This window comes from Schistocerca nitens, chromosome 5 (genome assembly GCF_023898315.1).
Source record: "Schistocerca nitens isolate TAMUIC-IGC-003100 chromosome 5, iqSchNite1.1, whole genome shotgun sequence".
In the NCBI taxonomy this organism is placed as follows: Eukaryota; Metazoa; Arthropoda; class Insecta; order Orthoptera; family Acrididae; genus Schistocerca; species Schistocerca nitens.
In genome coordinates this window covers 712,210,844-712,282,932 of record NC_064618.1, presented here as the reverse complement: position 1 = coordinate 712,282,932, position 72,089 = coordinate 712,210,844, and positions in this window count along the sequence as shown.

Here is a 72,089-nt window from a genome sequence, read left to right as displayed (position 1 = left end):
GGCAGTAGTGGCTCTCGCTGTATTGCAGTAGTTCGAGTAACAAAGATTTTTGTGAGGTAAGTGATTTGTGAAACGTATAGGTCAATGTTAGTCAGGGCCATTCTTTTGTAGGGATTTCTGAAAGTCAGATTGGGTTGCGGTAAAAATATTGTGTGCCAGTTTAAGCACAGTCATGTATAATTGTTCAAAGGGCACATTTATATGGCGACCCTGCCAAAATACCTCACTGGAATCTTCTGAATTTTTCTTGTAGTTTGTGTAATTAGTGTAGCTTTTGTTTATTGCTAGCACATAATTGTAGAGAGAATCTCCTTTGTAGTTGCAGTTTTTCATTGTTGTACAGTAAAACCGTTGTGGCATGCATGTAGATTTGCACCAAGTATTTCACAGCTGCGCTTGCGATTAACTAGATACTATTTTCAGTGCTATGTTAATGTGTTTTCTTATTTTTGCTCTTCAAATTGTGCTTTTCTGTGTTATCGTGTGAAATATTGTGACAGTTATGGCGTGTGAAAAACTTAATACTAGGCTGCAAAGTAAACTGAGAAATAACAGTGAAGATGAAAGCAGTGTGTTAGCGCCACCATGTAAGGAATTAACTAATGTTCAACATAGTAATTTGGTAATTGTGCATATGGAAATGGAGCGGGCGGCAAACAATGAAACAATTAGTGAACAGGGAAGCATTATCGATCGATCGGTCAGCAACAGACCGCCTCAGGAATCGTGAATGACAGGACACAATCTTGCAAATACTGCAAGTCAAGACACATTTTCTGCTTGTCAAAATGTGAATGTTGCAGGTGCAACTTCACTGCCAAAAAGCACTGAGGAACATGTTTCAGACACCAGTGCATTGTTGTTACAGTTAATGCAACAAATGGGACAAAGGCTACAAAAGTTAGACACAACGCTTGATCAAAATCAGATACAAATGGAACCAAATCTTCAAAAGTTAGACACAATGGAACAACACCAGAGACAAACACAGCAACAGTTAGACGCAATGGAACAAAAGCTTCGAAAGTTAGACTCAGTGGAACATACGCTTGAACAAACACGTGAAGATTTAACTGCTGAGTTACATAAAATCGAATCGAAATGTCAAAAAGTCTGTAATGACGTAAAAACACAAATTTGTGAGCATTTCCAACCTATTTTTTCGCGGCATGAAAATACATTACAGAGTCACGAAGCAGCCATAAAAGAACTGCAAACTACTGTTCATGAAAATCATGAGACCTTGCAAGCTAAAATTGACTCAGTTGGATCTACCGATTCGGTTACGCAACTTGCAAAAACTCAGGAAAACTTAAAGGACACCGTAGATACTATTTCAACAGAAATGGACACTCTGAAATTTGGTTCAGAAAAACACACTGAGGAAATAAGTACACTATCGGAGAAAGTAGCCGAACTTTCGGATCAGTTCACTAACTTATCTACAAAGGTAGATGATGATCTGAATGACAGAAGACCTGTAGCCATCACTGACACAGAAGAGTATGAACAAATTAAGAAATTCAAACAAAATCAGAATCAGATTAATACGCAACACAAAAGAGAAATCCGGGAAGTACAAGATCAGTTGGCACAAGTAATACAAAAATTACATATTTCAGAGGACACTCGCGCTCCAACACGGGAAGAGGGACTTAGAAATACAGAAAAGCCACAAAACAATAACTCAGGGCATTTCGGAAGTTATGAAAGAAATTCGCAATGTGCACCGAATTTTGAGATGGAACCGCCGACACGACGTAACAATGACCGATATGCGACTCGCCGACACGATGATTTTGACTATAAGCTGTTCATTACTACACGTAAATTCAAAACATTTAAGAATTCTGGCAGCGACATTCACCCACAAGCGTGGGTCCATCTCATTGTTTTCCTCCCAACTGGTCATTAGAGCACAGATTAGAATTTATGTGTGGCTATTTAGAGAATGAACCAGCTGTGAGAATGCGATCGGTCATTCACGATTGCCAGAGTGAAGGAGAATTTTATCATGCCTTCCTCTCAGCATATTGGTCTCAAGCTACACAAGACCGAGTAAAACATAGCATCATAATGATGAAACATGTCGAACAATTTGAATTTTCCAGTCTTGTGAAATGTTTTGAAGACATGTTGCACAAGAATCAGTACCTGTCAAACCCATACAGCCCCTCAGAACTCATCCGCATTTACTTAATCAAATTACCTGAACATTTACGACATATTATTTTGGCAGGACGTTGCAAAGACGACATTGAAGCTTTTCAGGGACTCTTACAAGAATTAGAAATTGACACTGACAATCGCGGAATGCGAAAAAAGGAACACAACAATTACAGGTCACATCCGTCGCAATTCCGCGATGAAAGAAATAATAACTGGACACGACAAGGCTGTTCTCACAACACAAATCGTGACCAAAACAGACACCACCGGTATGACAACCGTTGGCAGAGTAGTAATAGTTACAGGGAAAGATCACCTCTCTGCGGTAGAGACTATCACAGAGTCAATCAGAGAAACAGACAATATGGGAACCAAAATAATTATTATCAAGGGAGACAGAATAACTTTAGACGCAACAGTTCAGCGCGCAGTTACGATTCCATGAGAAATTCTCCACCACGTGACCGACAAGAAAGAAACTATGGAATCTACCGACATGGCGACAGGCGATATGATCCTAACGACATACCTGAATTGCATCAGAACTGGCGGGATTCAAACAAGGCAGGGCCCTCTTGGCAAGGTGAACTGTGGAAGTTAGGTCTCCAAATCCCAATAACGCCGCGCGCCAACAAAGAGACAGCAGACAATGGCTCGCACCACAGGCAGCCACGTGGTTCAGAGAAAAATAACATAGACACTAACCTTGAGAAAATTTTTAGCATTCCTTACCGACGTATACAACATGATAATTGCTTTGAAGTTGAAAGTCTGCGCACTATAAAGGGTAAAAGATTGCACCACATTTCACATGTAAAACCGTTTATTGAGAGATAATCTGTTTTTTTAACTTAGTCTTTGCTATAAAATTTTTCACTTCACGTTACTAGTACTCTTTGTCACACTTAGAAACTGTTAACATGCAACTATATTTTAAAGTTAACTATCCAGTCTAGAACCTAGGGAACATATTTAGACAGTAATTACAAATGCATTGTTATAGTGAACAGACGACACATTGTTACTGATGTGTACATTCCTGCTTGTTAGTTGCACGATTACGTAACGACTACAAGGCTTACATACTTAGAACATATACCAGTACTGCTGGATTTAAAGTAGTTTCTGAGAGATACCAGATGACACAGTGGTTAGTTTATATGACAGCTACACGATTATATCAGGACGCTACTAATGATTCTACGGATCGGAGCATGGAATGCCAGATCCCTTAATCGGGCAGGTAGGGTAGAAAATTTAAAAAGGGAAATGGATAGGTTAAAGTTAGATATAGTGGGAATTAGTGAAGTTCGGTGGCAGGAGGAACAAGAATTTTGGTCAGGTGATTACAGGGTTATAAATACAAAATCAAATAGGGGTAATGCAGGAGTAGGTTTAATAATGAATAAAAAATAGGAGTGCGGGTTAGCTACTACAAACAGCATAGTGAACGCATTATTGTGGCCAAGATAGACATGAAGCCCACGCCTACTACAGTAGTACAAATTTCTATGCCAACTAGCTCTGCAGATGACGAAGAAATTGAAGAAATGTATGATGAAATCAAAGAAATTATTCAGATAGTGAAGGGAGACGAAAATTTAATAGTCATGGGTGACTGGAATTCGGTAGTAGGAAAAGGGAGAGAAGGAAACGTAGTAGGTGAATATGGATTGCGGCTAAGAAATGAAAGAGGAAGTCGCATGGTAGAATTTTGCACAGAACACAACTTAATCATAGCTAACATTTGGTTCAAGAATCATGAAAGAAGGCTGTATACATGGAAGAAGCCTGGAGATACTGACAGGTTTCAGATAGATTATGTAATGGTAAGACAGAGATTTAGGAACCAGGTTCTAAATTGTAAGACATTTCCAGGGGCAGATGTGGACTCTGACCACAATCTATTGGTTATGAACTGTAGATTAAAACTGAAGAAACTGCAAAAAGGTGGGAATTTAAGGATATGGGACCTGGATAAACTGACTAAACCAGAGGTTGTACAGAGTTTCAGGGAGAGCATAAGAGAACAATTGACAGGAATGGTTGAAAGAAATACAGTAGAAGAAGAATGGGTAGCTCTGAGGGATGAAGTAGTGAAGGCAGCAGAGGATCAAGTAGGTAAAAAGACGAGGGCTACTAGAAATCCTTGGGTAACAGAAGAAATATTGAATTTAATTGATGAAAGGAGAAAATAAAAATAATGCAGTAAATGAAGCAGGCAAAAAGGAATACAAACGTCTCAAAAATGAGATCGACAGGAAGTGCAAAATGGCTAAGCAGGGATGGCTAGAGGACAAATGTAAGGATGTAGAGGCTTGTCTCACTAGGGGTAAGATAGATACTGCCTACAGGAAAATTAAAGAGACCTTTGGAGAGAAGAGAACCACTTGTATGAATATCAAGAGCTCAGATGGCAACCCAGTTCTAAGCAAAGAAGGGAAGGCAGAAAGGTGGAAGGAGTATATAGAGGGTTTATACAAGGGCGATGTACTTGAGGACAATATTATGGAAATGGAAGAGGATGTAGATGAAATGGGAGATAAGATACTGCGTGAAGAGTTTGACAGAGCGCTGAAAGACCTGAGTCGAAACAAGGCCCCAGGAGTAGACAACATTCCATTAGAACTACTGATGGCCTTGGGAGAGCCATTCATGACAAAACTCTACCATCTGGTGAGCAAGATGTATGAGACAGGCGAAATACCCTCAGACTTCAAGAAGAATATAATAATTCCAATCCTAAAGAAAGCAGGTGTTGACAGATGTGAAAATTACCGAACTATAAGTTTAATTAGTCACAGCTGCAAAATACTAACGCGAATTCGTTACAGACGAATGGAAAAAATGGTAGAAGCCGACCTCGGGGAAGATCAGTTTGGATTCCGTAGAAATGTTGGAACACGTGAGGCAATACTAACCTTACGACTTATCTTAGAAGAAAGATTAAGAAAAGGCAAACCTACGTTTCTAGCATTTGTAGACTTAGAGAAAGCTTTTGACAACGTTAACTGGAATACTCTCTTTCAAATTCTGAAGGTGGCAGGGGTAAAATACAAGGAGCGAAAGGCTATTTACAATTTGTACAGAAACCAGATGGCAGTTATAAGAGTGGAGGGGCATGAAAGGGAAGCAGTGGTTGGGAAAGGAGTGAGACAGGGTTGTAGACTCTCCCCGATGTTATTCAATCTGTATATTGAGCAAGCAGTAAAGGAAACAAAAGAAAAATTCGGAGTAGGTATTAAAATTCATGGAGAAGAAGTAAAAACTTTGAGGTTCGCCGATGACATTGTAATTCTGTCAGAGACAGCAAAAGACTTGGAAGAGCAATTGAACGGAATGGACAGTGTCTTGAAAGGAGGATATAAGATGAACATCAACAAAAGCAAAACGAGGATAATGGAATGTAGTCGAATTAAGTCGGATGATGTTGAGGGTATTAGATTAGGAAATGAGACACTTAAAGTAGTAAAGGAGTTTTGCTATTTGGGGAGCAAAATAAGTGATGATGGTCGAAGTAGAAAGGATATAAAATGTAGATTGGCAATGGCAAGGAAAGCGTTTCTGAAGAAGAGAAATTTGTTAACATCTAGTATAGATTTAAGTGTCAGGAAGTCGTTTCTGAAAGTATTTGTATGGAGTGTAGCCATGTATGGAAGTGAAACATGGACGATAACCAGTTTGGACAAGAAGAGAATAGAAGCTTTCGAAATGTGGTGCTACAGAAGAATGCTGAAGATAAGGTGGGTAGATCATGTAACTAATGAGGAGGTATTGAATAGGATTGGGGAGAAGAGACGTTTGTGGCACAACTTGACTAGAAGAAGGGATCGGTTGGTAGGACATGTTTTGAGGCATCAAGGGATCACAAATTTAGCATTGGAGGGCAGCGTGGAGGGTAAAAATCGTAGAGGGAGACCAAGAGATCAATACACTAAGCAGATTCAGAAGGATGTAGGTTCCAGTAGGTACTGGGAGATGAAGAAGCTTGCACAGGATAGAGTAGCATGGAGAGCTGCATCAAACCAGTCTCAGGACTGAAGACCACAACAACAACAGCTACTAATGAGTGACACAATTTATATTACTGCTTTTAAGCTGTATCTGTTTCATATCTGCACAGTTTTTCTGAATTCTTCTGGAAAGTAAAACATGTTTTTGTAGTAACCTTTGTGGTATAGCTACAATGAGACAGCCTTTTCTGTAGCACAACAATACGTTACAGCACAGTACTTTCTTCATCACGGCAATAAGCGTAATAAGTAAGATATCTATACGCAAAGCTTTTCACTTTTGTATCATGAGGTAAGTACATTGACTTCTGCAGAACTTAGTTTTCGGAGGACGATAACTACGACACTTCCACAGAGATTATCTTACAACAAGACGCACAGTTTAGCGCTACAGTACACGTTGGTTGGTTGGTTGGTTTGGGGAAGGAGACCAGATAACGTGGTCATCGGTCTCATCGGATTAGGGAAGGAAGTCGGCCGTGCCCTTTCAGAGGAACCATCCCGGCATTTCCCTGGAGTGATTTAGGGAAATCACAGAAAACCTAAATCAGGATGGCCGGACGCGGGATTTGTAGGTCGTCCTCCCGAATGCGAGTCCAGTGTCTAACCACTGCGCCACCTAGCTCGGTACAGTACACGTATTTGAGTGATTAATTATGTACTGAAAACATTTATTTTTAAAGATTTTTGAATTACAATGATACAAACGTTTTCCGTGATACATTTCATTCCATTGCTGTAATCTGTAACACCTGAGGGTATAATTACATTAATCCTCAGGGGGGTACACACTTATTTTGTGTACCATGTGTTTGGCAAGCACAAGGATCCCTAGCTAATATGGTATTTGCTTATACAACTTTAGACATCGGTACCATATTCCTCCAACACAGAATTATACAGCTACCTGATTATTTAACAGAGAAACAAACGCTTTTTTACTATGTCAGTGGCAGATATTTACGCAATTACACAGTTGGATAACTTCACACTTATGAAACTGTATTTTGTCTGTACTTTGTGAACAGTTCATATTTTTTCGGAACCATTGTGATACTATGAGAGCTTTGAATGACGTATTTGGTATGGGATCATGATATTTAAAGTACGTTTGAGGTAGATGACACTACTGAAATGAGCAGAGAATTTTCTTTACGTTTTGAAATTATTGCAGAAAGCTACGACGTTTTTGAGATTTGGCTGAGTTTTTATGATGTTATTATTATGATGACAATGTTATTATGCTGTTGAGGCTGATGCTATTTGAGGAAACTGATTATGCTACGTATTTATTATGATGAAATATTGAAGTGTCGATGCAAGATTGACGTATCAACAAATATGTACATGGGTAATAAGGTAAGGAATAATGAGTAGTGGTTAGGGACTCTGACTTGTGAAAAAGGATGTTGGTAACCAAGAATGGTACTTTAAGAGTTATGAAATGTGTGTATGTGTGTGAATGTATCACAATGCTGGCGAAAATTTTTTGGACACTGTTATATTCATTTGTTTCTACACGTTTGCAATGCAAATTCTCGACCTGTGAAATTTTTATATGAAACTGTCACTGTAGCGGAAACTGATGTCGTAAATATTTCGGTAAGAAAGTTAAGTGACCACCTTCACGTTATGCAACGTGGGCACCCAGCTGCGCGACAGTCACCTGGAACAAGCAATTAGTGTGTGCCTTTCAGAGGCACAGGTGGAGAAAAAAAGAGACCATTAACCTCGCTATTGACATTCCTTTGTAGAAAGCATCGCAAATACGACACCCTCATTACTTGAAAACATATGATTACTCGTACTTTGTGCTACTTACTGAAATGCTTATGAATTGATGGGAAATATCCGTACATCTGCACACCTGATTATGACAAGTGTCTTTCTATGAGAATTGAGAGAATTTCTACTAACTTATGAAATGCCTCATGACTACTGAATGATTATTTTATGCTTTACTTTGTACATAGTTGCTTATTTTATTTGATATCTGTTTTTCCAGGTGTGTTGCATCATTGGTTTCGTAAAATAAAATTAAATGCATTTGCTAATGTGAACACTTTCTGTCAACAGATCTATTAAATTATAATTTTATGATCCACATTCTTCGAAAAAGGAGCACTTGGAAAGGAAAGAAAAATTAGAAGGGACTAATAACAGTAACTGCATACATAATTTTCTTTTCAAGTACTTGGTAATGTTTTTTAGAATAAATTGTGGTGCACCACTTTAATTACATAGACATTAAGATGTGAATATACATTTCCCTTATCTGCATTGTTGTCTTTAGTGTACTATTTTTTCTGCTTGAGCTATGTCATGTTTAGGTATAAGTTATTGCATTTGCTACTGCTGTTTGCCAGGCATAGTGCTGCTAAATTTCAGTTTGTATTACTCTGTTAAGCCAGATTTACTACTGATTTATTTTTCTTGTTGCTGCAGATTGGCTCATGTTAGTGATAATGTTGCATTTGCTTTGCTAACTTATATATATATATATATATATACATATATATTGCTGCTTGCTTTGCCAATTTGAATTTTTTTTGTCATTGCTGTTTGTGTTAATTGTTTTGTGCTGCTGCATTGCCTCGTCCCTTAGTTTAGCATCTGAGCTCGGTAGATTTAAGTTAGCTTAAGATGGGGTAGGCTATAAGTGAGAACTAGTTGTGATGAATTGGAAGAAATGCATTGAGAAGCTTAAAAAATGGTTTGGCCAAAAAAGAATTTTGAAAGAGGATGTGAACAGAATATAGAAAGCATGCTTGGATAGGATTTTTTTGGTGGAAACAAATGTTGAAATAAGAGGAAAGATCTACAGAACGAAGTTTTGGGTTAGACTGCAGTACTAAATGTCACACTGAAAACGAACCCTGTCTTTCCTTTTGTATTATTCCGCTATGTGTTTATGTACCCTTCTGTATTTGTCTTTTTCCTGTCTGTAAGTGTTTAGCTAACAAGATTTATATTGTAGAATTTTTCAAATACTATGTTATTTACTTTGTAAAGATGTTTAGACATTATTAATTCTGTTCTGTTTCAATGCTCATGTGCAAAATTAATGTTTGGAAAACTATTCTCATTATTTTATATATTTACTTATTTCATAATTCCTGTAACACTGATGTATATGTTTATTTCTAGTCTTTTGTAAAGTCTGTGTTGCAACAAATGTTATCTGTACTGTTATGTCCTTTAATGATGTATTTTGTACCTTTGTTATTGTATTCTTATGTTATAATATTGTAATTGACACCAGTTCATCAAATTAAGTAACTTGTAAGTTACATTTCACTGCACACGTTTCTGATGGTCATAGTATATGGACAATATGTGAGAAGTAGGGACTGTTAGTGTTTGCACGTGTGTTAATAATTCAGCAAGGGACTGGATAACAGCATTGCTGGTTCTAAGGACAATTCCAAAAACTTTGTGAGTGCACAAGTGGTGGTTTATCAATTTGCTATATTGTCCACAAGACTCTTCGATGGTGATTGTGCACCTGCACAGTTGCAACAGATGGCTGCTGGCCGTCTCTACAGTGGGTCTGCATCTTTGATGGCCCACCAATACCATTATTTCTACAAGCACTACAGTAGGTCTGCACGTTTGATGGCCCACCAATAACGTAATCTCTATCACGACTACAGTGGGTCTACTCTGTGATGACCTACCTACCAATATTCTTCAAAACTTCGACTGATTCTGCAGTGCGTTTGCTCTGTTGTGGCCCATTACCTGTCTTCATGTCGAGATACAGCACTGTCATTCCGTTGGAAGGACAACACTACTTCTTCAAGACTGCATGGAAATCCACTACTACTGTGTGTATTTTCTTTTACTGCTCAGACTTTGAGAAAAACACTGCTATTTTACTGTGATGAACGATCAGGACTGTCTTTATGGACTGTGAGAAAATTTTATCTTTTGAGCAACGTTGTATCAATAAGTGTGTGCATTTGATTTCTTTGTTATTGTAATTGTGAAAATTTTTTTTAACAAATATGTATTGGCCAGTGCCCAAAACAATTTGTAAAATTTTTTGTGGGGAGCATGGGGGCTATGTAAGTAGGCTGTTTAGGGTTTCTTATTGGTAACGCCACGTAGCGCTCTATATGAAAATCACTGACTGTACTGTGTGCAGTCTGAGGCTGGTCGGCATTGTTGCAATAGTCGCAATTGTAGTGTTGGGCAGTTGGCTGTTAACAGTGCGTAGCATTGCGCAGTTGGAGGTGAGCCGCCAGCAGTGGTGGATGTGGGGAAGTGAGATGGCAGGTTTTTGAGAGCGGATGATATGGACGAGTGCCCATCAGAGACAATACATTTGTAAGACTGGATGTCATGAACTGATATATATAATATGACTTTTGAACAATATTAAGGTAAATACATTGTTCTCTATCAAAATCTTTCTTTTGCTAACTGTGCCTATCAGTAGTTAGTGCCTTCAGTAGTTTGAATCTTTTATTTAGCTGGCAGTAGTGGCGCTCGCTGTATTGCAGTAGTTCGAGTAACGAAGATTTTTGTGAGGTAAGTGATTTGTGAAACGTATATGTTAATGTTAGTCAGGGCCATTCTTTTGTAGGGATTTTTGAAAGTCAGATTGCGTTGCGGTAAAAATATTGTGTGTCAGTTTAAGCACAGTCATGTATAATTGTTCAAAGGGGACGTTTCAAATGCAATGTGTTTCTAGACTGTCTCATATTACAGTAACTAATGTGAACAAAACGTTTGCTCATATTAATCTTTATTTATCAGCCAGTTATTAAAAGCATAAACTCAAAAAATAATTGCAATTCATTCCAAGGGTACATCCAAATCTCAAACTTCTAAAAAATCTTTTGCGCCCACACTACATATTTTTATTATTGTCCCGCGAGACTGGTGCCCACCGTGGGGCTCGAATTGTGTACTATTATGACTGATGTATTTATGTATATACATAACCATTGTATGTGTAAAATATTATATAATTAAAATACAAATTTCATTATTTTACCGAGTAATTAATTGAGGATACTCAAAGTGGGTTGGTCCATCTTTCCGCCTACGTTTTCACCCGGGGTTTCCCTCAGGCATTTATGAATGGGGAGCGAACAGCCAATATCCCTGGGACTTCATAAATTTTAGACTAACCCATAATTGAGTGCCTCTGAGCACTGCACAAGCTGGCAACAGTCAAAAGCAAGCAGCCAAAGCTACAGTATGACCTCTGGATAACAATACTGCCTACAAAGTGTTTTAAGTCGCTCCCAGCTTCAGGTAGTGTTGGCTTTGGTCACACAGCTTGAGGCTGTTGCCAATGGGCATCACTGTGGGGGTACGGATGGGCGTTTGTCGGGGACGGCCAGCTCGTCCCACGCATCCCCCGATCGGACTAAGACTGTGGCTGCCCGGGATACTGCCCACACTGAGGCTGATCCCTCACCTGTGGTAGAGTGGGAGGTCATCTCGAGGTGTGGCAGGGGGCGAAAGACATTCCAGAGGGCTGAACGGAAGGCCTCTCCAGTTTGTCTGACGAACCGGTTTCAGGCTCTGTCTCCATCTGATACTGATGTTCGGCCGGAGATGGCTGCTTGTCCTGTTCCATAGGTTGCCCCTCAGTCTGCAAGATCCGGGCAGTCGCAGAGGGTGGGCTTACTGGTAGTTGGGAGTTCCAATGTCAGGCGCGTAATGGGGCCCCTTAGGGAAATGGCAGCAAGAGAGGGGAAGAAAACCAATGTGCACTCCGTGTGCATACCGGGGGGAGTCATTCCAGATGGGGAAAGGGTCCTTCCGGATGCCATGAAGGGTACAGGGTGCACCCATCTACAGGTGGTCGCTCATGTCGGCACCAATGATGTGTGTCGCTATGGATCGGAGGAAATCCTCTCTGGTTTCCGGCGACTATCTGATTTGGTGAAGACTGCCACTCTCGCTAGCGGGCTGAAAGCAGAGCTCACCATCTGCAGCATCGTCGACAGGACTGACTGCGGACCTTTGGTACAGAGCCGAGTGGAGGGTCTGAATCAGAGGCTGAGACGGTTCTGCGACCGTGTGGGCTGCAGATTCCTCGACTTGCGCCATAGGGTGGTCGGGTTTCGGGTTCCTCTGGATAGGTCAGGAGTCCACTACACACAGCAAGCGGCTACACGGGTAGCAGGGGTTGTGTGGCGTGGACTGGGCGGTTTTTTAGGTTAGATGGCCTTGGGCAAGTACAGAAAGGGCAACAGCCTCAAAGGGTGCGGGGCAAAGTCAGGACATGCGGGGACCAAGCAGCAATAGGTATTGTAATTGTAAACTGTCGAAGCTGCATTGGTAAAGTACTGGAACTTCAAGCGCTGATAGAAAGCACCGAAGCTGAAATCGTTATAGGTACAGAAAGCTGGCTGAAACCAGAGATAAATTCAGCCGAAATTTTTACAAAGGCACAGACAGTGTTTAGAAAGGATAGATTGCATGCAACCGGTGTTGGCGTGTTTGTCGCTGTTAGTAGTAGTTTATCCTGTAGTGTAGTAGAAGTGGATAGGTCCTGTGAAATATTATGGGTGGAGGTTACACTCAACAATCGAGCTAGGTTAATAATTGGCTCCTTTTACCGACCTCCCGACTCAGCAACATTAATTGCATAACACCTGAGAGAAAATTTGGAATACATTGCACATAAATTTTCTCAGCATATTATAGTCTTAGGTGGAGATTTCAATTTACCAGATATAGACTGGGACACTCAGATGTTTAAGACGGGTGGTAGGGACAGAGCATCGAGTGACATTATACTGAGTGCACTATCCGAAAATTACCTCGAGCAATTAAACAGAGAACCGACTCGTGGAGATAACATCTTGGACCTTCTGATAACAAACAGACCCGAACTTTTCGACTCTGTAAGTGCAGAACAGGGAATCAGTGATCATAAGGCCGTTGCAGCATCCCTGAATATGGAAGTTAATAGGAATATAAAAAAATGGTAGGAAGGTTTATCTGTTTAGCAAGAGTAATAGAAGGCAGATTTCAGACTACCTAACAGATCAAAACGAAAATTTCTGTTCCGACACTGACAATGTTGAGTGTTTATGGAAAAAGTTTAAGGCAATTGTAAAATGCGTTTTAGACAGGTACGTGCCGAGTAAAACTGTGAGGGAGGGGAAAAACCCACCGTGGTTCAACAACAAAGTTAGGAAGCTACAGCGAAAGCAAAGAGAGCTTCACTCCAAGTTTAAACGCAGCCAAAACCTCTCAGACAAACAGAACCTAAACGATGTCAAAGTTAGTGCAAGGAGGGCTGTGCGTGAAGCGTTCAGTGAATTCGAAAGTAAAATTCTATGTACCGACTTGACAGAAAATCCTAGGAAGTTCTGGTCTTACGTTAAATCAGTAAGTGGCTTGAAACAACATATCCAGACACTCCGGGATGATGATGGCATTGAAACAGAGGATGACATGCGTAAAGCTGAAATACTAAACACTTTTTTCCAAAGCTGTTTCACAGAGGAAGACCGCACTGCAGTTCCTTCTCTAAATCCTCGCACAAACGAAAAAATGGCTAACATCGAAATAAGTGTCCAAGGAATAGAAAAGCAACTGGAATCACTCAACAGAGGAAAGTCCACTGGACCTGACGGGATACCAATTCGTTTCTACACAGAAAACGCGAAAGAACTTGCCCTACTTCTGACAGCCGTGTACCGCAAGTCTCTAGAGGAACGGAAGGTTCCAAACGATTGGAAAAGAGCACAGGTAGTCCCAGTCTTCAGGAAGGGTCGTCGAGCAGATGCGCAAAACTATAGACCTATATCTCTGACGTCGATCTGTTGTAGAATTTTAGAACATGTTTTTTGCTCGAGTATCATGTCGTTTTTGGAAACCCAGAATGTACTCTGTAGGAATCAACATGGATTCCGGAAACAGCGATCGTGTGAGACCCAACTCGCTCTATTTGTTCATGAGACCCAGAAAATATTAGATACAGGCTTCCAGGTAGATGCTATTTTCCTTGACTTCCGGAAGGCGTTCGATACAGTTCCGCACTGTCGCCTGATAAACAAAGTAAGAGCCTACGGAATATCAGACCAGCTGTGTGGCTGGATTGAAGAGTTTTTAGCAAACAGAACACAGCATGTTGTTGTCAATGGAGAGACGTCTACAGACATTAAAGTAACCTCTGGCGTGCCACAGGGGAGTGTTATGGGACCATTGCTTTTAGCAATATATATAAATGACCTTGTAGATAGTGTCGGAAGTTCCATGCGGCTTTTCGCGGATGATGCTGTAGTATACAGAGAAGTTACAGCATTAGAAAATTGTAGCGAAATGCAGGAAGATCTGCACCGGATAGGCACTTGGTGCAGGGAGTGGCAACTGACCCTTAACATAGACAAATGTAATGTATTGCGAATACATAGAAAGAAGGATCCTTTATTGTATGATTATATGACAGCGGAACAAACACTGGTAGCAGTTACTTCTGTAAAATATCTGGGAGTATGCGTGCGGAACGATTTGAAGTGGAATGATCATATAAAGTTAATTGTTGGTAAGGCGGGTGCCGGACTGAGATTCATTGGGAGAGTCCTTAGAAAATGTAGTCCATCAACAAGGGAGGTGGCTTACAAAACACTCGTTCGACCTATACTTGAGTATTGCTCAACAGTGTAGGATCCTTACCAGATCGGGTTGACGGAGGAGATAGAGAAGATCCAATGAAGAGCGGCGCGTTTCGTCACAGGGTTATTTGGTAACCGTGATAGCGTTACGGAGATGTTTAGCAAACTCAAGTGGCAGACTCTGCAAGAGAGGCGCTCTGCATCGCGGTGTAGCTTGCTGTACAGGTTTCGAGAGGGTGCGTTTCTGGATGAGGTATCGAATATATTGCTTCCCCCGACTTATACCTCCCGAGGAGATCACGAATGAAAAATTAGAGAGATTCGAGCGCGCACGGAGGCTTTCAGACAGTCGTTCTTCCCGCGAACCATACGCGACTGGAACAGAAAAGGGAGGTAATGACAGTGGCACGTAAAGTGCCCTCCGCCACACACCGTTGGGTGGCTTGCGGAGTATAAATGTAGATGTAGATGTAGATGTTATAAAATGTCAGTTCAACAGCACACAGTTTTAATCTGCCAGGAAGTTTCATATCAGCGCACACTCCGCTGCGGAGTGAAAATCTCATTCTGGAAACATCCCCTAGGCTGTGGCTAAGCCATGTCTCCGCAATATCCTGTTTCCCAGGTGTGCTAGTCCTGCAAGGTTTGGAGGAGAGCTTCTCTAAGGTTTGGAAGGTAGGAGACGAGGTACTGGCAGAAGTAAAGTTGTGAGGACGGACCGTGAGTCGTGCTTGGGTAGCTCAGTTGGTAGAGCACTTGCCCGCGAAAGGCAAAGGTCCCGAGTTCGAATCTCGATCCGGCACACGGCACACAGTTTGCATCTGCCAGGAAGTTTCATATCAGCGCACAATCCGCTACAGAGTGAAAATATCATTCTGGCAACAGCATACTATTTCCTTCTGCATATAACTCCTTTTATATTTTTTGTTAATCGACAACATAATTTAATGCAATTTTTTGAGAATGACGATGAAAAAAAAATGGTTCAAGTGGCTGTGAACGCTATGGGACTTAACAGCTGAGGTCGTCAGTCTCCTACAACTACTTAAACCTAACTAACTTAAGGACATCACACACATCCATGCCCGAGCAGGATTCGAACCTGCGACCGTAGTGGTCGCGCGGTCCAGACTGAAGCGCCTAGAACCGCTCGGTCACATCGGCCGGCCAGAACGATGATGACGTAGATGGAAAAGAACAAGTTATCAGTCTATGTGACGAAGTGTCGAACTTTTTACCAAAGAGACACGAATGCTAGTATTAAAAAGCATTAATATGGACGAGAGCTTTTTTCTCGTTGCGAAATATTGTATTGACTGCGATACTGCTCGCACATGCGAACAAATTTTTCTCATGTGTATTACTATTATATAAAATGTTGATTTCAGTTTTCGAGTGCAAAGATTACTAATTATGTACAAGACAATCAATGTTTAAGTTTAATGTGAAGAAGAACGGAGTTCAATTGTTCTTCTGCTATCAATTTTCTCTCTCTCTCTCTCTCTCTCTTGACTGATGTGGTAGAGGTCGGACGTATTTGTTAATTGCTGATGAGTGTAATCCCATTTGTGATATTAATTTAATAATATAATAGTTTAAAGTTATTGTTCACTTTTATTTGTAGAAGGTGGGCCCTGTGTCATGCCCGCTTCCTATTTAAAACCAGTATTCTAAATAATTTTCAGCGGAACAGTTGCAGCCGCCGCTGCAGCAACATACACCATTACGTGGCAATTTTAATTCACGAATTTAACGGAAGCGAAAAGATCGCCCCCTCACAATATAACAAATATTTTTTTTTACACGGCCGTCTGACGCAGAGGAAGAAAACATAGTTTTTAAGATTTTTATTTTCAGTTACTCGCCGAGATCCAGAGCCACGAGTCGGATTCCAATTATTTGTTAATGGTGGTAAGAACAATTCTCTCGCGTGTGTGGGCAGTTGCAAATTATAACAAAGAACTCATAATTTTAAAAAAATAGTAGCCGAGGCAAAATACAAAAATATTACTTCAGTTTTCATATTAAATGCAATGTGTCTCTAGACTGGCTCATATTACAGTAACTAATGTGAACAAAAAGTTTGCTCATATTAATCTTTATTGATCAGTCAGTTATTAAAAGCATAAACTCAAAAATAATTTCAATTCGGTTCAATGTTACATCCAAATTTCAATCATTTAAAAAGTCTTTCGCGCCCACACTACATATTTTTATTGTTGCCACGCGAGAAAGATCAGAGAGACAGAGCACATAATCAGAGCACACAAATTGTTTAAGAAGCAGGATGGCTTAGGCAAAAAGTTCTTCAACTTTTTCAAGAGGCCCCACCGAATTATGTGTATTTCTCACCCTAATGTTGTGGAAGTGGAAGGCGTACACACTGGAAAATCGAATCAGTTCCAACACATACCTAACGTGAAATCGTTTATTGAACAAAGACGACTGATGTTAATCAGTTTCCCCTTACCTGAGAGTTATTTGGAGATATGATAGTGTGAATATTGTAACAAGTTTTATCTGGAGTAGATTCGTGCATTTTATTTGTGTTTTATGATGTATAGGCTATTTGTATATATGGAGGTATTCCGTATGGGTAAGTTTGTTTCTTGATCTGAAGTCTATGTTTAAGGAGGGTATCAGAGAGTTGACTTTTGTACCTGTAAATGATACCACAAGTACCAAGAAGAGGAGGTGAGTGGTTAGTGATTTTGGTGGTACAGAAATATGTAACTTATTCTTTTTCTCAATTCCTGATCCAAACTGTGGTCACTCATGTATTAAGTAGTTTAGTTTTGATGAAATTTTACCCTGAAATGTTATTATGTTGGATATATCACATGTACGTATAACGATAATCCTTTTTCAGGTACACAGTAAAGTAATCCGTGTCATTTACGCATGTTCAAGGGGAGCCAGTCAGTCTTTCAGTAGTGTGTCTGAACGAGTACCGCGAGCTCCAGAAGGAACGGCCAGGCTACAGATCGCTACAGCTCGGATTTTGAGTCGGATGATTATCTGTAAAGTAATGTAATGGGTTCTGTGTCCTAACAGGTGAATACTAAATTTGGATTTTATGTGGGGATGCAATTAAGAAATTAAGAGTAGTTTAGTAGGTGTGGGTATGTGATTCACTTATTTCCCCTGTGTTGTCCCTGTCCCTAACCCTAACCCTCTATTGCATGGTGTTGCCATATGGCGACAAACCATAAATTTACTTATAATGTTAACCGTTTGTATATGCATAGTGTTGCCGTACAGCAATACACAGTCTGGCTGCGTCAAGCTAGACTGTGTTTAGGGTCGTTACGTTGGCAGAAACTGCTGATAGTCCACAGTCGTTGCTCGAGGTCCATTATACGTAGACACACGCTACAGCAGCAGAAAAAGTGAATTGTTTTTGCCACTTAGATCACATCTCCCCCCATGAACCATGGACCTTGCCGTTGGTGGGGAGGCTTGCGAGCCTCAGCGATACAGATAGCTGTACCGTAGGTGCAACCACAACGGAGGGGTATCTGTTGAGAGACCAGACAAACGCGTGGTTCCTGAAGAGGGGCAGCAGCCTTTTCAGTAGTTGCAGGGGCAACAGTCTGGATGATTGACTGATCTGGCCTTGTAACACTAACCAAAATGGCCTTGCTGTGCTGGTACTGCAAACGGTTGAAAGCAAGGGGAAACTACAGCCGTAAATTTTCCCGAGGCTATGCAGCTTTACTGTATGGTTAATGATGATGGCGTCCTCTTGGGTAAAATACTCTGGAGGTAAACTAGTCCCCCATTCAGATCTCCGGGCGGGGACTACTCAAGAGGACGTCATTATCAGGAGAAAGAAAACTGGCGTTCTACGGATCGGAGCGTGGAATGTCAGATCACTTAATCGGGCAGGTAGGTTAGAAAATTTAAAAAGGGAAATGGATAGGTTAAAGTTAGATATAGTGGGAATTAGTGAAATTCGGTGGCAGGAGGAACAAGACTTTTTGTCAGGCGAATACAGGGTTATAAATACAAAGTCAAATAGGGGTAATGCAGGAGTAGGTTTAATAATGAATAAAAAAATAGGAATGCGGGTAAGCTACTACAAACAGCATAGTGAACGCATTATTGTGGCCAAGATAGGCACGAAGCCCACGCCTACTACAGTAGTACAAGTTTATATGCCAACTAGCTCTGCAGATCACGAAGAAATTGAAGAAATGTATGATGAAATAAAAGAAATTATTCAGATAGTGAAGGGAGACGAAAATTTAATAGTCATGGGTGACTGGAATTCGGTAGTAGGAAAAGGGAGAGAAAGATGGTTCAAATGGCTCTGAGTACTATGGGACTTAACAGCTTTGGTCATCAGTCCCCTAGAACTTAGAGCTGCTTAAACCTAACTAACCTAAGGACACCACACAACACCGAGTCATCACGAGGCAGAAAAGAAGGGAGAGAAGGAAACGTAGTAGGTGAATATGGATTGGGGCTAAGAAATGAAAGAGGAAGCCGCCTGGTAGAATTTTGCACAGAGCATAACTTAATCACAGCTAACACTTGGTTCACGAATCATAAAAGACGGTTGTATACATGGAATAAGCCTGGAGATACTGACAGATTTCAGATAGATTATATAATGGTAAGACAGAGATTTAGGAACCAGGTTTTAAATTGTAAGACATTTCCAGGGGCAGATGTGGACTCTGACCACAATCTATTGGTTATGAATCGTAGATTAAAACTGAAGAAACTGCAAAAAGGTGGGAATTTAAGGAGATGGGACCTGGATAAACTGACTAAACCAGACGTTGTACACAGCTTCAGGGAGAGCGTAAAGGAACAAATGGCAGGAATGGGGGAAAGAAATACAGTAGAAGAAGAATGGGTAGCTTTGAGGGATGAAGTAGTGAAGGCAGCAGAGGATCAAGTAGATAAAAAGACGAGGGCTAGTAGAAATCCTTGGGTAACAGAAGAAATATTGAATTTAATTGATGAAAGGAGAAAATATAAAAATGCAGTAAATGAAGCAGGCTAAAAGGAATACAAACGTCTCAAAAATGATATCGACAGGAAGTGCAAAATGGCTAAGCAGGGATGGATAGAGGAATTTAAGGAGATGGGACCTGGATAAACTGACTAAACCAGACGTTGTACACAGCTTCAGGGAGAGCGTAAAGGAACAAATGGCAGGAATGGGGGAAAGAAATACAGTAGAAGAAGAATGGGTAGCTTTGACGGATGAAGTAGTGAAGGCAGCAGAGGATCAAGTAGATAAAAAGACGAGGGCTAGTAGAAATCCTTGGGTAACAGAAGAAATATTTAATTTAACTGATGAAAGGAGAAAATATAAAAATGCAGTAAATGAAGCAGGCAAAAAGGAATACAAACGTCTCAAAAATGATATCGACAGGAAGTGCAAAATGGCTAAGCAGGGATGGATAGAGGATAAGGATGTAGAGGCTTATCTCACTAGGGGTAAGATATATACTGCCTACGGGAAAATTAAAGAGACCTTTGGAGAACAGAGAACCACTTGTGTGAATATCAAAAGCTCAGAGGGAAACCCAGTTCTAAGCAAAGAAGGGAAAGCAGAAAGGTGGAGCCGGCCGCGGTGGCCGTGCGGTTCTGGCGCTGCAGTCCGGAACCAAGGGACTGCTACGGTCGCAGGTTCGAATCCTGCCTCGGGCATGGGTGTGTGTGATGTCCTTAGGTAAGTTAGGTTTAAGTAGTACTAAGTTCTAGGGGACTTATGACCTAAGATGTTGAGTCCCATAGTGCTCAGAGCCATTTGAACCATTTGAGCAGAAAGGTGGAAGGAGTATATAGAGGGTCTATACAAGGGCGATGTACTTGAGGACAATATTATGGAAATGGAAGAGGATGTAGATGAAGATGAAATGGGAGATATGATACTGCGTGAAGAGTTTGACAGAGCACTGAAAGACCAGAGTCGAAACAAAGCCCCAGGAGTAGACAACAATCCATTAGAACTACTGACGGCCTTCGGAGAGCCAGTCCTGACAAAACTCTACCATCTGGTGAGCAAGATATATGAGACATGCGAAATACCCTCAGACTTCAAGAAGAATATAATAATTCCAATCCCAAAGAAAGCAGGTCTTCACAGATGTGAAAATTGTCGAACTATCAGTTTAATAAGTCACAGCTGCAAAATACTAACGCGAATTCTTCACAGACGAATGGAAAAACTAGTAGAAGCCGACCTTGTGGAAGATCAGTTTGGATTCCGTAGAAATATTGGAACACGTGAGGCAACACTGACCCTATGGCTTATCTTAGAAGCTAGATTAAGGAAAGGCAAACCTACGTTTCTAGCATTTGTAGACTTAGAGAAAGCTTTTGACAATGTTGACTGGAATACTCTCTTTCAAATTCTGAAGGTGGCAGGGGTAAAATATAGGGAGCGAAAGACTTATTACAATTTGTATAGAAACCAGATGGCAGTTATAAGAGTTGAGGGGCATGAAAGGGAAGCAGTGGTTGGGAAAGGAGTGAGACAGGGTTGTAGACTCTCCCCGATGTTATTCAATCTGTATATTGAGCAAGCAGTAAAGGAAACAAAAGAAAAATTCGGAGTAGGTATTAAAATCCATGGAGAAGAAATAAAAACTTTGAGGTTCGCCGATGACATTGTAATTCTGTCAGAGACAGCAAAGGACTTGGAAGAGCAGTTGAACGGAATGGATAGTGTCTGGAAGAGAGGATATAAGATGAACATCAACAAAAGCAAAACGAGGATAATGCAATGTAGTCGAATTAAGTCGGATGATGTTGAGGGTATTAGATTAGGAAATGAGACACTTAAAGTAGTAAAGGAGTTTTGCTATTTGGGGAGCAAAATAACTGATGATGGTCGAAGTAGAAAGGATATAAAATGTAGACTGGCAATGGGAAGGAAAGCGGTTCTGAAGAAGAGAAATTTGTTAACATCAAGTATAGATTTAAGTGTCAGGAAGTCGTTTCTGAAAGTATTTGTTTGGAGTGTAGGCATGTATGGAAGTGAAACATGGACGATAAATAGTTTAGACAAGAAGAGAATAGAAGATTTCGAAATGTGGTGCTACAGAAGAATGATGGGTAGATCGCATAACTAATGAGGAGGTGTTGAATAGGATTGGGGAGAAGAGAAGTTTGTGGCACAACTTTACTAGAAGAAGGGATCGGTTGGTAGGACATGTTCTGAGGCATCAAGGAATCACCAATTTAGTATTGGAGGGCAGCGTGGAGGGTAAAAATCGTAGAGGGAGACCAAGAGATGAATACACGAAGCAGATTCAGAAGGATGTAGGTTGCAGTAGGTACTGGGAGATGAAGAAGCTTGCGCAGGATAGAGTAGCATGGAGAGCTGCACCAAACCAGTCTCAGGACTGAAGACCACAACAACAACATCAACAGATCACATCTAAAGAAATTATACTTTTAAGGTACGTAAAATGATGCTTAATGATAGCACAGATAATATTTCGATGTCTCTGTAACTGAATGATAAATAATTACTCAGTATTTTCGATTTGTTGCCATATGGCAACACTATGATCTTGCCAAAGTAAACATAGCCTTTTTCAGCATTGGCGGATTAGTACAGTGCTGTTTATTACTTTTATTTTGTAGAATGGCATCAGCTCCAGCTTCATGCTTCTATGGTGGCAGACATTCAGAGGCAATTAGGAATATTCCTGAAGAAAGTGGCGATTCGGAATTGGGCAACACCGACAGTGAAGATGTATTTGTAGATGTTTCAGAGGATGAAAGTGCTGGACATAATATTCCTCATGGAAATTCGGCTGTAGTTGTTTCTGAGACTGACGATGACAGTGAAGCAGAACAAGAAGACGAGGGAAAGGAACAAGAAGAGGAAGTACATGATGGAAACAATGTGTTACATCAAAATAACATTGTAGCGGCAGAAGAAAATAGTGCTCCAAAATCAAATAAAAGGCCTAAACATGCGTGTAGTTGGAAGACATTCTGGAAAGTGCTAGTTATGCCAGAATGGACTGGTACACTTGACATCCCTTGCATGCGTCCGAAAGAATATCTTCATACGTTTCTTGAATGCGAAATATTGGACATTATTGCTGAGGAGTCAAACAGACTATCCATTCAAAAAAATCCTGCAAAAAGGCTGAAACTTGACAGACAAGAATTAGAAATTTGGATAGGAATGGTGTTTTTTATGTCTGTAATTAGACTCCCTTCTACTAGAGATTACTGGAATCCTGAGACTAGAGTTCCCATTGTAGCTGATAGAATGCGTATTAATCGCTTGGAACAAATAAAAAGTAAGATAATTTGCTGATAATTTGAGAACAATCCCAAAGGTGAGCCAGGGTATGATCCTATATACAAAATTAGAAGCCTTATTGATCATACTGTTTCTAAGTGTAAAGTGCTACCGAAGCCGAAAAAATTCAGCCTTGACGAGCAGATTACACCCTTCAAAGGGCGTCATTAAATGAAACAGTACAAGACAAAAAAACCAAAGAGATGGGGCTACAAAATGTTTGTACTATCTGATGTGAATGGTTTATTATTCAACTTTGAACTGTATACTGGCAGAAATAACCAAAATGAACATCGTCCTGACAAAGCAGCATCCAGTGGAAATATTCTGCTAAGGATAGCTAGTGTAATACCTGAGCACTAAAATTGTAAAATATTTTTTGACAAGTGGTTCTGTAGCTTAGATCTGCAAATGAAACTGGCAGAAGGAGGAATCTACAGCCTAGGCTCTGTTTGTTCCAGTCGTCTGAATGGATGTGTGTTCCTCTTTGACAAGAAAATGAAGAGATCTGGAAGAGGTGCAACAGATGAAAGACAGTGTTACGTGGAGAATATGCAGTATTCTGCTGTAAAGTGGTATGACAACAGATTTGTGACGTTACTCAGCAACTGGTGGGAGCAAATCCAATGAATGAAGTAGAAAGATTTGACAAGAAGTTGAAGAAGTCAGTCAATGTACCTTGCCCCAGGGCAGTAGTTGAGCATAATCAGTTCATGGGAAGTGTAGATCTTGTGGATTCAGAACCAGATACGTTCCCAAAAATTTCATCACAGAATTTTTTTCCGTATTCTAGACCTAGATGCACTATCAAGTGGAATGCATTGGAAAAGCACGCTTGCTTTAGCAGAGTTCAAGAAGGCCATAGTTAGTGGTTTGTTGTTTCAGGGAAAAAGTGAGGCAAGAAAGCAAGGACGACCTACAACTAATTCCACTGAGAGAGCGCACATGGCGAAGAAGAAGAAAGGACCAACAGAGGCACTGTCTGAAAAAGATATGCGGCTAGATGACATAGGGCATTTGGCTATTATAGATATCAAAGGAAGGTGCAAAGTTCCATCTTGCAATGGAATTTTGAGCGTCAAGTGTTTGAAATGCAAGGTGCATTTATGAGTCACTGCAAATAAAAACTATTTTTTTGAAGTTTCACACTGAGTGATGAAATAAGGCAACGAATTGTTGAATAAGACAAAATATTTTTTTAAAAACAGAAAAGTAACAATTTTTCACCTAAAACTATTCATAAATGTATGTAGAAGCACATTTGTGTATCTTTCCTAAGTCATTTTATACATGTATGTAAAGAAAAGTGATGTGAGTTTTCTGGGAAGTTTGTTGACATATAGTGTTTCCATATGGCAACAAACCTAAAATATTGAATAAATCAAAATTTCTATGTTTAACCTGCTACACAGTATTTTGTGTGTCAGGCCCTACCCCCAGGTATGTTTTTCATTGAAATTGGTTTCCTATAAAAAACGTCATGCAATTGAGGTCTAAAATGTAATAACTTTTCCTTTCCTGCATCACAAACAATTCGTCACAAACGATAATTTAAAAGTGATTTAGAAAATTGTCAATAGTAGTAAGTAAAATTAGCTCAAGAAATTTGCGGAACCCTTTCATAATAGCTATATCTTCTCATAAAATTTGGTGGATGCTTTTTCCTTTTAAATTTTAGTTTTGCTGTTTGTTGTTAGGAAACATTAATCAAATAAGTTCTCTTTTTTGTTTTCTTTTGTGATGTGAGGCTCCTGTATAGTGATTATTGGATACCTTGTCCCCTCAGTTTCGTTGATCCAGTTGTTTTATGAAAAACTGTGGACTAAATTTTGTGTTTTATACCTTGCCTATTTGTTCACTCATTACTGGACACTCTGTCTTTAAAAATTTGCTTTGCTGTTAGTTGTTCCTTCGAATATTGGTTGATGTAATTCTGTTTTCCTTTTTTTTTTAATTTCAACCTTCTGGTGTGAGTCATCATGGGACACTTAGTACTAGAGCGCTTTGATCTGTTGTTGTTCATTTTGTAATAAATTAGTTAGTTAAATTCATGTTCTGTTCAAAGTTGAAGTGTAATTCTAAAGCCATGTTGGGCAGCTTGACTTTCACCTAAAGGTTATTTCCTTTATTCATTTTGTAAATATTAATTCATTACTTTAATATTTTTTAAGTAAGTGCCCCTTTGAAAGTTTTACTGGGCCACATCAGGTTGTTCATCATTTAAACATCATTTCTTCATTTCACTTCTCAAACACCAAGACTGGCATTTGAAACTGTTGCAGCAATGACTTGTTAGTACAGTGACTCTCGGGTGTGCAGTATAGTGACGACTTATTGCGCATTCGGGAGGACGACGGTTCAATCCCGTCTCCGGCCATCCTGATTTAGGTTTTCCGTGATTTCCCTAAAACGTTTCAGGCAAATGGCGGGATGGTTCCTTTGAAAGGGCACGGCCGATTTCCTTCCCAGTCCTTCCCTAACCCGAGCTTGCGCTCCGTCTCTAATGACCTCGTTGTCGACGGGACGTTAAACACTAACCACCACCACCACCACCACTTATTGCGCGCGCTTAAGGTTGGGAGACCAGCGGCGGGGGGTCGAAATTCCCACTGATATTTCCTGTCAGGGTTGGCTGCCGACGCATGACCACACAGTGAGGGAGACTGGGTCTCTACCTTCCCCCCCCCCCCCCCCCCCCCCGCACCACCGTCCCACCTTGCTCTGGACAGGGTCTCTGCCGCACGTACTGCCATGCTCCCACGCCATGCTAATGGTGCAAGCGACACTGCGACACTGGATCATTGCCGCCGCTGGATGTCTGGCGAGGCGTTTACCAACAAGCACGTCTGCAACTGTGTTGACAACAACAGAGCTCTGACATGGAGTTCAGGGTGCGTGCCAGAACTATTGACAGATCTTCGGCCACACAGTGTTCACCACTGAGAGATGAGTTGGTTGATGTCCCCTGCTTCCTTAGAATCACCCACAGAAGAGCCATTTAGTGACATCTTTGCACAGGGACATCCTACCAACCACATGTAGCTACTCAACTAAGAAACTGAAGTAAAGGGACGAGACCGATGGTTCGAGGGGCATTTCCAGCATTGCTGCGCACTGTTACGGCGCCATGGTCATGGGACTGTGCAGTTCAAATGGTTCAAATGGTTCTGAGCACTACGGGACTTAACATCTGTGGTCATCAGTCCCCTAGAACTTAGAACTACTTAAACCTAACTAACCTAGGGCATCACACACATCCATGCCCGAGGCAGGATTCGAACCTGCGACCGTAGCGGTCACGCGGCTCCAGACTGAAGCGCCTAGACCGCACGGCCACACCGGCCGGCGACTGTGCAGTGGTGGACCATCCTGGTGACGGCGGATGCTGGTCTATGTTCTTTGCTGTGGAGGGTGGTGCACAGAACAGCCACTTAGTGTCACCATAGGGCAAGGGCATTCTTATGACTAGGAGAGTTCCGAGTTCAGGAGGAAAGGAGGGATGGATGCCGTCTTTATTCTAGAATGAGCTGCACCACGTCATAGAGATGGCAGCGAGCAGATGGACTTTCCATGGTGCTTCTGGGTGCAGAGGGTAGTACAGTTGCCACCGCAGTGGACAGTTGGGTACTCCACTGAGAGCTGCATCGATAAGTTGTTGGCCTCCTTAGTGAACAGTAAAAGTGAAAATTCGAAGTGTGCCATAACTATATACTGTGTGATTGTGTAGTAGGATCTACAGTCTGCCGTGTGACACTTTTCAAAGAAACGTACCGATAGGCTATCTGATAACTAATTCTCTGTGTATTTACCAACTTTTACGTACGTTCTTGCAATGGACGAATCATACTTGGGACATATTACTTTTTATGATAGTTTTCGTATATCTCTTGTTTGCAGAGAGTAATATTTCCAAATGAGGTTGAATAATTTAAACTCTGATCAATAGAATTCACACGAAAATAACGTGGGTCATGATACAGAATTATGCAACATTTCTCTATAAATTATTCCTTATTTACATATTTTTATTATGGCATTCTTGCGTTACTTATCTCATGAACTTATTCTTGTGACTTGAAAATTATGCCATAATTTGCTTATTGAAATATTTTACTTCCAGTCTCCTGCTGTATCGTGTGTATCATGTGCATGCAACATTGCTATTAACTTTTTCTAGTTTACATGTTTTTTGATTAAATCTCTTGTGTCCGCTTATCATATGAAACCAATCTTGTTGGCTGAAATTTATGTATATTATTTGCTTAATTGAATGTATCTGCTGATATGACATTGTATTCTGTTTAACATGTTAGCATTAAATGTAGGTGTGATATCTCTTCCTGTGGTACTTAGCCTATAACTGATTGTTCCGTTTGTCAACCAAATGACGTCAACATTAAAATTATTGAATTAGTGCCAAGGGTAAACTTTAATTACAATCGTCTTTAGTATTTAAGAAAATTTGTATTCGTATCTGAGTTTTACATTTATTTACAATTGCTGGTTTTCTGATCTTAATACTTTCTTTTTCTTGTCAGATATGAAGGATGAAAAGCTTGCTGGGTAGCGTCACAGCATGGAAATATTGCACATCTTTTCCTCTTTTTTGAGAAAGGGGGAGAGTGTGACGAAATGTCTCTGTAGAACCGCTTCTTAGGATTGTTGTCACATTTTACCTTGTTTACGAATTCTTCTCTGCACCACTTGTCTGCAATATAGTTCTGTTAATTCTTACGGACAGACTGAGCAGTGCAGCTGATGAAAATTCGATGTTTATCTGACGTTAAATGTAACCAACTTGTGTTTTGCATCAGCTTGCCAATCCTTACGTCATCCATTTACTTTACAAGTGTAATCCAGACCCATATTTATCATGTCCTTACTTGGTACGTATTAGAATATAATTGAATGGATGTTTCTACGAGTCTTTTCGGGTTTGCCTTGTGCTTGGTAGTTGAGTTGCTTTTCGTCTGCTGGGAGCACAGGATAACCATTTGTCTCTCTTACCTGGGCAAAGAGGTCTATCTATATTGTTCGAGAGTTGTCTGTTTGTTAGGTTGGTCGCTTCCATTCCAAGTGAGGGTTTTCTGGACGCCCTGAGCGGAGTGACACTCTGTTACTGGCTGTTGGTAAGAGTGGTTCATAGTCCTCAAGTAAGCCTTTTGCTACCAGTGACGAGATAGGTCGTAGCTTTAACCGCGGTCTTCATGCGTTAAGTCGTTTCAGCCTAACTGAAGTTCCGATTATTTCTTAGGGGTGTGCTAAGCATTGCCCATGATAGGTAAAACTAGAGTTTATGATTTTATTAGTGGCCGGAGTTTGCTTCGTTCCTTTGGAGCAATATGGTGTGGAGTGCGCTCCACAGGATGTGGTTAGGCCGAGCTAGGGTCCTCTGACCGTGGTTATATGAAGAGGACACCAAAACAGGCGATCCAGTGTCACACAAATACTGTTGCGCTACTTTTAGTCTTAGTCGTCGGAAAGGGGAATTTCATTAAAAATTCAGTAAAGGCGCAGTTGGGCGAAGAAGTCTGGAGCCGCTGACAGTGTGTGGTAATAGTCGGCAGTCAGTAGGCCAGGCAGAGTAAACATGGCGTGGAGCTGCGACGGCGTTATTGCACGCACGATTTTTTTTTTTTTTTTGAGTGGTGCAACAACAAGGCAGGAAATCGCAGCGTTGCTTGAAGTTATTGCGATGTATGAGGCGAGGCAGAAGGCCAGAGCCGCGAGTGGCGATGTGTAAGTGGCTGACGTATGGGAATTTACCCCTGCCGTAGCTTTTATCTCTCTCTGACACTACGTCAGAAGCGAGGGGAAAATCAGTATAAATAGTGAGCCACTTTTAGCTTGAGGGATGTGCCAGGTCAGTCGAGAGTCGGGTCTGACCTGTGCTGGTCTACGCTTATAGGGGCCAGTCTGGCAGCGATGATGTAAATGTTGTGGTGGTCTTCAGTCCTGAGACTGGTTTGATGCAGCCCTCCATGCTACTCTATCCTGTGGAAGCTTCTTCATCTCCCAGGTCCTACTGCAACCTACATCCTTCTGAGTCTGCTTGGTGTATTCATCTCTTGGTCTCCCTCTACGATTTTTACCCTCCACGCTGCCCTCCAATACTAAATTGGTGATCCCTTGATGCCTCAGTACATGTCCCACCAACCGATCCCTTCTTCTAGTCAAGTTGTGCCACAAACTTCTCTTCTTCCCAATCCTCTTCAACACCTCCTCATTAGTTATGTGATCTACCCATCTAATTTTCAGCATTCTTCTCTAGCACCACATTTCGAAAGCTTCTACTCTCTTTTTGTCTAAACTATTTATCGTCCTTGTTTCACTTCCATACATGGCTACACTCCAAATAAATACTTTCAGAAACGACTTCCTGACACTTAAATCTATACTCGATGTTAACGAATTTCTCTTCTTCAGAAACGCTTTCCTTCCCATTGCCAGTCTACATTTTATATCCTCTCTACTTCGACCATCATCAGTTATTTTGCTCCCCAATTAGCAAAACTCCTTTACTACTTTAAGTGTCTCATTTCCTAATCTAATACCCTCAACATCACCCGACTTAATTCGACTACATTCCATTATCTTCGTTTTGCTTTTGTTGATGTTCATCTTATATCCTCCTTTCAAGACACTGTCCATTCCGTTCAACTGCTCTTCCAAGTCTTTTGCTGTCTCTGACAGAATTACAATGTCAACGGCGAACCTCAAAGTTTTTATTTCTTCTCCATGGATTTTAATACCTACTCCGAATTTTTCTTTTGTTTCCTTTAATGCTTGCTCAATATACAGATTGAATAACATCGGGGAGAGGCTACAACCCTGTCTCACTCCCTTCCCAACCACTGCTTCCCTTTCATGCCCCTCGACTCTTATAACTGCCATCTGGTTTCTATACAAATTGTAATAAGTCTTTCGCTCCCTATATTTTACCCCTGCCACCTTCAGAATTTGAAAGAGAGTATTCCAATCAACATTGTCAAAAGCTTTCTCTAAGTCTACAAATGCTAGAAACGTAGGTTTGCCTTTCCTTAATCTAGCTTCTAAGATAAGTCGTAGGGTCAGTATTGCCTCACGTGTTCCAACACTTCTACGGAATCCAAGATGATCTTCAAAAAAAAATGGTTCAAATGGCTCTGAGCACTATGGGACTCAACTGCTGTGGTCATCAGTCCCCTAGAACTTAGAACTACTTAAACCTAACTAACCTAAGGACATCACACACATCCATGCCCGAGGCAGGATTCGAACCTGCGACCGTAGCGGTCGCACGGTTCCGGACTGCGCGCCTAGAACCGCGAGACCACCGCGGCCGGCCAAGATGATCTTCCCCTAGGTCGGCTTCTACCAGTTTTTCCATTCGTCTGTAAAGAATTCGCATTTGTATTTTGCAGCCGTGACTTATTAAACTGATAGTTCGATAATTTTCACATCTGTCAAGACCTGCTTTCTTTGGGATTGGAATTATTATATTCTTCTTGAAGTCTGAGGGTATTTCACCTGTCTCATACGTCTTGCTCGCCAGATGGTAGAGTGTGGAGTCCCGGGTTCGACCATCGACAGCCCACAACAATGCAGTGGCTAGCGTAAATACTCCTTGTAAATCGGTACGTTGTTTCCATGTGCTTGTTCGGGCTGTATTCTGCCTGCGGGGACACAACACTGGGGCGGGATGGAATGGCAGCCAGGTACTTGGAGACTGCACACTCTGCCTGAAGGAGGGCAGTGACAGCAGTCTGCAGCGGGTCCAGGATGGGCCACATTCGCTTCCCACCTGGCGTGCCGGGGTCCGGGCGAGGCGTACGCTGCGGGAGGCGCGGCAGCACCAGAGTCGGTGGCGGGTGTTGCCATCCGGCAAGCACTGCTAGAGGCAAGTTGCGGCACGGCGTCCAGGAGGGCGCGGATTCGAGTCCAGTCCTGTCCTGGGAGCAGCGGCGGCCGAGGGCCACAGATGACCAGTACAACCACCTTCGTCTCATGGTCGGACAGAGCAGGCCAAACGGGACGGACGGCGGCGGGGATCAGGGACTCTGGAATCGCGGGCAGCTACGCGACGCAGGAGGCGACGCCTCGGCGGGCGGCGACTCGGCAGAGCGCGGCCGACTGCCAGCTAAGCGGCTTTGATGACGGAGCAGCGGCGTCGGCATACCAGGAGTTGCTGAGCCGGCTTGACTGTAGTTCAATTCTTTTATCTTGGCGGTTCGCGCATGCTGCCCGCCCAGACGCGGGAGATTGCTGCGTTGCCAGTTGTACGCGCCAAGAGAAGCAGCGCCATAGTATAGTTCGCAAACTTCCGTTTAGGGGGGAGCGCGCAGTTTATGAAGTAAAGCTACCACGGCCGCATTAACCCTTTCCCTGCTACAGAGACGCGCTCCCCGCATTCCGCGATGTGTGTGATTTTGTCATCATTTCACTGCTCGCCTGTGCAGACACACAGTGTTTCGACTGCTTTGACACACTTTATCATTCGATTTCACAAAAACTATTTGGCCCAAAAATTTGATTTTTACACATCTTCTTGACTGATACCTTCCCCTATAAATGACTTAATTTTGTTGCGATGTTCAACGCAGTTATTGTGAAGCATTAGATGTAGTAAACCATTGCACGAAATTTTGAGGAGTTTGCAGAGGTAAAAGTCCATAGCGTATACTTTCCGTATGGTCGATTTTAGTTGCCACTAGAAATTTCGAAAAATTACATTCAAACGAATAAAATTTATGAAGTAAGACACTTCGATATTGTTCTTAAATATAAGACAATATTAAGCATCGAACAAGGTTTGAACTCAGAACCTTTTGCTTAGCAACAAAACACTTTAACCATTACGCTAACACAGCTCGTCGTTCAACATGTCTCCTGGAGGACTTTAAAAGGACACGCAAAATACTGACAAACACTGTTGGTATGATTATGAATTACTCAAGTTTCGTCGAAGTACAATAGGAAATAAACAATTACCGCTGTTCTCTATTGCGAAAAAGCGGTTAGTGAGAATGATACAAACACCTTTCCTTGCTATCGCCTGAATTAGGAGGCTTATTGCTTGTTTGTTTAATTAATTAATAGAATATGAAGCAATTGGTACAAAGAACGCTTTTTCCAAACTTTCTGTAAAAGGAAGTCTGCTATCAAGACATTGCTTTTGTTCAATTACTTTATTTATGACTGAACGTTTCTAAAACCGAAGACACTCGTCCGTGCTCTGCACTGCAGTCGAGCTGTGGCAACGTCGTTCTCTGTTCATTCGCTGACTGTGTTTTGTGACGTCAGATGCGCAGAACGAACCTAAACTCGGCCGCCGTCATAAATGACGCGCACTTTAGCGGAACAGCGCTGCGGGCGGCACGCCGACACTACGCTGCACCCATCATAGTACCGTAAATTATGTGAATAAAGGAAAATGTCCGAATACCGCTGTATCACTCTGCACTGCCCCTTGACGCTATTGACCTTGCTCGGCCTCCTGACGAAATACAGCACAGTGGATCCCGGCTTCAGCTGGGCCATCTGGAGTCCCGGGTTCGACCATCGACAGCCCGCAACAATGCAGTGGCTAGCGTCTCAGTAGAAATGTTATCTGCCGGAAGGGCTTCTGGCCATGCGTGAATCGGTCTATTACTGTCAGTAGGTAACGTTGTCTTTCTGAAGGGGGCAGCGGACCTACTACATCAATATGAATACGGGCAAACTGTGCTGTTGTTTCTGGAAATTTGCCCTCTGGCGCAGAGACATGGTGAGAGATCTTGCTGTGCTGGCACTGTATGCAAGCGCAAGCCTATGTGCGACAGCCTTTTTTTATTCCAGGCCACACAAAACGGCCAGCTACTAGTTTACTTGTTGCCTTGACGTCGGGGTGACATGAATTATGTAGTCTTTAGAAGGCTTGCTTGCGTAGCACTGCAGGAACGAACGGGCGAGTTTTCCCAGTTGAAATCTCACAATACAGCTTTGCGTTTGTAGCTGGAACGTCGATTGGCTAAAGGTGAAGGCAAGACGTGGCACCTTGTAAATAATCTCGAAGTTCCAGGTCAGACTCTTGTGCTTGGGCTAGCTGTGTGAAATCTACAGTCTCCGTGATTCTGCTCGCCGGGGATAGACAGTCTGCAACGACATTGTCGATTCCCGACATATGCCGTACATCAGTAGTGAATTGTGCGATGACCTCCAGTTGATAATATTGTCTCTTTTGCCTAAAGGCAGAGATGACAAAAACTCTAGCTTCCAATTGGGTACGGAAATAAATCGCCAAAAATTCGCGGTCGTTTATGCTTCATTGTTGCTGCGCAGAGGCTGTCAGGCTCTGTCTACATATAGTGTTGAAAGGCAGCACCGATTGCCGTCTGGCGTCTGCTACCAGCGCGAGAGGTGCTTCCAAAGCCGGATGTGCAAGAAGGGCTGCGTCTGCTATACTTTTCTTGGCCGATTCGAACGCGCTTTTCATCGACTCTGACCACGATACTGGCGTTTTGCCTTCAACTTTAGGACCAGCTAAAGCTGCGGTAAGAGGCTCTTGGAGTTCTGCCTCATGAGGTAGGTGACGTCGACAGAAATTAAGGACGCCCAAGAATTGTCACATCTCCTTAGCGGTTTTTAGCCGTGGAATACTCAATATAGCTCTACTTTCTCTGGTAATGGCACTGATCCCTTTGATGAAATCCGGTGGCCTAAAAAGGCAACCTGTCTGGCCAAAAACCCACTTTGAGGCGTTCAACAATACTCCGCATTCGTCAAAACGTTTAAATACCTCAGTCAGGTGCTGTTTGTGTTCTTCTGTGGTCGCTAAAAAGATGAGCATACAATAGAAATATGCAAAAGAACACTGCAAGCCCTGCAAAACGGAATCTATAAATCTTTGCCATGTCTGGGTAGCATTTCTTAATGCGAACGTCAAAAAATGTGTGTGAATTCTTATGGGACTTAACTGCTAAGGTCATCAGTCCCTAAGCTTACACACTACTTAACTTAAATTATCCTAAGGACAAACACACACACCGATGCCCGAAGGAGGACTCGAACCTCCGCCGGGACCAGCCGCACAGTCCATGACTGCAACGCCTAGACTGCTCGGCTAATCCCGCGCGGCTCCGAACGTCATAAACAGGCTTTCGAACAGATCAAACTGCGTTATAATGGCCGTTTTCGGAATGTCTCTTTAGGCCCCAGGAATCTGTGTATATGCCCTTGCGCAATCTAATAGGTAAAAAACCTTTTTTTTCACATAATGCGTAATTATAATTTTTGAAGAGAGGAACAGGGTACCGATCCGGTACTGTCCTAGCATTCAAGGCTCAGTAACCACCACAAGGACGCCATGCACCGTTCTTTTTTGGCACTAAATGGAGGGGCGCGACCAAGGCCAAACAGACGGGCGAATGAGGCCTTCCTTCAAGATTGTATTAAATTCTTCCTTCGCAATAGCGTATCGGTCAGGAGCAAGGCGGCCTGGGTCTACACGAAATCGGAGGGCCTGCAGTAGTATTGATATGATGTATGGTGTTGTGACATACCTTTTTTGGGGCCCCAGGAGGCTTTGTGATAGCCGAGAATTGTTCTAGAAGTACGGTATACTCACCGCTCTTCGATTGGATCAATGTCGGAATCCATCTGCAGATAGTCCCGTGATGTTGTCTATTTGGCGGTCGTTGGCGACGTCCGGAAACAGTCGATAATGCGCTAAGAAATCGGCTCCTATTATAGGCTCGGTTACGTCCGCCACGGTGAAATTCCACTTCATGGCGCGACATAATGGTTCAAATGGCTCTGAACACTATGGGACTCAACTGCTGAGGTCATAAGTCCCCTAGAACTTAGAACTACTTAAACCTAACTAACCTAAGGACAACACACACATCCATGCCCGCGGCAGGATTGGAACCTGCGACCGTAGCGGTCGCGCGGTTCCAGACTGTAGCGCCAGAACCGCTCAGCCACCAGCGGCCGGCGCGACATAATCCCAGGTCCAGCTCGATGTGCTGCATTCCATACGTCTCTATGGTTGAATTATCAGCCGCGGAAAGGCAAAACTAGGTGGCTGGCCGATACTTGTGAAACTGGGTCCATGGCAAAATACTTAAGTCGGAACCCGTGTGCACCAAAAACTTGCGCCCTATCTTGCGATCTGTCATAAAGAGACACAATGACGGCGACCGGAGTGATTACTTCTGGCTGTCGCTTACAACTGAGAAAGGTACACGGCGAAGTACAATTGTGCACCTGATCTCCGAATTTCCTGTGGTACCAAGACATGCCTGCCCGGGTCGAAACTTCGGCCTCGGCGGAGTTCACTTCTAGATCTTCTGCGGAATCATCCTCTAGCGTACCTGTTGGAGAGTAGTTCGTCTATCTGCTTCCTCACGAGACTGTGGTAATCCGCCTACGTTACCACCTAGGTGCTATTACAAGCCGTCGTAATTTCAGGGCACGAGGTCGGTACGAAGGCACCTTGAATTCGATCCCCCAGGTACGCAACGGCATCTAGCGGCATGTCCGTTTGCGATGGTATAATGGCCTTCGCCTGAGCCGGCAGACGGCTGTTCCACAACGTGCGTAGTAATATATCAGGCACCATGCGCACGTCACCCTTCCTTCTTAAATGACGGAGGTACTGCGATGGTTTTCTGTCACCGACATCCTCTTGTGTGAGAACCTACCGCACTCGTTCTTTCTGCGAAGCGGACACTGTTCGTATTAATTCAGTCTTTAATTTCGCGTATGATTCCGTATTCGGAGGTGAAGTTATAGTCCGAATTTAACTTTTGTTATAAACAGTTTTACATGTAACGTACTGAAAACTTGGATGTCATATGATCTCACTTCAAGCAAAACAGCAACTCCCTGTAAGAGCGCAGAGGATGCAAGAAATGATTTGTCAAATGACAGTAAGAAATATTACAGCATGTTCCAAACTACGAAATACTTCTTGGATAAAGGGTATAGTGTGGAACCAGTCGTCTTATTAATGCGAAAGCTTTACAGCCGAAAATAATGGCAAGTTTTTGAGAGATATGAATTTTATTTAGAATAGTCATAAGAGATATCTAAGTTTGACATATATGTGTGACTACAACAAAATTTAATTTAACTGATGGATAACTGAATCTGAGAATTCTCTATAGAACCGGCTAGAAAGGAGATCCCTGGTCAACCCTGACAGGTATATCCGACGTTGCCATGCAAATTGCTGTTAGCATACTAATAATAAATAATAGAAAAGGCAATGTCCTGACTGACCGACTCATCCTCGGCCAACCCAAATCGCTAAGGATAGAAACTTGAAATTTGGAGAGGGTGTTGTCATTTAAGAAGAGGATTTTCGAACTTCTAGCCATAAGGAAATAAAATGTCGTATGAAACGTTTTTTGACACTATATCGCTCCCAAGGCAATTTAAAGCTAGACCTACGAAAATTGACATTCGGTTTCTTGGTAAGAAATAAAGAAATACGTATTTCTGCAGATTTGGAAATTTAATTCCTATGGGGTGAAATAGTGGACGATTTTTTTCTAAAAAGAAAGCATTATTAAAGAACTACTGAAGTATTTTTAAAGCTACATCTATGACAAGTGGTAGTGACTTCTCGGTTACAAAAGAAAAAGTACGTGTTTCAGTGTTTTTAGAAATTCCCCCTTTTTTGGTCATCGTCAGCTGTTTTGCTGCCCAAATAAATAAAAACTCATTCACTACTTTTAGTGTCTCATTTCCTAATCTAATTCTCTCAGCATCACTTGATTTAATTGGAATACAATCCACGCGTGTTCAAAAACTTAATAAGTCTAGCAACTTACTTCTGGCAATACTGAGCGGCTAATCAGACAGGTGCTGCTTACTCTGGCGGTGTGTAGCCATGCGGGTCACAATTTGACCAGTTTTTGAGTGTCGGAACTGCTCAAACCGAGCTTTTGTGGACATTCAACTTTCTGACGTGGGCCAATAAGCGTCCACAGGAATTTATCCAGATGGTGGCCAAGGCTGTAAAACTGCAATTTTCGATATAAATGAGTTGGTCACTTTTGAGGGGTGACATGCCACAAGAACTATAGCTTATAAATGAGACGAAAAACTTGTTACGTACCAGAGTACTGATGGATATCCACTCCGCATCTTTTATAGGTAGATTACGTTGATACTTAAACCTTAAGCATAATAGAACTTAAGCAAAAATAAACGCAGGAACTCGAAATATGTAATTAAATTACATACACACGAATTACTCTGAAACGGTTGGAAACTACCATACACAACTACGCTTTATCCAGTCTAAAAGTATTAGATTAATCAGTTTCAGATTTTAAGGTTGGTGCTAGCCCTCTTTAACATGAGACGTACATTTCTACTAAGATAACCTAACATATGGCAACAATTTCTCCAGAAGCGCAATGCATCGAGAAATCGAGTTTCATATGTAGAGAATACCTACATAAGTGGGTATATACATAAAAAGCACCGATTATTCTCTAAATAAAGCGAAACTTATGTGGCTAATTGTAATAAACAATTTACAGCAAGTATCGAAAGAAGGGTTTTTATGAAGACCTAGAAAAATTTTAGTTTCAGCTGTGAACTACGAGCTGAATAAAAGGGTGTGCATTAGTGCTTCAGAAAATATATCTTACTTTTCAGATGACTGATGATTTTGCTGGAAGGCCTTGCTGCGATAGAAACAACTACACCTGTTGCATGGCACAGCTGGCTAATTGTAATAAGCAATTTACAGTAATTATCGAAAGAAGGGTTTTTATGAAGACCTAGAAAAACTTTAGTTTCAGCTGTGAACTACGAGCTGAATAAAAGGGTGTGCATTAGTGCTTCAGAAAATATATCTTACTTTTCAGATGAGTGATGATTTTGCTGGAAGACCTTGCTGCGATAGAAACAAGTACACCTGCTTTATGGCACAGCTGCGTTCTTCGGGGTCCAGTCCAATGATTTGTCGTGTAAAACTAAATGCAGTATGGGAAGGCGTCACAGGGGTTGTTTTTACAAATGCGAAACGTCAAGTTTCACGGAAGGGAGAGGCTTGATCTGACCTAGGAATTGGTATAGAACGCTGCCTATGTATAATCTACCACATTTAAGTTGTGCGGCAGCGAAAAAGGGACGGGTGTGTTTCTGGGCATTAGTTGTGGCCTGCCGGTGTGCTGGACAATTCCTTTTCCGTTCCGCGACAATACTGACTATGAGAAAGCTACAGGAAAAAGATTGAGAGCTCTATTTCAGCAGTGTCCTGCAAAGTTTAGGTCAACGCAAAAACGTAGATGCGCCGAAAGAAATTGCATAATTTTCGACGAACACGGTGAGAACCAAACAAACGTAAGATACACAGCAATTGATAAAGCCATAGTACTGTTCACTGCGATCAGCCACCTAATGCTACAATTGCCTGAACGAGAAGTTTAGCGGAATCGTGGGAAATCACTTCTAGAGGTATATGAGACTACTGTAATAAATAAAAACTCTGTAGTAAATATTATACTAGGGCTCGCCCCCGCCCCCTCCCCAACCCTGGCGGAAGCCTATGTGTGGACCCTGATTGCCCTGACAACTTAGGTCATACTATGAGGAGTTGGGCAGTGGTCGTTTCCTGCGGCTATGAGTGTATGACCCTCTTTAGTTCCAAAAAGGCAGGCCAAATTTCCGTACTCCAAAAAGTTTCATGCATTCTCTGGTTGAAAGGTAAAATTTTTACTCGTGAAGATTTCAGCTATTCGCCTCCAACTCTGCTAGAATAATGCAACAGCTCACCATCTCCCCCCTCCCTCTGAAACTAGTTATGCATGTATGCAAAGGTCTCTAGACGTGACTTATGTATTTGTACCAAAACTGTAACAACGGAACAAGTTCAAAAAACACAGATTAATGAAATGGAACATGTTCAAAAACGCAGATGAATAAAATTATGTATTACTAATCACGTTACGTATCATAAAGAACAATTCTAACCTCTCTTTTGGAATTCTATCGATTTTAATATTGAAATATTTGATGATTTTCTTCATTTAAAATAATGTTTTGAGAAGTTTCTCGTTCACAGAATTTTTAGTACCATTGTTTTTCAATATAACGTGAAACACTTTCGTCCTGACTACCAGAACCAATACTCTCATCGTCATTTGAATAGTAAGTGCTATCTCTAATTTCATCTCTTATGTAATTTCCTCTCTTTGTCATACATATAAATACTGAAATGTCCTGTGGATTATAAGATACTTACATACACCATATACCATACAGACCGACCCTAAGACTTACACTAGAAAATAGATTAAGGAAAGGCAAACTTACATTTATAGCATTTGTATAATTAGAGAAAGCTTTTAACAATGTTGACTGGAATACTCTCTTTCAAATACTGAAGGTGGCAGGGGTAAACTACGGGAAGTGATAGGCTATTTACAATTTGTACAGAAACCAGATGGCACTTATTAGAGCCGAGGGGCATGAAAGGGAAGCAGTGGTTGGGAAGGGAGTGAGACAGGGTTGTGGCCTATCCCGATGTTATTCAATCTGTATATTGAGCAAGCAGTAAAGGAAACAAATGAAAAACTCGGAGTTGTAATTAAAATACACGGAAAAGAAATAAAAACTTTTAGGTCCGCCGATGACATTGTAATTCTGTCGGAGACAGCAAAGGAACTGGAAGAGCAGCTGAACGGAATGGACAGTGTATTGAAAGGAGGATATAAGACGAACATCAACAAAAGCAAAACGAGGATAATGGAATGTAGTCGAATTAAATCGGGTGATGCTGAGGGGATTAGATTAGGAAATGAGACGCTTAAAGTAGTAAATGAGTTTTGCTATTTGGGGAGCGCCGGCCGCAGTGCCCGAACGGTTCTAAGCGCTTCAGTCCGGAACCGCGCTACTATTACGCTCGCAGGTTCGAATCCTGCCTAGGGCATGGATGAAGAGTGATGTCCTTAGGTTGGTTAGGTTTAAGTAGTTCTAAGTTCTAGGTGACTGATGACCTCAGATGTTAAGTCCCATAGTGCTCAGAGCCATTTGAACCATTTTTTATTTGGGGACCAGAATAACCTATGAGGGTCGAAGTGGAGAGGATATAAAATGTAGACTGGCAATGGCAAACAAAGCGTTTTTGAAGGAGAGAAATTTGTTAACATCGAGTATAAATTTAAGTGTCAGGAAGTCGTTTCTGAAAGTATTAGTATGGCGTGAAGACAAGTATGGAAGTGAAACGTGGACGATAAATAATTTAGACAAGAAGAGAATAGAAGCTTTCGAAATGTGGTGTTACAGAAGAATGCTGAAGATTAGATAGGTAGATCACATAACTAATGAGGAGGTATTGAATAGAATTGGGGAGAAGGGAAATTTGTGGTACACTAGAAGAAGCGTAATATACTGAGGCATCAAGGGATGTATGACGAGATAAAAGAAATTATTCAGGTAGTGAAGGGAGACGAAAATTTAATAGTCATGGGTGACTGGAATTCGTCAGTAGGAAAAGGGAGAGAAGGAAACATAGTAGGTGAATATGGATTGGGGGGAAGGAATGAAAGAGGAAGCCGCCTTGTAGAATTTTGCACAGAGCATAACTTAATCATAGCTAACACCTAGTTCAAGAATCATGAAAGGAGGCTGTATACATGGAAGAAGCCTGGAGATACTGACAGGTTTCAGATAGATTATATAATGGTAAGACAGAGATTTAGGAACCAGGTTTTAAATTGTAAGACATTTCCTGGGGCAGATGTGGATTCTGACCACAATCTATTGGTTATGAACTGCAGATTGAAACTGAAGAAACTGCAAAAAGGTGGGAATTTAAGGAGATGGGACCTGGATAAACTGAAAGAACCAGAGGTTGTACAGAGTTTCAGGGAGAGCATAAGGGAACAATTGACAGGAATAGGGGAAAGAAATACAGTAGAAGAAGAATGGGTAGCTCTGAGGGATGAAGTGGTGAAGGCAGCAGACGATCAAGTAGGTAAAAAGACGAGGGCTAATAGAAATCCTTGGGTAACAGAAGAAATATTGAATTTAATTGATGAAAGGAGAAAATATAAAAATGCAGTAAATGAAGCAGGCAAAAAGGAATACAAACGTCTCAAAAATGAAATCGACAGGAAGTGCAAAATGGCTAAGCAGGGATGGCTAGAGGACAAATGTAAGGATGTAGAGGCCTGTCTCACTAGGGGTAAGATAGATACTGCCTACAGGAAAATTAAAGAGACCTTTGGAGAGAAGAGAACCACTTGTATGAATATCAAGAGCTCAGATGGCAACCCAGTTCTAAGCAAAGAAGGGAAGGCAGAAAGGTGGAAGGAGTATATAGAGGGTTTATACAAGGGCGATGTACTTGAGGACAATATTATGGAAATGGAAGAGGATGTAGATGAAGACGAAATGGGAGATAAGATACTGCGTGAAAAGTTTGACAGCGCACTGAAAGACCTGAGTCGAAACAAGGCCCCGGGAGTAGACAACATTCCATTAGAACTACTGATGGCCTCGGGAGAGCCAGTCATGACAAAACTCTACCATCTGGTGAGCACGATGTATGAGACAGGCGAAATACCCTCAGACTTCAAGAAGAATATAATAATTCCAATCCCAAAGAAAGCAGGTGTTGACAGATGTGAAAATTACCGAACTATCAGTTTAATAAGTCACAGCTGCAAAATACTAACGCGAATTCTTTACAGACGAGTGGAAAAACTGGTAGAAGCCGACCTCGGGGAAGATCAGTTTGGATTCCGTAGAAATGTTGGAACACGTGAGGCAATACTGACCTTACGACTTATCTTGGAACAAAGATTAAGAAAAGGCAAACCTACGTTTCTAGCATTTGTAGACTTAGAGAAAGCTTTTGACAATGTTGACTGGAATACTCTCTTTCAAATTCTAAAGGTGGCAGGGGTAAAATACAGGGAGCGAAAGGCTATTTACAATTTGTACAGAAACCAGATGGCAGTTATAAGAGTCGAGGGGCATGAAAGGGAAGCAGTGGTTGGGAAGGGAGTGAGACAGGGTTGTAGCCTCTCCCCGATGTTATTCAATCTGTATATTGAGCAAGCAGTAAAGGAAACAAAAGAAAAATTCGGAGTAGGTATTAAAATTCATGGAGAAGAAGTAAAAACTTTGAGGTTCGCCGATGACATTGTAATTCTGTCAGAGACAGCAAAGGACTTGGAAGAGCAGTTGAACGGAATGGACAGTGTCTTGAAAGGAGGATATAAGATGAACATCAACAAAAGCAAAACGAGGATAATGGAATGTAGTCAAATTAAGTCGGGTGATGCTGAGGGAATTAGATTAGGAAATGAGACACTTAAAGTAGTAAAGGAGTTTTGCTATTTAGGGAGTAAAATAACCGATGATGGTCGAAGTAGAGAGGATATAAAATGTAGACTGGCAATGGCAAGGAAAGCGTTTCTCAAGAAGAGAAATTTGTTAACATCGAGTATAGATTTAGGTGTCAGGAAGTCGTTTCTGAAAGTATTTGTATGGAGTGTAGCCATGTATGGAAGTGAGACATGGACGATAACTAGTTTGGATAAGAAGACAATAGAAGCTTTCGAAATGTGGTGCTACAGAAGAATGCTGAAGATAAGGTGGGTAGATCACGTAACTAATGAGGAGGTATTGGATAGGATTGGGGAGAAGAGAAGTTTGTGGCACAACTTGACAAGAAGAAGGGATCGGTTGGTAGGACATGTTTTGAGGCATCAAGGGATAACAAATTTAGCATTGGAGGGCAGCGTGGAGGGTAAAAATCGTAGAGGGAGACCAAGAGATGAATACACTAAGCAGATTCAGAAGGATGTAGGTTGCAGTAGGTACTGGGAGATGAAGAAGCTTGCACAGGATAGAGTAGCATGGAGAGCTGCATCAAACCAGTCTCAGGACTGAAGACCACAACAACAACATCAAGGGATCACCAGTTTAGTATTGGAGGGCAGCGTGGAGGGTAAAAATCGTAGAGGGAGACCCAGAGATGAATACACTAAACAGATTCAGAAGGATGTAGGTTGCAGTAGGTACTGGGAGATGAAGAAGCTTGCACAGGATAGAGTAGCATGGAGAGCTGCATCAAATTAGTATCTGGACTGAAGACCACAACAACAACATTCTTTGATTATTAGCCTATACATACGTGCTGCCAACTTCGAATTTGATCGGTAGCCTCTAAGATATTTTAAAAAGTTTTCATATACTTTTATATTGAAACTCTCGTTAGATAGTTATTCACTGATAACGACCAATCTGCCAGAGTAGGAACGGCAATGCTAATTTGCCCATACAAGCAACTTTACAGGAAAACCTCGAAGATTTGTGGGGAAATGTCCATTTGCCGAGCTGTCAGCCGCCGTCTGTGAACGCATGAGGTGTTTCGGTTTGAGTGTTGTGCACTTTCCGACCATTTGCCTCGGGACCCGTTGGCGTACACCATCCCAGGAAATGGACACTGAAAAGAGTTAAACCCGCTGTGTCACTGGTATAGTAATACGGACGTAATGTCTTCGATGGCTCGAATATTAGCTTCAGTATGAAGGAACTTGAACACTGAGAAAATATCATATACCGTATTATTTCTGTGTAATTGTTAATACTAAAGATCTTATACACTGTCTGACAAAAAAAGTGAAAGACCGAGGAAATGTAGCTTAGCACATGTACACACCATGGTCGGGTGTGTAAATGGCAAAGAGCTTCAATTAACTGTGACAGGTAGAATGGCCAGTAGCGTGCAGTAGTGTTGTTCGTGTTTAGCTATGTTACTGCGGTAATAGAATATATACGGGACGTGAACTGCTTCAGGTGTAGATACCACGTACTCGTATGAGACAGCATTATCAGCACCTGACAGAATTTGAAAAGGGCTTTCTTGTGTGTATCCATTTGGCCAGCTGATTTAATGATGCAATATACAGATCTGTGGGGCATTCAGAAGTGACAGTGGCCTAATGTTGGATGTATGAGGACTTGAGGATAGGCATACTCATCGTCAACAGTCTGGTCGCCCACGTCTGACCATCACACACAAAGGACGATTCCTAAATAGGTCGTTACCCCTTCACATCTGTGCCCGCCATCCAAGAACAAGAAATGCACTCCCTGCAACATTGTGAGTCATTTTGCACCAGGTATCAGAGACTAACAGCAGTCGGACTAGGAAATTACTGTCCCATGAGTAGGCTGTCGTTAATACCGCAACACAAATGGCTGTGTTTGGAACGCTGCCATGACTGGGACAAATGGAATGCTGTTGAATGGCATCACATTGTATTCATCGACGAATCATGTTTCAGCATTATCCTGGATAACTATTGTCAGCTAGTACGATGGCGACTTGTAGGTACGTCCCACTCTGATAATGTTTTGGAGATGCACTACGATGTTATTCCTGGCGTCATGGTGTGGGAAGCCATCGGATATGGCTTCGGGTCACAGCTGGTAGCGATTAAGCAAAGTCTAGTCGCACAACGGTACAACCTGCGACCTCAGGTGTTAATTCCCATGCTACAGTACCATGGTGTCATCTTTCAACAGGAAAATGCTCTTCCACTCATGTCACTTGTCTCTATGAATTGTTTGCATGATGCTAAGGTACTGCCATTGTCCATAATGTCCCTAAATCGGTCCTCGATGAAACGTGTGTGAGACCAGCTCAGACATCAGCTCTGTACCATTACCTGTATTAAGAACATCATGGACCAGTTGCAACAGAGGAGATACAACAACTTTATGACACCCTTCCCAATTTAACCTGTGCATGTATCAAGGCCAAATGAGTCCACTCTCATACTGATAAGTGAACCCATACTGCCAAGTTCTTTGTAAAGTTGGTTTGTTTTTGAAATCACAAGCCCATAATTATGACTATTGAATTTTTATTTCGTTTCCTCCACCCATTTTGGATGCATCTCTTTCTTTGGCTGGAAATGTAGATTGTTGGTTTTGTGGCTATTTTTTGGGCTTTCTTCCTTATTTTTAAAGATACTCTTATCCATGCAGTGATCCACTATTTTTACATAGTTTGCATAATATCTAATGATTTTCTTGGAACAACTGTTAAAAAGTGTTCTGTTACAAATGCACATTTTCCAAATTCCATAGATGCAATTTGTTCCGTGTCAATTACACATGAACAACCTTCACTTGCAATACCACATGAACGACCTTCACTTGCAATAACACCGCCATTGCTGGCATGTTGAGATTTATTGAGTACTGTGTCAGAATTACTTAGTGGGTCATTTTCCATTCTGTTTATGAACTGAGTTTATCTTCCGATTGTGTTTAGAAAGTCAGTATTTCATTCAATAAATAAATTGTGTCTTACAAGATTTTTCAAACATATATCAAAGAACTGATCTTTGAGTGAGTGTGCTAAAGACAGCATGAGCTAATGAAACTTCAATCATTGTGAACTGTCTAAAAAATTTTTGTTGATGTTTGATAATAATCCTACTACACTATTCACCTGCATAATTTTGCATGGCTTTTTCACATATTACTTATAGATGTTTCACTTTATAACATCACAGTCATAGTGAGGCCATGCCAATCATATAACTTTATTTCAAATCCATGCCAGTCATAGTTTTAGTTAAATGAAGTGGAAAGTTTGTGCAATAATAGATTTGAGCAAGTATAAAGTATTTCACGAATGTTTTATGCAGAAAAATCAAACAAAACATTTTCATGGTTAATTCAATAATTAATGTTTCACTCCACATCAATTTTTGCTCACAACTAAAATTTAGAAATAAGCCACTCTTGCATTATTAAGCTACATTCAAGGCACATAAGGGAACTTCCCTCTAGATATTCAAGAAGGCAGCTGCATCTTGTAGTGCTCACTTGTTTTGTGACACGAAGCTCTCCTTGATAAAGTATAGTCACTTTATATGTGAATCCACAAGCTTTGGTCTATATTTTTCTAATTAGAGAAAAGCTAAATGTTATTACAAAAATTCAAATTGGTTTCAGTAAAGGGAAAACTAACCAGTGGACAATATTAAATTATTACATGTATCAAATAAAACGTCCATTACTCTGTTTTTATAGCTGTCTAAAGAATCATAACTGAGAGGTGTCACCTTGCATCATATTAATTGGAGCATATTCATTTTTGTAGGAAGGCCAGCCTTTATATGGAACTTAATCATCAACAAGTGTTGCACTTTAAAACAAAAGCAAAACCTTCACTATATAGATACCATACAAAATTTATGATACAAATGTATTTAGCAATAATTACAGTTAATTCTCTCATTTTAAACTATTACTTATTGCAGTTTGTAAACTTTGGCTGATGAGCTGCACCATTCAGTAGTCCCATTGTTTTCCTTGATTGTTTCATAATTATGAGTATAAAGAAATTACAAAACATGCCTAATCATATATCAGGACATGATTTATAAAATCGTAGCATGTTTTGTTTCATTCAAGGTTGTTGTACAAATACATTTTTATCTGGCTAGTGAAAGCATCATTAATTAGTATGAGTCATTAGTTTTATGATTTCAAATAACAGATATACATCCTGAGCAACTTGCTTGTCAGTAATAGCACATTCTCCTTGTGTGACAGACAGCACAATTAAATAAAATCACAAAAAATTCTCCCAATGGGTATTAGCACATAATTTTGGTTATAGTCCCAAAATGCTTTTTGTTGAATTTAATTTTCCATTTACTCATAAAAGATCTGTACATATATGCAGAAACTTTAAAAACTGTTCAGGCATATAAAGAGTGTCAATCATACTTTGCTCAAACACAAACAGTCTCCTTACCTTGTTTTCATTTTTCTGATGCTATAATGCAGCAAGCTGATTTCTTCTTGTGATACATCATTATGTTATATGATAGGATACTCTGACAGAAGGGTTTGAATCGTATTTTCTCTCTCCTCTCTGTATGTAATACAGAAAATACTTTATTTCAGAAAATAATTCACAAATTTTGAAATTTTATACAATTTACAACATTAATAACTCTATAGAGTAAAGGATTTAAATTAAAATATATTTTAGAAGGAAGGGAAGAGAAGGTCCTAGAGGTTCTCTGGAAACAATGGTCTGATATTGTATTATTTTTCTTGTTTGAAGAAGTTTGTGCAGAAATACATGACAATTTTGCCAAAACTAAACATCACTGAAAAATCGTTTAATGTCCTCAGATTCGTGAAAACATCGCCAAGTAGTGCAAATCGTCATGTTTTATGATGCCAGGTAGTAGATATACTTATTGTCTGTAGTTGTGTGTCCCAGCTATCTTGTCCACCCAAAATATCTCTGGAACAATAACAGCTATTGGAAAACGACTTTCACCGGTATCAATGTAGGGCTGGGGCCCATGAATGTACATATTTGGAAACATTCTAAAACGAAAGCATATGTGTTTTTAACACAAACTTATGTTTTTTTAAATGGACCTCCTATATTTTTTCTTCAGCAATCCATAGCATGACAAAGCACATACACAATGGCGTTGATTGCATCGCAATATTCCCATTACATCCCGAGATATTGAGACGCGAAGTTGACGCTTGAAACACCCGACATGCGCCGCTAGCGCACGTTCTGAGGCTCAGGCGTGAACCCCATGCTGCCCGTAATCGCGATGTGATTGACATGTGTAATCACACCTCCATAAGTATCAAGAGGTCCGAAACGAATAATACGGTCTGCTGCCATCAACTCTCATAAGCACATAATGGTTTCCCTCTTGCACCTTTTACGTATCTACATACACAATATGAAACAGTACCGATCGGTGTACACCCGTCATTGCCATCAACCCTTTTCATGATATGTTGTAAATCAACGATACCTTCTGGAGCCCACTCACGTTTCAGATCTTCCCTGGGAATGTCGACTAGATCCCGGCATGTCACAACACCTTTGCTATAATTCAAAGTGATATGCAGTTCAGTGTCTATGGCACACTCCCCAAGGCATTTAGCAGATTGGAGGTTAGTTGCTTGCTGGGAAGTAGAAGTTTCCACTAGCAAGGTCCCATTATGCAAGTGCTTCACTGATTTTAAGGAGCCACAGATTCCCTCCAAACCCTTTTGTATATAGAAGGGGTGAAACCTTTTCGAAACTACCCTCCTTCCGTTTCACAATGAGAAACACGTTCTGGTTATCAGAATGCATTCTGTTACCAAAGACTTTACTTGTCAAAGAAGTGCCAGAGTCAGTGGGACTGACTGCACGAGCCCTCTTGAGAGACTGGGAGTTAGAACCTTCCAGCGGCCCACCCTTTCCGCTGGGAGGAGGATTTCGAAGGATCCATCTCGGTCCCACAAGCAGCTAGGGAACTAAAAGTCCACCTAGACACAGCCCTGCGTGACTAGGTAAGCCTTTAAGCCTTATACAACTGAGGTGCGGCAGGTACCACAGAGGTTGCCCGCTAACAACTGTCCCACCTCAACAGCCATGCATCTCATCAGCACGCAGCATACCTTGAGATTGAGGGGTCGTTTATAAAGGTTTATTCCATCCTCGCGATCCGGGTGGTCAAGCCAAGATCCCCATTCCCTGAGACACACAACGTTCCTCCGCCGCACTGCATGGTAGTCGCTGAAGTATGCCCAGAGCTTACGGTGACAGGGGATCGGCAGTGCTTACCAGTCCCCAGCTCAGGAAACCCAGGGTCGCCAAGCACCTACCCGGCACCTGAATGCCGAGCCTCTGGGAGGTATTCTAATACAGGGATATGTTGACAGGCAGAAGACGGCACTGCGACCAGCAACACCTATATAACGCAACAAGTGCCTGGTGCAGTTAATAGATCGCTTACTGCTACTACAATGGCAAGTTATCAAGATTTAAGTGACTTTGAACATGGTGTTAAAGTCAGCACACGAGTGATGGGACACAGCATTCCCAGGTAGCGATGAAGTGAGGATTTTCCCATACGACCATTTCACAAGTGTACCGTGGATATCAGGAATCTGGCAAAACATCAAATCTCTGACATTGCTGTGCCTGATAGAAGATCCTGCAAGAATGGGACCAATGATGATTGAAGAGAATCGTTCAACGTGACACAAGTGCAACACTTCCGCAAATTGCTGCAGATTTCAGTGCTTGACCATCAATAAATGTCAGGGTGCAAACTATATAACGAAACATCATCGATATTGGTTTTTGGAACCCAAGGCCCACACATGTACCCTTGATAACAGAATGACACAACGCTTTATGCTTCACCTGGTCCTGTCAACACCGACATTGGACTGTTGATGACTGGTAACATGTTGCCTGGTTGGACAAATCTCGTTTCAGATTGTATCAAGTGGACGGATGTGTACGGGTGTGGAGACAACCTCATGAGTCCATGGACTCTGCATGTCAGCAGGGGACTGTTCAAGTTGGTAGATGCTCTGTAATGGTGTGGGGCATGTGCAGTTGGAGTGATATGGGACCCCTAATACATCTGGTCTTTGACAGGAGACACATACATAAGCATCCTGCCCAATCACCAGTAGCGGGACAGATTATGTTGTGGCACATTTTGTTAGTGCAGGTTGCCTACGTCAGGGGCAGGTATGCACTCAAGAGCGAACCTGTTGTTCTCCTTTGATTGACAGATACTTAAACTACTGTTCTACTTTGAGTGACAGGTACTTAACCTATTGTTCTCCTTTGATTGACAGGTACGTAACCTATTGTTCTGCTAAAAGGATCCTTCCTTTTGATTGACAGATCCTTAACCTATTGTTCTGCTAAAAGGATCCTTCCTTTTGATTGACAAGCACTTAACCTATTGTTCCCCTGCCACCTCCCCCTCCCCCATCCCCTACCTCCTGTCTTGCTGCTACAACTACACTTTCAGGTCTGAGTTATTGGAATTCCCCCTCTCACTCTTATCAGTTTGATTGACTACCTAATGAAATTCATCGATTAATTTACGTCTCTCCCTCCCTGCCCTCCTACCCTCCCACCCGGAAATTGGCGGGAAAAAGACTCAGTTGATCGATCATTTGGAGGTAATTCGACTGTAGTGTCTGGAATATTGTTTAAACAATTTAGATACTGTGTGGAATATTGTTTATTTAAACAATTTAAGGGGTTCAAGCCAGTGTATGGAATATATGGAAATTGGTGGAGAGGAAGGATCTCATAACAGGAAATTCAAGGGTATATTGTTTATTTATAAAAAATTCAGTTTGTGGGGTTGGATTTCTCTTGCTCATCATTGTCTGCTGTTTGAAAACATGTAGGTCTTGTAGGAAGCAATTACATGGCGCGAACATGTTGCATAACCTAATATTCAGCACTGTACTCTGGGTGTCTTAGCCTAATGTTTGGGTCTTTGTCAGCATTTAACCAATTGTTCTGTTATGTGGTTTTCCATGTCACCCCCATTTCCTTAAACTATTGTACAGACAAATTAAGTATTTAGTTGTGTCCTCCCACCATTTCCTGGTACACTTTTCGAATTTCACATTCTTTTGAAGGCCATTTCTGGCACATTCTCTTTTTCACCAACCCCCTTAAACTATTGTACTGCGTTTTACATAAAAATCATGCAAATTAACCTAGTGTTCTGCACTTAATCTGCTGTTATGGTCCATGTCACCCACTCACGCACACCCTCGCTTAACTATTGTACAGCTAACACCACACTGATATAAAAAATGTATGCAAATTAATTAAATCGAAAACTTTACCATGTATGCGGTAGTTTTTTTTTATTTGCAGCATCCTATCCGTCAGTGAAATCGATTGAATACAATTTAAACAAAAGATCGCTCATAAAAAACACATCCCGTCACCGGACACCCGACTACGCCGCCACCGCTGCCCCTGGCCCGGACCCTACCCCGGCCACAGCCGTCACAGCATTGCTGTGCCATCCATGTGCCGCACTCCCTCAGGCTAGTGGGTTAGGGCTGCAGCAACCAGGCTGCTCATAGCAGCCAGATTCCACAGCGTCTCCTCCTCCGCCGTCATATCCTTCATCACTTGAGGTACAACACACACCCCTGTCCACTTCACCACAGAACTTCAAGGCGTGCTCACACTGATTCCATATATGAAACACCTCTGGGCTGCACGTGTATTTACCGTTGCTGACGCTATACCTGTGGATACTGACGTCGCAGATCGCGCTATAGAAATCTGTTCCACAATAGCACAGGCTGCTTTCTCCCTAGTGATCCTAATGGGACATACGAGCTGAGTCCAGCCACGCTTACCTGCCCCAGCATGACTGACTCCTCGCCACGAAACGTCTGTGTGGAGTCTTTTGTAGGCACTTTTATTATGTCTCAGCTTGTCCACATAGACATCCTTGTCATAACAGAACCTGTTTACGAACATAGTACGGAGTAACGCCGAATGTATTCCTCCTGATGGTCCTAACGTGGCATCAATCCCATCTTACCTTCCTGCTTTCCACACACACACAAACGTCCTCACCACTATGTAGAGACTACTATGTCCCAGCACAAAGAATGACTTGTGAATGAATGGAGGATTATGAGTGGCTCTTATTGAATTTACCCACCGAATTACTGATGCCGCTAGTGTGGAAATACTGTCTGCCTTTTTCTTTCTGTCTGCAGACGAGACTTTCAGGCGCAAAAAACTATTTTATACAGATAGCCATATTGCACCCAATATTAAACCTTGCAAAGTCCCCTACATATCGTCAAATACGGAAAGACTCTCACTCAATTACACCGCTATCCGACTTAGGACAGGAGCTTGAATATCAGAGCATGAAACCGATCTCCAACCCAGCAATATGTAACTGCATACTGTGTCAATGTAGTAAACATGCAATTCATATCGTGCGCCATATAAAATCATCCCTTTTACATAATTCGTACATTCACTGCAAAGACAGACAGCATAAGTACATGCACCATAGGTATACTCACAGCACTAGATATTTCTTGCGAGGTCGGGCGGTCATGCAATCCCAAGCCGTGACCAGAGTGCTCTCAGTGGATCGATGTCACTCTCAGAACTGTAGTGCACAGACTGACTCTCTTCCCCCTTGGCAGAAACGTGGTACTGTTTTTGATCTGGACCTGCGTGCTTGCTCGCTTTTCTACACACATCTCCCGACTCTGTGATTACAAAAACATACCTAATTTCGCATGGTTTGCTAGAATATCATACCATTTTCGCGGTACTTCTCGATATCAAACATATATCAATATCGCTTGCATAGCAGTATCGCTCGTGCAATATAATTCCGAAGATATAGACTGGAAATTATTTCTCTAGAAACCCGAAACTTTAGCTAGGTTGTGTGTGCTGTAAATCATAGAGTAACTAGAAAAGTATCCTGTCTGCGAAGACCTTTACATGAAAAAACTCGACACAAGAAAAATAAACTGATATTTCCACTTACTAATACCAATGTCGGTGATGTAACAGATTCCAAATCATCCGTATAATTTACAAAGTCAAATAACGTCTATCTCACATCTAGAGAACCAGCAAACGTGTCTTCCACCTGCTAGATGCATACACCACAATCGATGTTCTCTCAGCTAAATAAAGACGCGAAATGTGAAGAAGCAGTCAACCAAACAATTTACATGGGTGAGAATAATGGCCGAGCACAAACAAAAGTCCATATTGAATCTTCTCAAATTTCTGCGCGATCACGAAAGCTGTCCAACACATACTCAGTATTAGTTCACTATTAATGCGTCTAGAGGACTACATGGTTAAGTCAGCTACATTCCTACACTCCAACAGACCTTTCCATTCAGACAGCTCCTACCGTTAATGGGAAACGTGAATCATTCCCGTCACTGGCACTGCATGCCAAGCACGCATAGGCAGAATCATCCTAGAAAACCAGTCACCTATATGTTTTAACATTGTACTTGCATTTAAATGTTATGATCACAGCCTCAATTGAACGATATTCGACAATGAACAAAGTATTGGAAATACACCCTGCTGACGGCTGTGGCTACGGAAATAGAAATATCTGCACCATTCCTATGACCTGACATACTCTTCTCCTTGCTGTCACAGTATTCCACGTCAAATCCATACCTTCCTTTGCACATGTCTGAACACAAACATGTACTTTATAAGCCTGATGCCCAAAGCAAACCTATCATACATCCCCTACTACTAAGTATAATACCTCATCAATAACTAATTGCCAGCGATGCGAAATAATACTGGCCAAAAATCAACCAATGGTGGGCATGTCACTTAAGTTTTTCTTGCGAGTGGTACCACTGTGTCTTAGAAAGAGAGGTGTAATAGTCTAACAAACTGTCAGTTGTTAAAAAGCAGAACCATATTACCATCACAAGCAGTCTTCGTTCTACAGGTGCACATAAGTATCTATGTTAAAAGCTATACTGGCTTTATAAATCGAGGTATGGCTTTACCTCCAAATGAATTGGTTTTTCCAGACAAATACCGAGACGGTAATAGTAGGAGTGCATATTATCAGACCAGCAGTCTGTTTACACATAGCCCACAATGCAACCTTGCGATGAAATTGCTGAATTTTGAAAGTGATTCGGGTAAGGAACGTGGTATGGAACCGGAATTTACAACTACCTCACGCCACTAGATATTTCTCCAGTATTTGTAACATATTCTGCCTCGATACCATGTCAGAGGTTCGGTGATATATCCACTGAGTTATAGGCGGTGACTCATTGAGGAGGATCACAAACAGTAGTAGATGTTGTGCTGAGTGGCGTCGTAAGAAATATACACTAGCTTTTCAAATCTCTAGTGCCACACTATCTACTAGAAATGATATCTATGATTTGGAATCAAGTCCTTCCATTCAAGTACATACCTGTGTTGGATCCTATGGTGAAGTGCTTTAATGATTACAGCTGCTAGTGAATAATATTTCTGACACTCTCATATCTCGAAACAAATCACCTCTTTCGAACTTACCTGCTACAGTAAAATTTCAGCCTTGTTTTAGGTAGTCCCTATGCATCATGCAATAGCCCTCTCAGACTCTGAGCAACCATCCCCGCAGCTTTGCGCACGTGATCGTTCCAATGTAACTCGGAACTGAGTAGAAGTCGGAGGAAACTATATCTACCAACTTCTGCATACCGTGTAGAAACAGGCTAAGCTGCGTTACTGCGACAGGACTTGTCTTGACCATTCGATGGAAACGGGAACTGAGAGAAGGAAAAGGATTTTTGCTACTGAACTGTGGTGCATCCCCAAACTACATACAAATACTACAGATCCACGTCCATTCACATCTATCTCCCCAAATTGCTATCTTCGTTATTCTGTGCCATCCATCAGAGAAAAATTACAAACTATAAAAGCTCAACTAACTTCAACCGATAGAGAACTAGATAAAATTTTTACTGCATCTCGCTCCCCCCATATATCGAAAACAATTACCACATGCGTGCAGGCTCGAGCACATGTGACGATCTAGTTAAATATACAGGTATTGATCGCACAGACCAGTTTAGTTTCATTACCTGTACTGTAGAAGGGTGATAGTATCCCGCGAGCTATACTGTAAGTCGCAAGAGACGCCCCCCGTGACCGTGTCTCATTGTTTGAAACATTGTTTTTTTCTCATTACCTGGCGAGGTAAGCTTAACGCAGTTTTGTCATATGATGACATGGTTGGAGACCGTGGCTGTTATTTGAAGACAAATGTTGATGGTTGCTGTCCCAACACCATCAACATTTGTCTTCAAATAACAGCCACGGTCTCCAACCACGTCATCGTCTGACAAAATTGCATTGTTTTTTTCTCTGCTCTAACACGCTTTGTACACTGCCAAACATTTTGTTTTCCTGCCACAACTTCGAGGTCTGTGTCAGGTTCTAAACTGACATTAAGACATTCTGATGCACGACCTCTTGCACACAACAAGGACATCACCCCAAAGTATCATTAACCAAGACATCACACAGTGACGCGATTGACGTCATTCAAGACAGCTGCCGTGATGTCAGCTGATGATGCGATTGACGTCATTCATTAAGGCATTCTGATCCACGGCCTGTCGCAGACAACAAGGACATCACTCCAAAATAGCGTTCTCTAAGACGTCGCGTTGTGACGCGAATGACGTCATTCAATATGGATGCTGTGACGTCAGCTGATGACGAGATTGACGTCTTTCAAGATGGCTGCCGTGACGTCAGATGACGACGTGAGTACCGTTACCCAAGATGGGTGCAAAGTGCTACACCCCTGCCAAGCCCCCATGGCGGGAAGTTTGAATTTTGGAGGGAAGATAGGTCAATCGGGTTACCTCTAGACGTCACACGGTGTAAATCATATTGTTACTGCTGTTACTATAACACACTGCACACACTGGATGATTTTAAGTAAAAGTCACTTACAACATAAGGAAACTGGAAGAGTTTTGCGGCGTTGGGGTGGGTTTCCAAACTACATTTAAACTCATCTGTCACATTGACGGAATAGTTGATTGCTCTGCATTCCGTTTTGCAGTCATGTATGCGATCATTGTTTTGGTACTAGTCATCCACAGAAGGTGTCACCCCTCCACAAAACTCTTTCTCCAAGTCAAACAAGCGTTGACAGTCAGTCATTATATGGCAACAAACAGTGTGCCAGTGGACGTATGGGATGGAAAAGACACCCCCTATGTACTGAAATAATAAGCGTTACAGTTGACTGTGTGAACAATTTTACCAATTTTAGAGTAATTTCAACACCAACCAATGATATGACAGCATGTTTCCCAATTTCAGTATCATAGATAAACCACCACATCCCCACTTTGTGAGTACCATTGCGAATGTGGATAGATGACTGTGCAGTACGTCCATGCACTGTTAATTCTCGAACACATCCATCGTCAAAGTATATCAGACAGTGCTCTACATATACACTTCGAGCATAGTGCTTAATTTACAATCTGTCTCTATGCTGATGGGAGTCACAGAGCATTCTCGCAGTCTTAGGGTAAAATTAGGACCCGAAAGACCCCCCCTTACACTGTCATTGACCAACCACCATGCAGCACACTTACTAATTTAATCTGCAATCGACCAGAAGTATACCACTACATTCCACGCCTCGTGAATGAATGGAGCTTGCTGACTCCTCGCCCATCCAAGTGCACAAGATTTCTTGAGATGCGCCCATGTCGAAGAGGTTAGCACTCCTTATTGATGTATAGTAACAGATCTGAAAGTGTTGTGATGTAATAGTAGACCATGAAGAAGAACAAGAAACGGATGATTTTTATGCGCAATGGAGCTCTAGACGGATGGGGTTCGAAGCATTTTTACGTAAATCAACCAAGCTATCAATTTTAAAGTATTATTCCAGAGTCTAGGATCAGTACCTGGAAGGTACTGGTAAGAAAGAACATACACACATGCACTCCTAAGGCTACAACGTTCCTCACTTAAAACGGGGTATAATGTTAGACCGCTTGCGTTTCCGACCTATCAATCATATGAAATGTAGCGCTGTTAATATTTCAATTTAAGAAATATATTTCAAGCGCAAGACATACATATTCTTCCCGGTTTCTCTACAATAAACTGTGTTATCGAACCGTAAAACGAAAAAACTACTTCCTTAAAACATTGGGTCTGTGTGATACGAGCACAACATAGCTTTCCCATAGATGTATAGCGTCCACTGTTCACATCCGATCACGCTTCAGAAATTATACTGTGCCTGCATCAGACCTTTATAAAATTATCGTTAGTAACGGGGAATACCTCTTACAAGGAAACAGATAAACGCATAGCAGCAGCGTCCCACATGAAAATTGCAAGGAAACCAAAGAAAGATTTAGAGAAGCTACTGAAGTTCAGGGAGGAGAAATAAAAGCTTGTGTGTCTATTGACACACAGTCAACATGGTTTTAGAAAACATCGTTCCTGTCAAACACAACTAGCTCTTTATTCACATGAAGTGTTGAGTGTTATTAACAAGGGATTTCAGATCGATTCCGTATATCTGGATTTCCGGAAGGCTTTTGACATGGTACCACACAACGGCTCGTAGGGAAAATGCTTGCTTATGGAATATCGTCTCAGTTATGTGACTAGATTTGTGATTTCCTTTCAGAGAGGTCACAGTTCGTGGTAATTGACGGGAAGTCATCGAGTAAAACAGAAGTGATTTCTGGCGTTCCCCAAGGTAGTGTTATAGGCCCTTTGCTGTTCCTTATCTATATAAACGATTTGGGAGACAATCTGAGCAGATGCCTGAGGTTGTTTGCAGATGACGAAGTCGTTTATCGACCAATAAAGTCATCAGAAGATCAAAACAAATAGAAAAACGATTTAGAATAGATATCTGAATGGTGCGAAAATTGGCAGTTGACCCTAAACAACGAAAAATGTGAGGTCATCCACATGAGTGCTAAAAGGAATGCGTTAAACTTCGATTACATGATAAATCAGTCTAATCTAAAAGCCGTAAATTCAACTAAATACCTAGGTATTACAATTACGAACAACTTAAATTGGAAGTAACACATAGAAAACGTTGTGGGGAAGGCTAGCCAAAGGCTGCGTTTTATTGGCAGGACATTTAGAAAATGTAACATACCTACTAAGGAGACTGCCTACACTATGCTTATCCGTCCTCTTTTAGAATAGTGCTGCGCGGTGTGGGATCCTTACCAGATAGGACTGACGGAGTACATCGAAGAAGTTCAAAGAAGGGCAGCACGTTTTGTATTATCGCGAAATATGGGAGAGTGTCACAGAAATGATACAGGATTTGGGCTGGACATCATTAAAATAAAGGCGTCTTTCGTTGCGACGGAACCTTCTCACGAAATTCCAATCACCGACTTTCTCCTCCGAATGCGAAAATATTTTGTTGCCAGCTACTTACATAGGGAGAAACGATCACCACGATAAAATAAGGGAAATCAGAGCTCGTACGGAAAGATATAGGTGTTCATTCTTTCCGCGCGCTATACGAGATTGGAATAATAGAGAATTGTGAAGGTGGTTCGATGAACCCTCTGCCAGGCACTTAAATGTGATTTGCAGAGTACCCATGTAGATGTAGATGTAGATGTAGAGGTATTGTGGACGACATTGTAATTTTTGTCATAGACAGAACGGTTAGTGCCTTGAAAAGAGCATCAACGGAACTAAAACAAGGGTATGGAATGTAGCTGAAAGAAATAAGCCGATGCTGAGGATATTAGATTAGGAAATGCGTCACTAAAAGAACTATAACATGAGATTTGATACTTGGGCAGCAAAATAACTGATGATGCTCGAAGTAGAGGGGATATCAAATGCAGAGTGGCTATAGCAAGGAAACAGTTTCTGAAAAAGAGGAATTTGTTAATGTCGAATGTAAATTTAAGTGCAAGCAAGTCTCTTATTAAGGTATTTGTCTGGTGTGTAGCCTTGTACAGAAGTGAAAAGTGGACGATAAGCAGTTCAAACAAGAAGAGAATAGAAGCTTTCGAAATGTGATGCTACAAAAGAATGCTAAAAATTGCCTATGTAATGAGATAAAGAATGAAACTGGGGAGAAGAGAAACTTACGGCACAATTTGACTAATAGAAGGTATCGATAGACAGGCTTATCTGAGGGATCAAGCAATCGTCGTTTTGGTACGGGAGGGAAGTGTGGGGGCGTAAAAATTGTAGAGGGAGACCAAGATGTGAATACATTTTGCAGGTTTGAATGGATGTAGGCTACAGCAGTTATTTGGAGTTGAAGATGTTTGCACAACACTGACTAGCATGGAGGTCTGCATCAAACCAGTCTTCGCACTGAAGACCAAAACATTCAAATACACACATCAAAAAAAGTTTTGCATCACCCCAGTTCCCAGAACTCCTGAAAATAGACGTTGACTACGGATATTGTATCACAAACACAGTCCCTTTGACTGTTCAGAGACTAAACCCACCCAAAGATGTAAACAACAACGCATGAGCAGCGCCTATTAGACGGATGGGGTTCGACAGCCGATCAGTTCCAGTCGTTCCACCAGGAAGGAGGTACACGGCTCGTGTTGTCTATAGTTCAACCATGCCTAGACGGTCAATACCGCGGTTCGATCGCGTCAGCATTGTTATTTTTGCCAGGAAGGGCTCTCAACAAGGGAAGTGTCCAGGCGTCTCGGAGTGAGCCAAAGAGATGTTGTTCGGACATGGGGGAGATACCAACAGACAGGAACAGTTGATGACATGCCTTGCTCAGGCCGCCCAAGGGCTACTACTGCAGTGGATGACAACCTCCTACGGATTATGGCTCGGAGGAACCCTGACAACAACGCCACCATGTTGCAAATGCTTTTCGTGCAGCCACAGGACGTCGTGTTACGGCTCAAACTGTGCACAATAGGCGCATGATGCGCAGCTTCACTGCCGACGTCCATGGCGAGGTCCATCTTTGCGACGACGACACCATGCACCGCGGTACAGATGGACCCAACAAAATGCCGCATGGACCGCTCAGGATTGGCAGCACGTTCTCTTCACCAATGAGTGTCGGATACGCCTTCAACCAGACAATCGTCAGAGACGTGTTTGGAGGCAACTCGGTCAGGCTGAACGCCTTAGACACACTGTCCAGCGAGTGCAGCTCCCTGCTCTTTTGGGGTGGCATTATGTGGGGCCGACGTACGCCGCTGGTGGTCGCGGAAGGCGCCGTAACCATATCGGCAGCATAATGGAGAGGCGTTAATCTTCATGGATGACAATTCGCGCCCCCATTGTGCACATCTTGTGCATGTCTTCGCTCAGGAAACGACATCGCTCGACTAGAGTGGCCAGCATGTTCTCCAGAAATGAACCCTATCGAACATGTCTGGGACACATTGAAAAGGGCTCTTTATGGACGACGTGACCCACCAACCACTCTGAGGGATCTGATCTACGCCGAATCGCCGTTGAGGCGTGGAACAATCTGGACCAACAGTGCCTTGATGAACTTGTGGATAGTATACCATGACGAAAACAGGCATGCATCAATGCAAGAGGACGTGCTACTGGGTATTAGAGGTACCGGTGTGTACAGTAATCTGGATCACCACATCTGAAGGTCTCGCTGTATGGTGGTAGAACATGCAATGTGTAGTTTTCATGAGCAATACAAAGGGCAGAAATGATGTTTATGTTGATCTCTATTCTAATTTTCTGTACAGGTTCCGGAACTCTGGCAACCGAGGAGATGCAAAACTTTTTTTGATGTGTGTATTTTCAGTTACTGCTTCTGTTATTTACATGTGATTAATAATAACAGTAGTAAATTCTCCTAATAAAAAACACCTGTGCTTTTTATCTTTCAAAATATCGCCAAAGATATTACGTTATATAACAGTAGTAAATTCTCCTAATCAAAAACACCTGTGCTTTTTATGTTTCAAAACATCGCCAGAGATATTACGTTATAGTCGCCACGTTTTTACAATGATTCTCGAATGTACACTACGTGGTCGACGACAAGTATCGCTATAAGCTCTTTAACAGCACGGTAACTGTCGGCCTACTTCTATTGAAATGGGTTCCGCTTTAAATCATTCGTTATTTCCGCGGAGCTCTGTGAATCTCTTACGCTTTTACAAGAATAATTCGGGAACACGTTTCTATTTGTAAGCTTCGAGGTATTAGGTGGGTATAATTGACACGGAATGGATCATAATACTCGAGATGGAAGGGCTGACAAAAATTAGGTAAAAAATCATTCGAGCCATGGCGGGACCTAGAAAAAAATAACATTGCAGACCCTAATGTCCATTCCAAGCATGTATATGTACAAGATTCTCATTTACAGAAAGAGAAACCCAAAACTTTTCGAGCGCAACTGCTTCTCACTTGAATATGAGACCTGTCATAGCAAGTTACGTGTTACTTATCCACAGACTTCAATTATATGAAAAAACTCCACATTATATGGGCATCAAATTTATAAATAAAATCTGGAAGGGGAATTGTGACTAAAATCTAAATAATACTGAAGGGGCTCTGGAAAATATCTGAAAAGTAAATGCCATTAAAGTGTTGAAGAAATCGTCAATAATAACCATGTAAAATGGAATCTATCTAAAGAAGTAACATCACATTTATTAAAACCATATATTATTTTTTAATGTTAACTGCATAAAACAATGCTCGTCTGCAGAAGTATCAATAGATATGTTAACCCTTTCAGCCCTGGTATACTAAATAGACTGGTCTACCTTGCACATCATTATTTCTTTGTGCAATATTCTGGGATTCTTGAACACTAATGATCTGGATAGAGTAACATTTCCACTTGCGAACCTGAGTTTAACAATGGCTGCTGCCTAGTGCCTGTCCTGAAAACTACAGCAGGAATCAAGATGGTGGGCATAAAGATAGCTCCTCTTGTCTTATAAATTTTAATTGTATATTGAAATATATTTTGCTTTGTTTTTATTAAATTTTTATTGATTAATAGAGTTGAAATAGTGTTAAGTGCAACTAGTCCAATAATTATGTCAGAAAAGCATTTGCCTAAAACAGTATTTATATTCACCTCCAATTTGGTGTAGACCATACCAAATGTAGTACAATAGCTCTCACAGATTATGAATGTATATTATTCATAGTGCATGATAAATTCACTACATATAAAACGTTACGTTTGATTAACAGGTGAATGTTCACCGACATTTAGTCTGTTTTTGTAATGTTGGGATTTTATGGAGCAATTTCTCTCAAAATTTCGAATGAAAGCGAAGGGCATTACTTGTTTCTAAATGGATACCGTCGAAGAGTTTGTTGTTGATTCCATTATCATTTACAAGTGTGTTGGAAACTAATGACCACTTTTTCATATTTGCAGTTCTGTCCTTTTTGTGGTTTGTAGGACGCTCAATGAATCCAGGCTAAAGCAAAGATAGTGATATGTATACACCTTTATCAGAAGCTGAAACTGAAGATCTACTACAGCAAATGCAAAATAGTTATGTATCTGTCTGCTGGAGAAGAAGACGAGGAAATCAGTTCGAAACGATGACTGTTGTTTGTCCAATTTGCTGGAGCTGATGGTATTACAGTTAATGAAACTTCTCCTAGAAAGACTATAATGCTAGAAGTGACAGTTCTCATGATGTACCTGTGTATGAGAAGTGGAAAGTAAAAGAATTTGAGAATTCACGCAACAATGTTTGGCTTGGAACACCATACCGACACAATGGAAAGATGCTTGCATACAATATGAATGTTATGGAAGCTATATTGAAGAGTTTTGTCTCAAGTACAGATAGTGTTGATGATCAGTGGACAAAGTTCAAAACCATCGTACAATATGCGTTAGATGAGTATGTGCCAAGCAATATCGTAAGAGATGGAAAAGAGCCACCGTGGTACAACAACCGAGTTAGAAAACTGCTGCGGAAGCAAACGGAACTTCACAGCAAACATAAACATATCCAAAGCCTTGCAGGCAAACAAAAATTACGCGAAGCGAAATGTAGTTTGAGGAGGGCTATGCGAGAGGCGTTCAATGAATTCGAAAGTAAAGTTCTATGTACTGATTTGGCAGAAAATCCTAAGAAATTCTGGTCTTATGTCAAAGCGGTAGGTGGATCAAAGCAAAATGTCCAGACACTCTGTGACCAAAACAGAGGATGACAGACTAAAGGCCGAAATACTAAATGTCTTTTTCTAAAGCTGTTTCACAGAGGAAGACTGCACTGTAGTTCCTTCTCTAGATTGTCGCACAGATGACAAAATGGTAGATATCGAAATAGACGACAGAGGGATAGAGAAACAATTAAAATCGCTCAAAAGAGGAAAGGCCGCTGGACCTGATGGGATACCAGTTCTATTATACACAGAGTACGCGAAGGAACTTGCCCCCCTTCTTGCAGCGGTGTACCGTAGGTCTCTAGAAGAGCGTAGCGTTCCAAAGGATTGGAAAAGGGCACAGGTCATTCCCGTTTTCAAGAAGGGACGTCGAACAGATGTGCTGAACTATAGACCTATATCTCTAACGTCGATCAGTTGTAGAATTTTGGAACACGTAATATGTTCGAGTATAATGACTTTTCTGGAGACTAGAAATCTACTCTGTAGGAATCAGCATGGGTTTCGAAAAAGACGGTCGTGTGAAACCCAGCTCGCGCTATTCGTCCACGAGACTCAGAGGGCCATAGACACGGGTTCACAGGTAGATGCCGTGTTTCTTGACTTCCGCAAGGCATTCGAAACAGTTCCCCACAGTCGTTTAATGAACAAAGTAAGAGCATATGGACTATCAGACCAATTGTGTGATTGGATTGAGGAGTTCCTAGATAACAGAACGCAGCATGTCATTCTCAATGGAGAGAAGTCTTCCGAAGTAAGAGTGATTTCAGGTGTGCCACAGGGGAGTGTCATGGGACCGTTGCTGTTCACAATATACATAAATGACCTGGTGGATAACATCGGAAGTTCACTGAGGCTTTTTGCAGATGATGCTGTGGTGTATCGAGAGGTTGTAACAATGGAAAATTGTACTGAAATGCAGGAGGATCTGCAGCGAATAGACCCATGGTGCAGGGAATGGCAATTGAATCTCAATGTAGACAAGTGTAATTTGCTGCGAATACATAGAAAGATAGATCCCTTATCATTTAGCTACAAAATAGCAGGTCACCAACTGGAAGCAGTTAATTCCATAAATTATCTGGGAGTACGCATTAGGAGTGATTTAAAATGGAATGATCATATAAAGTTGATAGTCGGTAAAGCAGATGCCAGACTGAGATTCATTGGAAGAATCCTAAGGAAATGCAATCCGAAAACAAAGGAAGTAGGTTACAGTACGCTTGTTCGCCCACTGCTTGAATACTGCTCAGCGGTGTGGGAACTGTACCAGATAGGGTTGATAGAAGAGATAGAGAAGATCCAACGGAGAGCAGCGCGCTTCGTTACAGGATCATTTAGTAATCGCGAAAGCGTTACGGAGATGATAGATAAACTCCAGTGGAAGACTCTGCAGGAGAGACGCTGAGTACCTCGGTACGGGCTTTTGTTAAAGTTTCGAGAACATACCTTCACCGAAGAGTCAAGCAGTATATTGCTCCCTCCTACGTATATCTCACGAAGAGACCATGAGGATAAAATCAGAGAGATTAGAGCCCACACAGAAGCATACCGACAACCCTTCTTTCCACGAACAATACGAGACTGGAATAGAAGGGAGAACCGATAGAGGTACTCAGGGTACCCTCCGCCACACACCGTCAGGTGGCTTGCGGAGTATGGATGTAGATGTAGATGTAGATATTGTTGTTATTTGTACAAACAATTACATCATTAGAAAAGTGGCCAGTAGCATTACAACTGGTCTTATTGAAATTCGGAGGCTCATTGCGATGGTCATTGTGATGGGTTTCTAAATATTCCCAGGCGGAGATTGTTTTGGAACCCATTGACATGCATTCTGCTGCTTTCTGAACTGATGTCATGCAACCGATTTGAAAAATTACTTAACAATCTACATTTAGCAACTGACCAACCAGACAACAGTAATGGTAAACTATGGAAGGTTAGACCTATCATTGATTGTCTTATGTCAGTACATAATGATCCCCATCTTGAAGAGAATTTGTGTACTGATGAGCAAATTATTCCTTTCAGAGGACCTTTGAGCATAAAGCAATATATAAAAGGTAAGCCATATCCTTGGTGGGTGAAATGTTACATTCTGCATGGCGATAGTGAACTGATTCCATTGTCTACTAAGAGAAAGCAATACTTCTCAAACCTCAACTAACTGAAGCATTTTATGTAAACGGTCCTCTGGTGTCACCATTATATATTATTACTGTACAGGGGATGCACATAACATTCGATATGGCAATGCACGACATTGGCCAAAAGTAGTGGACGTTCAGCGAAGATGTAAGAAAGAAATGTGTACCTTTAACTGAAAAATCAAGTGAGAAAACTATGACGTTCACTTCGTTCGCTTACGTTTGACGAACATTCAAGTCCATCCACAATCGCAGGGTGTAGTACATGAACAATGAATAAAATTAGTACAACATAAAAGATCCATATTTTTACTATGATTACTGATAATGACATTTCAACAAAGACTTTCTTGTGTGGAAACAGTGCTGAAAGGAAAACAAGATAACAAAGGAATAACTGATTATGCGTAACTACCAACTCCACTTGCAACTTGATGTACTATTTATAGCACACCCTAAATTTACAAACTATGTGGATAAAAACATGGTTTTGTGCCTTACTGTGTAAATTGATACTTCCTAATGAAGAATGAAATTTACTGAATTTTTTTTATGTGAAAAATAAAAAATAATGGGTTGAAGGTTTAAGTTTAGTAGTTACTAAGTAGCGTTAAGCCTAGTTTACACGACGACATTGGGTTGGGCCACTCGTTGCACGCAAATGGTTTCATATTTGACTGTAGACACGGAGAAACCAGTATACAGTTCAGTTTCGTCGTTTTGTGGGTTCCTGAGTCGTGTCTGAAATGAAAGTTTTGGCAGCTGCACGTCGCACGAGTTGTGATGCAGTTAACGCTTGTTGCGTGGAATCACTGCAAAAGAAAAAAAATAAGAAACGTGTTTCGATTCGTGACTGGACGAAGAAAAGACGTCAGCTCGGTATCTCAGCATCCTTGGTGAAATAATTTGTAATGGAAGACCCAAGAATTTCTTTTAATTATCTTAGAATGTCACTAGAACTGTTCACGTTTCTTCTAAATAGAGTTAATTATGCGATAAGGTATAAAGATACTGTAATGCATGAAGCACTGTCGCCAGAACTGAAATTACATATCACATTGCATGATTTACAATCGAGAAAAGTCGGCATACTATAAGATGCGGATTTAGTAGGTGATGATGCTTTTTCATTAACACCAATAATTATTAACATTAACAGTAATAATTATTAATATTAAAAGCAGTAATTATTCAAAGCAGGCTGCATTATGAAGAGAATGGTTTGCAAACTACTCTCTTGAAGATAGATGTGTACAGTGGTAATATTTCGAAATTCAAACATATGTGAATGGGGAGCACTGCTGCGACGTTTTAAATGGATGAATATTGAATAAAGAATGCAGCTTCTTGATTTGTGTAGCCTTCCCTCCTGTCAACAATAGTCCTTCAAAAAAAGAGTAGGCCAACTCGAACGATGGGATTTTAGTCTTTTAGACGAGAACATTTCCACAGCTAGAATTACATCTGCTTGTATTTTTCTTAATTCAGTAGTATATGAGCTTCTAATTCAATAAATTTTGCCCTGCAGCTCAGATATTGTCGAACTATCTGTGTTCTGATTGCACGTGACAGTGTCAGGAGCAGCAATATATTACCTATTTTTGTAATCAGCATCACTGAAATCCGACAAACACCTATGCAAAGCATAGATATCCAAAACGCAAACATTATTCTCCGTTCCTCACGTCATATTTCAGTTTGTTTACACTCTACGAGCACACATAACCTCAAAACTAATGCAATTAGTGTTGCCAAAGTTGGAACACGCCGAAAGCGTTTAGTTTCACCGACGAGTTGCGCAAACGCTCGGCGCTCACGCGCATTGGCCGGTAGCGCAGTTGCCTGTAACCTAGTGTCGTCGTGTAAACTAGGCTTTGGAGTTGACAAGTCACCTATGTCACAATATTTGATTATACGAGATATGTCACATGATAATAAAAATATGATTGATTACTTCTTCTATCACGCTACATATTGGAATGTTCCCAGTCCTGGGGCCAAGAACAGTCTTAAGTAAACTACAAGTCATTTAAAATGTTCTACAATAATAGGAAGCTGTTATCATACGTTAAATAATTTTCATTCGTAACCACAACTTGATATGTGAAAAATTATTCTAGAGAAAAAGTAAAGTAACGCTCGTTACCTACCGCCTATACAGAAGCTCTGCTGTTACAAAAACAGCAACACGACATGGGCGGTGTGCATGATATTTCTCTGTGTGTCTTCGCGAGGTACTGTTTGGTCCCTAATGTTTTCTTGGAGAGCAGCATTCATTGTGTATCCAGCACTTTGTCAAATCGAGCATTTCAGTTTGCTCCCAAGGAAATTATGAGCAATGGAACCACTGGAGCAATCATCTTTCCCGCAACAATTTCACTCTATTTTGAAGAAGATAAACTGCTTTACAAAAATTTATCATCAGCCTCCGGGGCTGCGCAAGGCTCAAACCAAAGATGATTCATATCGGCTCGCCTGAGATTAACGTGATTATTTATGAATACTTTTTATGTGAGTTTGCCAATTTAATATTTAATTCTTTTTAATTTTCTACCATGTTTAGCGTCTCAGTGATAGGGAAATCTCCCTTTTTAGAGATGTGAGGAGAAAAATGACAATAAAGAAGATAATCTAGCAAAATATAAGCGGTATAAGTACAGACTTCCTACGAAAGTACAAAAACATATACAGAAACTTACGAATTAAGAAAGTCGCTGGCTGCGATATCTTTCTTCTCTATAAAAAGCACGAGTGCGAGTGCATTATTATACCTAGCGCTATGGTTGAACATGACTCGAACTGTTCGAAAAGTCTACATCACAGTTCGGGAAACCTCGTATTCTGTTCGATATTTTGATTGGCCTGTGATCTCGTGACTTTTGTTCGTACCATCACAACGACCTGTCTTAACGTTTTTAATGCACTATGGATTTCAACAATTAAAAAAAAAGCAGTGAAACACGGACTCAAATATCTTCAAGGGTGTAAATCATGCGTAAGAACGGCAACTAATAAATAAATAAAAGACTGCAGTCATGATTTTGCGTAATTCTCGAGCTTTCGGTCGTCCTACAATCTGGCAAGGTCTGATTTCCAAGACGGGTTACTCCGCTGTAATATATTCTCGCAATAAAACTTAGTCACTTTGTTACGACACGTTTCGTTTGTTCAGCATTTAATTCTTCAGTAGTTTTATCCGAATGTTGCCGTGTTATTTTCAAACTGATTAAAATCTGCTAAAGTTTTTACCTGTCATTCAAATATGTGAACAGAGATTGAAATCGTCATTTCCAATCTACTAGAATCATTACCGCCTCTGATAATCAAATAAAATATTATACTGGGTCCACTCAGACAATATGTTTTGGAGGAAAACATTTTTGTCTTTGTTATTTTCATTTAAAAACCAACATAAATGTTTACATATCCATACATACTGGTACTGTATGAGAACTCGTATTTTAAACTTGTTCAAACACAATAGGAGTTTGTGCAGTGGTAGGATTTAATGCTGTTCCCTGCAGTGTTTCACGAAATTGTGAAATTTAGGCAGAGCCACGGCTTATTGTTGTGAATAGTTGGTAGTTTCTTTCGTAGGACCCTATCTGTACCTTATCAGCCAATCTTGCTTTCAACATTCATCTGCAGCACCGCATCTCAAATACTTCGATTCTCTTCTGTTCCAGTTTTCCCACAGCCCACGTTTCACTACCATACAATGCTGTGCTCCAAACGCACATTCTCATAAACTTCTTCCTTAAATTGACGCTTATGTTTGATACTACCAGAGTTCTCTTGGCCATCAATGCCCTTTTTGCCAGTTCTGGTCTGCTCTTTATGTCAGCCTTGGTCTGTCCATCATGGATTGTTTTGGTGCCCAAATAGCAGAATTCCTTAACTTCGTGTGCTTCGTGATCCCCAGACCAGATGTCGTTTCTCACTGTTCTCATTTCTGATAATTCTTATTGCTTTCACCTTTCTTCGATTTGCTCTCAATCCATACTCTACACTTATTAGACTGTTCATTCCATTCGACACCGCCTGTAATTTTTCTTCACCTCCCCTGACGATAGCAATGTTATCAGCGAATCTTATCATTGATATCCATTCATTTTCAATTTCAATCCCACTCTTGAACCTCGGTCATACCACACGCATTTACAGAAAAGCATTCTTCAAAATGTGTCTCCAGAGAGGTATATGAGTGTTCGTCTGATCACCGATGTGGGTGATGACTGTTACCGATACTTTTACAAGTGAAAGTGGCTTCGTCAGTAAACGGGATTAATGGGAGTACTTGGCAATTTGCAATTAGCCAACGACGAAACTTCAGTTGTCTGCCCTCAACGCCTTCTCGAAGCCGTTCAATTCCTTGTAAATTATAAACATCGAGGCCGTGCATACATACATAATGTCCGTCATATCTTTTTAAGTGGAACATCAACATGTTCGACTGAACAACGTCTTCTACTTCATCTACAGTCTGTTGTTTTGCACATTCAGATAAATATGACTGTTAGGCACAGCACTAGTCACAGACAGATTTGTGAAAACACGACTAACTGCTCTTGAATCCAGTACCCTGCGATTAGGAAATCGTCTGTTGTTTTCTCTAGAAGCTGCAACAGCATTTACGTTACAGAACCTGTACACATTTTTCATATAATCTTAAACGATACAGTGAATCTGGAAACAAATCATAATTACTGTTGAAAATTTTCTGTTTTATGTGTGTGAGGGTGTGTGTGTGTGTGTGTGTGTGTGTGTGTGGTTGTGCGTGTGTTTCCAGTGGCTGTCCTGTTTATTGCTTTCTTCTCACTTCTTTTTAAAGGTGAGGGACTGAAAAAAATGGCTCTAATCACTATGGGAATTAACATCTGAGGTCAGTCCCCTAGACTGAGAACTCCTTAAACCTAACTAACCTAAGGACATCACACACATGCATGCCCGAGGCAGGATTCGAACCTGCGACAGTAGCAGCAACGCGGTTCCGGACTGAAGCGCCTAGAACCTCTCGGCCACAATGGCCGGCGAGGGACTGCAGAATTGAGAGCCTACGAGCTGGATTGCAAAGAGTTTTCACAAAAGAAACAGGCTAGACCATAGAAATGTTCAGCGTTCAAGACGGATTTCAACTCAGGTGATAAACACAGCATTCACTTGAAACTTTCCGGCAGTTTAAAACTGCGTGTCGGGCCCAGGCTCGTATTCGTTACCTTTGCCTTTCACAGGCACGTGATCTAATAATTGAGCTGACGCACCCGACTCAGGACAAATGTTCTCAGCTTTACTTCCGCCAGTACATCTCCTACCTTCGAAAATTCACTGAAGCTCTCCTTCGAATCAGCGCACACCCCGTAGCAGAGTGCAAATCTCATTCTGGAAACATCGCCTAGGCTGTGGCTAAGCCATGTCTCCGCATTATCCTTTTTTCCAGTAGTGCTAGTCTTGTAAATTTCGCTTTTGTGAAGTTTGAAGGGTAGGAGATGAAGTACTGCCGGAAATAAGGCAGTGAGGATAGGCCCTGAGTCGTGCTTGGGTAGCTCAGATAACAGAGCCCTTGAGCGGGAAAAGCAAAGGTCATTCAAGACTCGATCCGGCACACAGTTTTAATTTGCAGAAAGTTTCGTATCTCATTCTACAGTGTTCACTTCCCCCACTCATGCACTCCAGGTAGTGGACGGGACAGCTACCTCCTGAAAAAACAGCACTGTCTGAAAACGCCTTTTAGATGGATAAATAACATAGCCGGGTGCGCTTTCTCGAAGCTACCGTGAGAACTGAAGTTTCACTCAGCGGCCACGCTGCGGAATACCATTCTGTTTAAACTTCTGAAACAAGTGTTGCTATTAAGTCTCATTTTTCGAAGAGAGCGCGCTTTTTTATATGTGCCTACATGTGAGCCCTACAATAGATCCGTTTCAGAATCATATCATGGAGTGGGAGAAGTCTCCCAGCTTCTTCCTCATGCCACAACACCATTAATTAATAATAACGAAATCTGCAAGCGTGGAAGTTTGTTTAACCAGTCATTATTAAAATTTTACTGCACAGAACCCGCAATTTCTTCCTCTGTTGGCCGGCGAGTTCCTTGCTCTGACAGAAACAGCAAAGTTTCAGAGCTTTAAGACAGAGATCGCTTGCAGCTAGGCGGCGGAAGAGAAACGACTTGCTGCTAGAAGACTGTAGAGGATCGGGCCGATGGCGGAGCAGTAAAGACGACTGAGGAAACGAGCCTTGCTGTCATGCGTGACGATGCCTCTACTTCAGCGTTCGGTACAGAGAGAGAGACCTGAACTCAAGAGTCTGCTGCCGGTACCACCGCTGCGTTCCGTATCCAAGCTAAGAGTTTGGTAAGATGGGCCATCATTGCAAACATCGATGCGGTATGGACGCAAAGTTCATTCACTTCTTTCAGAACCCAGCTGCACAGTTTTAAAGCTTCACAGCCAGCTGTCTGCTCACATTATGTAATTTGGTGAGCTTTCTTGTGTTCGTACCTATTTTTTCCCGTGTTGTTCCTGTAGTCAGCTAACCACTCTTCCAGTTACTGGTCGTATCTGCGAAATATTCTCACAACTATGGTTTTATCGTGCCCACCCGCCGGTGTCAGGGTTGGATATTACTATTATACACTCTTCTCCAGTTATTAAATGTTCATTCAGTTATATTACTGGGTAATTCACATATTGATATTAACGATGATAAGCCTGTTCATTATGTTTCTGTTATAGATAGATCATTTTTCCCCTTATTAATATATCTATGTGTGTGGTATAACACCCATATTTTCGTCTGGCCTGCTGCTATTAATTATCATTTCAGTAAGGCATTTCCGTTTGTGTGACATTATCATTTCCTTTCAATGAATTTGCCTGATCATAATCGATGCTTGCCTTCTCTGAAAATCGCCAGAGATCGGAGGATCATAGTGGTATGTTAAACCACACCACCAACACCCCTTATGTTGCTCGCTCAAGAGTAGGCACTCCCAAGAATTTATTTAATCTCGCACTTGGACTAGAAACTAGGAATAATGTATTTAGGCAAGGTTTGTATTACATTAGTGTTAATAAATTTGTAACGGATTTTTCATTACGATTTGTGTTCTGTATTTATACTTTTAAAAACATATGAGTGAAATAAATTCGTTTTTATGCTGTAAGACAGTCATTTCTTTTCCTGTATGCTCATAGTATAAGATTGGGGTAAATAAGTTAGTGAACAACACCAGGTTATAAGCTGGCAGGTACATACAGGGTGTCTCACGACAGACACCCGGGAGGGATCCGCAGGTAACATGGCAGTAGTAGGGCAACATGGACATCGCCACAAGCTGCACTGTTATCAGATTTATTCAGGATGGCGAATCCAAGTTAGCGG